General features: G+C 42.4%; 3 protein-coding genes and 1 long non-coding RNA gene across 5 annotated transcripts; 1 reads left to right on the top strand and 3 right to left on the bottom strand.

The window, feature by feature from the left end:
- Positions 1–4,960: 4,960 nt before the first annotated feature.
- On the bottom strand, positions 4,961–7,245 carry LOC307011627 (uncharacterized protein). Its single transcript, XM_079637519.1, has 3 exons — positions 6,510–7,245; positions 5,825–5,903; positions 4,961–5,628 (listed from the first exon to the last, which is right to left on the bottom strand). Exons 1-3 carry the CDS (start codon positions 6,657–6,659, stop codon positions 5,474–5,476), a joined length of 384 nt encoding a protein of 127 aa, XP_079493645.1. The 5' UTR covers positions 6,660–7,245; the 3' UTR covers positions 4,961–5,473.
- A 7,923-nt stretch (positions 7,246–15,168) lies between these two features.
- On the bottom strand, positions 15,169–18,516 carry LOC307011424 (uncharacterized protein). 2 transcript variants are annotated; one of them, XM_079637058.1, is made up of 5 exons: positions 18,135–18,516; positions 17,219–17,334; positions 16,902–16,976; positions 16,603–16,695; positions 15,169–16,453 (listed from the first exon to the last, which is right to left on the bottom strand). In XM_079637058.1, exons 2-5 carry the CDS (start codon positions 17,289–17,291, stop codon positions 16,275–16,277), a joined length of 420 nt encoding a protein of 139 aa, XP_079493184.1. In that variant the 5' UTR covers positions 17,292–17,334; positions 18,135–18,516; the 3' UTR covers positions 15,169–16,274. The 2 variants fall into 2 exon arrangements, with proteins under 2 accessions (XP_079493184.1, XP_079493185.1); XM_079637059.1 differs by having other exon boundaries at positions 15,397–16,453; positions 18,139–18,182.
- Positions 18,517–19,853: 1,337 nt separating this feature from the next.
- LOC307011961 lies at positions 19,854–20,733 on the top strand. Its single transcript, XR_013800530.1, has 3 exons — positions 19,854–19,975; positions 20,051–20,115; positions 20,276–20,733. It is a non-coding gene; the product is annotated as an uncharacterized lncRNA (long non-coding RNA).
- A 16,516-nt stretch (positions 20,734–37,249) lies between these two features.
- LOC307011423 (uncharacterized protein) lies at positions 37,250–52,974 on the bottom strand. The gene is made up of 5 exons (XM_079637057.1): positions 52,932–52,974; positions 39,190–39,305; positions 38,868–38,942; positions 38,590–38,664; positions 37,250–38,440 (listed from the first exon to the last, which is right to left on the bottom strand). Exons 2-5 carry the CDS (start codon positions 39,275–39,277, stop codon positions 38,262–38,264), a joined length of 417 nt encoding a protein of 138 aa, XP_079493183.1. The 5' UTR covers positions 39,278–39,305; positions 52,932–52,974; the 3' UTR covers positions 37,250–38,261.
- Positions 52,975–72,089: the final 19,115 nt, after the last annotated feature.

Genomic DNA, 72,089 nt, shown 5'->3' with positions numbered 1-72,089 from the left:
AACTCGTTCAAGTGTTATTGCAACGAATGGAAGAAGGGATACCAATCTGTAATTTTCCAGATGTGCTGGATTTAGGCTGGGTTTTATTAAGCAGTGGGGTTACCCGAGCCTGCTTAAATGCTGTAGTAAAAGTACCAGTGTGAAGAGAGGTGTTTATGTGCGTGATTGCGGGCACAACTGAAGAAGAAATGGCTTAAAGTAGATTAGTGGGAATAGCGGACAGGTAGTATGGCTATTGGAAAGAAGGAGTTTGGAGATGTCTGCCTCTGAAAGCAGAGAGAAGGAGGGTAGAATGTGTGTGTTAGCTGGTAAGACGTGTGTGTCAGTTTGTGGTTTGGTAAATTGGCCATGGAAGGTACTTGTTTTATTTATAAAGAATGTGGCGAAATCGTCTGCTGTTAGGGTTGATGAATGAGAAGGGTTGAGAAGAGAGGAGAAGGTTTTGAAAAGCATGCATCAGAATAATTGTTAATTTTGTTGTGATAGTAAGTAATTTTACCAGTAGAGATATTAGCAGAAAAGGAAGAGAGGAGGGATTGATAAAGACCAAGGTCAGTAGGATATTTCGATTTGCGCCACTTCCTCTCTACACCCCTGAGTTTAGAATGATGTTCGCGGAGAACATCAGATAACCAGGGGGCAGAGGGTGTGGAGTGGGCTGGCCTGGAGGAAAGGGGGCAGAAGTTGTCCAAGCAGGATGTTAAAGTGGAGAAAAGAGTATCAGTTGCATTGTTAGTATCTAGTGTTGAGAGCTGATCAGGTGGAGGAAGTGTGGATGAGACCAAAGAGGATAGGCGAGAGGGTGAGAGTGAGCATAGGTTTCGCCGAAAGGTGACCTGTGGAAGAGTTTGTGTTGTGTTCTGAGGCAGGTTGAGGTGATCTGAGGTGTGTAGCGGAGTGACCAGTGTATGGTCAGTGGAGCAGTAGCACATGCAAATAAGGTCTAATTGGTTACCTGATTTGTGAGTAGCCACAGTAGATACTCGTTTGATGTTGAATGAGGCAAGCAGAGTGTGGAAATCAGCAGCCTGAGGTATGTGGATGTTGAAGTCTCCAAGAACTACGAGAGAAGTACCATCCTCAGGGAAGGATTAGAGTAGCACATCAAGCTTCTCCAAGAAACTGCCAAGTTGACCTGGTGGATGATAGGCAACTACAAAATGGGCCTAGTGATGGTAATTGAATGGGATTCAAATGAGCTGTTGTCACACAGATGTGGTAAAGGATACAATTTCCAATCATTTGAGATGAGAAGACCAGTACCTCCACCCCTTCCGGTCAGGCAAGGGGTGTGTGAGAAAGTGAAGTTAGTGGAGAGGGCAGCAGGTGTGGCAGTGTCCTCTGGTTTGATTCGTAATTGATTACGATTCAAATGAGCTGTTGTCACAGAGAGGTGGTAAAGGATTACATTTCCAATCGTTTGAGATGAGAAGACCAGTACCTCCACCCCTTCCGGTCAGGCGAGGGGTGTGTGAGAAATTTAAGTTAGTGGAGAGGGCAGCAGGTGTGGCAGTGTCCTCTGGTTTGATCCAGGCCTCAGTCAGGGTCAATAGGCTGAGACCTGAATGACTAGAAATAGATGTAATGAAATCAGCTTTGTTTACAGCGGACTGGCAATTCCAGACCGATGGGAAAAGGGAAAAGAGATAAAAGTACTAGAAGACACCAGAAAGGTACGCAGATTGCTAGGATTGTGCTGCCTCCTACGTGTGACATTTGATTTACGCTTGTTAGTAATAGTAGGGATTTGAAAACACTTAGTGAAAGAGAGGTCACAAATAGAAAGATGAGATGAAAAGTTGTGTAGAAGAGAGAGTAAACAACAAGAAAATAATCCTCAAGTGCCTTGTCACTGTCCTTGCTCAGTGGAGTCATGCAGGTAGAGTCACTGGTCTTTACACTCTTCGGTCTTCACACGATGAGGGCATCACACGAGGGCATTTGCATCCGCTAACGCGTCTGCTGCCGTGGTATACTACTTGCTTTATACTCACCTGATATGTCGTTATTGAATACAGCTGGACACGCATCACTAGCAAAACGGTTTATCTAGTGACTAAACGCGAACAAACGAGACTTCACCAACGAGATTTCAGCTTGTGAGCACAGTAAACAAACACGGTTTCCTAGTAACTACAACTGCACTCGTGACTAAACGCGAACAAACAAGGCTTCACCAACGAGATTTCAGCTTGTGAGCACAGTAAACAAACACTGTTTCCTAGTAACTACAACGGCAAGTTACTGTCACCTCCTGTTGCTTGACTGCTTCTTTCTAAGAAGTGCTAAAAAACACACTGTATAAACAGTGCGAGCTGGCTTAGGCCATGTCTCACTAGTGAAACTGTTTACCTCGTGACTAAACGCGAACAAACGAGACTTCACCAACGAGATTTCAGCTCGTGAGCACAGTAAACAAACTTCCTAGTAACTACAACTGTACTTTAAATCAAATGAGAAAAAGATACAAAACACTTACCGTTACTGTCACCTCCTGTTGCTTGACAGCTTCTTTCAACTTAAAAATAAGACCTTCCCCAACTAACTACGTTGCCAGTGAAAGCCTGTCGACAAATTTTTATGTGAAGAACTTAGGTCGTTTTTGCCAGGAAAATCAAGAGGATGTGACGTTTAAACGCGCTCTTGCTGAGAGCCTCTCTTCCGTTCTGATACATGAAATTAATGCATTCAGCATGCTTATACAATGTTCAGCATAATGCCGAAAGAGTTCATTTGTACTGTAATGTAAATGTATCATGCAAAGAAAAGGGATTAATTCAAACTATAGTCTCGCATAGCCAGATCTATATAGTCTATAGTCTTAAATATACTTTATAATCAAACCTGTAACAAAGCCAATGCAGGAAAGAGGTATTTTAATAAAACAAGAGGTAATCCAAACATGAACAAGAAACACAAGGAAAACAAGGCAAAACATCCTCGCAGAGACAACGACTGACAAAGACTGACTAAAATACTGGCCTATTTATACACAGAAACGCTAAAAAGATAACAAGGTAATATGATACATACCTGGGAATGCAATCAAGGGGACCTATGAAAAAATAGGACAAGTGACTACAACATGGCACTAGAAACAGGAAGTAACACAAAAGTCCCCCCACAATACAGGGGAACACAGACTGGGATCGTGACAGAATGGCTTCCAGACACTCCAAAAAAAAAAAAAAACGTAAGTTCAGGAGGGAGGTAGATTGGAGGCGGATCAGGGGGAGGGACGGTGGGCCAGGTCCGTGAGGAGGAAGTGGGTCTTGATTTAGGCGGAACAGGAGGCCAGGGCAGAGCTGACAGGGCTGAAGACCATTTCTGCGGAGCTGAAGACCACCACAGCAGAGCAGATGGGACTGAAGATCCCCACGGAAGAGCAGAAGACAACCACAGCAGAGCAGAACTGGAGCACAGAGAGGTTATGATTGGCTTCAGGGGCCATGTCAAAACAGGTAGAGAGTTCGGTTAAAGCCTCCGTAGTCATAACAGGGCTGACATGAAGTTCACAGGAGACCTCCATGGTCGTGTCAGGGTTGACAGGAAACTTAGCTACAACATCCAAGGTCGCAACAAGGCAGACAAGAAGTTTACAGGCTGGAACCAACACAGGACTGAACTCTGGGCCAGGAGCTGCCTCTGGAGCGGACTCATGGGCTGGAATGGGTTCTGGAGCAGACTCATAGGCCAAAACACACAAAATGGCTGCCGCCATGACAGAGAGTACTGAGGACAAGGGAACGACCTCTGGGACAGGCAGTGTAAAGAACGGTGGACTTGATAGCACTGAGGCCGGTGGGCTAGATGTGCTTGTCTTGGGATGCCGGCTGCTCAAACCGACATCAGCAGTGTGTGCTCCAAACTAAAAGCCAGTCTCAAACTTATAGGGACTGTCTTATTAGGTTCAGATGCAACGTTCATGGCGGCCGGAAATACTGTAGTGGCGTCCGTGGCGGCTGAAGATTTTGGCGTGGTGTCCATGACGGCTGGAGACTCTGGCATGGCATCCATTACGGCTGGAGACTCTGGTGTGGCGCCCATGTTGACTGAAGACTTCTGCATGGCGGCCATGACGGGATGAGGCTCTGGAATGGTGACCATGATGGGATGAGGCTCTAGAGTGAGGGCTACTGCTGGAGTGCCACGTTCCTCCTCCACGACTCCCACAGTAAATGCAGAGCTGCTCAACTGCAGTGCAAGATTTATGTAATATTCCAGCATCCAATCAGGGTGCCACAATGGCATGCACGAACTGAGTGGCTCTGATAATCGGCGTCTGGATGTTCATAAACAGTATATTTCTGTATTTCCAACTTCTTTTTACTTCTAAGCAAAGAAGAGAAAAACAAAAAAGAACTTCTGAGTGAATATATCGGGACCTTAACCCCCTGGGGTCTGAGGGGTTTTTGGGGCCCTTGAGAGGTTTTGACATGCCCTGACATTTGTGCTTATTTCAGCTACTTACAACATACCTTTGGTCAACTCATAATTATGCTGTATTGCAGCACAAACTCTGCTACAATAATATGTGAGCAAAATGGAAGTTACATGTTTGCATTTTATAGAAAAAAAATATTATGCGTGGTTAGTACGTTTTGGGAAAAAATGTGTCACTGCAATGAGCTCATATAACTCATACTGAATAGTTTGGCACAAGTCTTTTGAGTTACCATTCTTGTAGGCTAGAATGCTTACTACAAAATGATGTGAAAATCATTCTGATCACTCTTTCACAAAACAACAATATAATGATTTAAACTTTGCAAGTCAGTTTTTGTGCCAGCACTGCTATATGCGTAGGGGTGTTGATGGCCATGAATATGAATGAGGGGAGACAATAGACACTCCCCCAATGGCTAATGCCCCGTCACGGTGCTGTGAGGCAGAGAGGAGCATCTGAGAATGAGAGGAGATTCAAAGGTTTTGTTTTTAAATCTGTTTTTATTGTAATTACTCTATGTGGAGGAACTAAATGTTGTGCCTCACAAGACCACAGTGCTACCGTACATATATAAACATATAGTACCAGTCAAACGTTTGGACACATTACCATTTTTAATATTTTTAATATTTTTGGAAGATGGCTGCATTTATTTGATCAAAAATACAGAAACAACAGTAATATTGTGAAATATTATTACAATTTAAAATAATGATTTTCTATTTTAATATACTTTAAAATATAATTTATTTCTTTGATCAAAGCTGAATTTTCAGCATCCTTACTCCAGTCTTCAGTGTCACATGATCCTTCAGAAATCATTCTAATATCATGATTTGATAATCAGGTATTATCAATGTTGGAAAAACAGTTATTATTATTATTATTATTATTAAAAAGAAAAGCATTTATTCAAAATAGAAATCTTTCCTAACAATATAACTTAACACATCCTTTAAAAAAAAGAAAGAAAGGTAGTGTATACTGTTACAAACAGACTCATGGGCGAATGTGAGTAAACAGAGGTCACTTGCGGTCCAGTTTCCCGGGCAGGAATCGCGCAGTCTGTGCAACCATGTCAACATCAGTCTCGGTTTTCCATGACAGGGTGGACTTGGACCTGTTGCTTGTTTGCCTCGGCTCTCTTCGGGACCGGTGCTTGGACATGTTCATTGTCACATCTGTTGATAACACAATCAAAGAAACTGTATTATTATCGCTATCAATCACTATGGCCATGGATTAAGAAAAAGACAAACGATTTTGTAATTTCACACAAGAATAGGTAGGCCCTACTTGTATATTATGACGAGTATATTATGTATATTGTAAACACAATTACATTTCATCAGTAAAATATTACGTCTGTGCACTTACCATCATTCTCGATTGAGAACTGAACGACACCTGCGTCCTCTGCGGTGCTGGAGAAGGAGAGTGTGATGCAAACACATTCCTAAAAAAATAAAAACAACTGTTAGCATACATTATCCAAAGATGGGCGATTAATGGGTATGGACGCACAATGCATGTAGTCTATATATCTGTTGATGGGCCATAGGACGGAGAAATATCTATTTATGGGCCATAGATCGCGCTGTTGATGGCCATTATCTGCGCACGCATTTCAAACATTTACACCTGCATTCACAATCATCTGTGGCAATATTTTAGCGTGTGTCATAGGCTAACCAAAACCGAACATTTATATATAAAAATATAATGTCTAGTATTTAGACAGTAGCCTATCACATTTTACCGGGGGCTGAAATATATTTGCACGAAATCATATTTACACCTAAGCAGATATTCGCAAAAGTCAGTATTTTTAGCATGATAATCAGTGTCATAAGCTAATCAAAATGGATTGAAATATAATACAAATATGTTTAGAGAGTGATATCACATTGAAACACGACCATATACGAATGTTAGGGATATTGTAAGGCAATCTTTCCTGTAATATGTCAAAAGCTAACCAAAACTAAGCAAAATATAGTCTGAAAATTCACATGAGTTCTATATAATCAGAAAAGAATCATATAAACACTAAACAACTTACTCGAACTTGTATCCTCTGTGGGATCAATTCGCTCTTGAAAATGCAGCCGTTCTCCGTCTGAGATGCAACCGTTTCTCTGAGGAAAAGGTGAATTCTTCCTCGCTGTCCATAATCATCTGGAGGACGATCTTTACCGGAGAAGCGTGCCATCCTCAAAACGCGATGAACTATCCGTGAATCTGACGAGAAACTGCGTGTTTTCTGTTTTCATCATGGCATTGATCGGAGGGCGTGTGCGATGCGTATAGATCACCTCAACTATTAGCATGTGAATAGCGCCGGGGGGCGTGGCGGCATCAGCTCATTAAAAATAATGAAGAGAGAACGAAAAACTGCGCCTCTCCTTGGTTTCAAACGGATTACATAAACTAAGAATATGTATTTTTTAATATAAATTACTTCATTTAAAAGAAGAGAATTCTAGCTTCATAAAGACAAATGTCTCGTTCCTGAGTGACAAGTATTCGCTGAGTTACAGTTCATTTTCGGACGCGTTTCAGAATGGACTTCCCTGACAGAGAGAAGGCAGAACTCGCATCATGTTTATTTTTCTTTATTTGGCGAAAGACACAACACTTTGTTTTTATTGTGAGTATACACAAAAAAAATAGAAACTTAACTGGATCGAATGATGTAAAACACTTAAATGTAAGATCAAAACCAACAAAGTATTTTGAATCTCTTTTGCACTGATAAGAAAAAAAGCGAGCAGATCACGCCGGCGTGATTGCCGACCCCAGGGGGTTAAGCATGTTCACACTCTTGTATGTTACGTGTACACGAGTTCGAGCACGATCAATAAGTTGTTGGCTGCAGTTCACTTAACGGCCACCGGTGTCGCTAAGAACAAGGGTTTCTGAAATATACATATTGCCCCTTTAATGCATCTTTGCTGAATAAAAGTTTTGAACGGTGGTGTATTCGCTAAAAATCTTAATAGATCTTAGTAAATTGTATCTTGTTTTAAGTATGTTTAGATTTTTGTTGTTGTTGTGAAAAACACGACAGTATAAGAACGTGTTTAGGAAGTGCAATATGATCATAAATTTGTTCTCTTCATTTGCTAGTTGCATTCCATTGGTTAATAGCAGATGCAAGCTTTATTGACGAGGAGATTGTAATAAACATTGTTGTGGCTGATGCCTCTCCCTCTCTCTCTGTCATAATTATAGGAGCTTTAGTGCCCTTGTCCAGCTGGGGACAATAATCACAATGGCGAAATATTATATTGTTCATCCAGCCTGTGTTACAGTATGTGTTAAGAATGTTATGTCCTTGAGTATTCAGTACAATATTGTGTTGTGAAGAAAAGTTAAATGAGAATCCGAAGGTCAGGTGTTTCTGTAATATGGTAAATGCAGAGATGTTTGTCACTATTATGATGATATAACTAACATAATTCATTCAAACCACTCAATTCAATGTATGAAGCACGGGTGCTGCATTGATATAATTTGTTTTTAGGGAGAGCTGCACATCTAATTTTAGGTGCATTTAAAAATAGCAGACTTTTCACAGCCACAATTTGCATTCCTCACACTTGATGGCTGATTTACTTTCTCTCTGCAGACATAATCCAAAGAAAATAGATCTCATTATTGGAGATGAGTTTATCAGTTTGCAAACAAACACTGTAAACCACCATAACCTTTTTACTTAGTGACACAATCAGAAGGTTGAGGGTTTGATAAATTCTTATAGCTGAACAAAGTCTTATAATAATGAAGAAAAAGAGAGGCAAAGTAAAACAAGACGAGGAGGAGGCTGAATTTGTTGTCTTGGAGACTGTTGCTAAGTAGCAATATCAGGGAAGCATAGTTACAGTGCGAGCTAAAAGGGAGTGACACTTTTTTGAGATTGTGATTTAAAAAATGTGCCACATATTTAAGAATGATAACATGGCAGGAGTGGTTGCACATTTTTAAGGAAATGCGTAGCTCGTGTGCACTCATGAGGGTGGGAGTTAAGTCTAGACTTGAATGACCAAAATTATTTTTAGCCCACCTCAAGCAGTGAGAGACCCCTGGAGAATGGGAGCATTAATTATGGCAGAGTGTGTGAATGTGTGAGGGAGAGAGAGAACATGCGAGCAAGACTGATTTAATCAACAATACACACAATTAGCTCAAAGGACATTTAAAACTGTGAATTCATTTGAAATCAGAGGCTATCTTCGCTTGAATTGATCCAATGGTGGATTAGATTGCTTAAAATATGTAATAGAATACATAATGTTGGGTGTTCAGCTGTGACCATCATCCCACTTCCACACAAAAACCATCCCCAGGGTTGCCATAAATTACTTATAAGCCTGGGGATGGTTTTTGGGTGGAAGTATTTCTTAATAAAAATAGACACTGATGAGTCACTTAGACATACTGTATATGAACTGACATGCAAATCAGACTGAGTGGATTAAAATAAATGTACTTTCTTTTTTTTATTCCTATATACTATTATATGTCTACTATATGCTATGTTTTGTGAAAGGGCTCCCCCTGCTGGTTATAGGATTACACAATACAGGATTCACACACGTTTTATGCTCGCAATATTAATCATGCATCTTTTAGAAACTTTGTACTACAACATTGTTGCAATAACTAACTCATATATATAAATTGCATAATAATGAATTGCATTTTTTGCATGTTCTTCATTTGGCATAAAATCATCATTATTCTGTTTAGTGTTATTTGTAAAGATTGGGCAGTGTAATCTTGTATCTTAAATGGGACTGGCTTGTCAGGCTAGGGAAAACGATCTACAGCAGCAAATAGCAGGAGGTTTTTTTTTTTTTTTTTTTTTGGCCAATTTATTTATTTACCTTTTACAAGACGTTTACAATCTTGACTTTACATTTTTTATTTGTATATAAGTGGAGGCAAATAATTTTTTTTAAGCCATGTTTTAAAGTAGTTTTCACTATTGACTGTTGCAAATTAAAATTCATTGTTCCTCAAATTTCCATGCAATGTTAAGAGAGGAATTTGTGTCATTGAGTTTGTGTTAAAAAATTGCACTGTGATGTAATAAACATTGTAAAATGTGTGACCCTCAAGTGTAAAAAGATTCATTTTTTTCAAGACAGTAATTCAATGACAGTAAAATCACAAATGCTTAATGCATTGAATTGTTTAATAGTCTTAGACTAGAGGGTGGTATGGCTGAGGCTGATTAACAAGAATTTGGGTATGGAAACCAACTGTAATAGTTCTCAATTTTTTCAGGTCCTCTTCCAAATAAGTTCGCACATACATGCAAGCCTATCTCTCTCCTTGCTTTTGCAGGGCCTTTTATCTCAGCTGTTCTCTCAACTGTAATTCCCCAGTTTTTCAGCAACTCTTCCCAGTCAGGCCGCACATTGAGGTATAGAGCCCATCTCTCTCGTTGCTGTTGGAAGAGGGCTTTCTCTCTCAGGGCAAGGTCAGGTTTACGTCCTCGCATATACAGCAGCCACCGATGTGCTGATGGGTTCCTCTGCAGCAGAGAGGAATTCAGGGTCCAGTGTCCACGATGGTGGTCCACAGATTGTCCATTGGGTGGTACATCTCTCTGGCCCACATTTCCATCTTGTCCTTGATAGGTCTTCTTGACTTCCCTTTCTCTCTGAAGTAGAGCAGTTAGCCCCAGTAAACTTAGTAGTACCATTTTAAATTTGTTTACTACTGTAGGCTGTAAGAATTGGGATTAAGTTAAGAATTGCAAAGTGAAAACCACTAAAGCAACAGCAAGTGATGAAGATTGAGCAAAGTGAGCCTTTTTATACATGCATATTACTGTGACATCATATTTGGAATGTGATGTCAGTAATACATGCATATTACTGTGACATCACATTCAAAAATGACATTCCAATGCGGCTTGCAGAGTGCCATTGTTGGGTGGGGCTTCTGTGAACTCGTAGCTTTTGTGTTTTTTACTTTAGGAGGAGCAGATTAAAAATATTTATTTAGGAAATCATCATACCGTGCTGTTTAGTGAAATGTGCTGATTTAAGTATAGTTTGTAAGAATGGTCTAATATTGGCATGTCTTTTGAGCTGTAAATCGTGGTGTACTAGCCTATGTCAGTCTCTGAATAGGCTACATCATTCATTATTAGCCTACTGTTATTATTGATGATATACTTGCTGGATTAGGCTAATTAAAACAGTGCACAAAGACTCACAGGTATTCATTTTCATTTATGCATTTTATTTAGTTTAAAAACTTTGGAATGTGGTTGCATAACTGCACAATTCTCCTGATAACACTGGTCTCTGACAGGAGCGTGAGCCACGAGGCATCTACAGCCGGAAATTACGCGCAGCAATCTCTTTTGTCGTCATATTTTTGTCAGTTTGTTTTAAATTCAAATCATTATTGTCATGATCTATACTGTATTTGTTGTTTTGTTTTCGCAATCTTTGATACATAAAAAAAAAAAGCCTTCATGAAGAAACCTTTTCGCCACTAAGGTCGTTAAAGGGGGGGCAAAATACTTAGTTTCAGTCAATCTCATGTAACTTGAGTACCTATAGAGTAATAGTGCGTCCTTCATATCTCCAAAAAGTATTTAGTTTCATCATATTTATAAAATAAAAATACAGCTTTCCGATTCTATCCGGAAAAAGCCGAGGTCCTTGATTCTGGGCGTGGGCGGAGCTATAGAGTCAAGCGGGAGCGCGTGATACCGTTGTACTTACATGAATGGGGTGTTTTATCACTGGGACCGCGCCAGGTTTTAATTGCAACCGGTTTGCAAATCCAGCGACGACCTTGTTAATAAAACATTCGTCACTGAAATGACCAGAACACAAAACCGCACTTGCCACACTCAATGGCGCCACCAGGGGGTGGCCGACTCATGGCCACCCCACTGGCCACCCCAATGGCCAGTAAAAAATTTAGTAGCATCAGTTATGCATTTCATCCCTAATGCACAGCCAGGCAGGCAAGCTGATCTAGACTTTCGATCGCACACAGTAGCCCGCCCCTCCCCCGCCCCTCCGTACATGCCGCTGTTGCGCGCTCAGACAGCAACACCTCAGCGCGTGCCCGTCGGTCAACAATTTTAAAAGAAGTTAAGAAAGAAGACGAAGACTACCGGTAAGTAAGTAAAAAAATATTCTTTAGTAAAAGAAGACGGGGAATTATGTGTCGTGACGTGCTTTTTAAGTGCCAAATGGTTACAGTATACTGTTACAACAGCTTTTTGACGCGTCTTTGACATGTTTTGACAATAGTAGCTAACGTCGTTAGCTGGTGCATGTATATGTGTAACAGAGTTTAAATAATGCTGTTAAATTCATGCATTAATTGGGAAAACTCGACATTGGCTGTTGCGTCACTCGCATTTGTGTGCGTGATTATTGCGGGCGGAGCTACGTCACCACCAGCGGAGTCTCACATCTCTCGCTGCTGGGAAGTCGCATCAATAAGAGCTGCGTCATAAAAACAGAGTTTAGATTGTTTTCAAGTGCAAGGTTGGACTTTATAAACTACACATAAGTTTACTTCATGTGTCTTTTAGTTCCTAGTTTTGTCAGTCGAGTCATAGGCTATGTGTTATTTGCAATGATGAAATGGAGTGTGTGTATTATTAACCTAAGTATTATTATTGTGAACTCTGTTTATTTCATTTAAGAAATTCATGCAACGTGATGCACTGTCCGATAAATATAACACAATAAACCAAAGTATATCAGTAGGAGTTTCCTTAAGTCTTTCTGATAGTTTTCTTCAGGCCGGTTTACCCATACGGAAATGTAATGTACATAGCCTAGGTATATGAAATATACATATATGAAATATATCCACATATATAAAATATATATACCCATATATATGCCCATATATAAAACCTATTAGAAAATGGAACAATTGACATAAAACCAGCCCATATATTTGATGTATGTATAATAGTGTTTTTTTACATACATGTCACATATATAATTATCAGTTTTCAAATAGAATTTGTGTAGTATTTGTTTTGTTTTTATGAGCTGGTCAAGAAGAAGTAAAATAATAATAAATAATACATTTTATTTATAAAAGATTCGAAAATGAGTAATGAAATGTGGATAATGAGATAGAAATTGAAATGAAATGTGGATATGTAGACTTGATCTGTAGACTTGAAATAAATAGTAAATAGTTTGGCATATATAAATTAAACATATCGGTGACATATATGGTCAAAACATACAGTATTATATAAATAATAATCATATACATCATATTAATATATGTCAATATACTCATTTAATATGGCAAATTTATATATGTTAAAAACCTATATCAACATATATGTAGAGATATGTATATGTGATAGCAATATATTGTCTTATATTTAACATATATGACGGCGTCACTAGCGATATAAGGATATGTCATATATTACATTTCCGTATGGGTTACTACAACAGTAGAATACAATTCTGAAATTATGGTTTATTTTTGGTGTGCCACCCCAAGATTTTAAGTGGCCCCATCTGGCCACCCCTATGAAAAATTTCTGGAGGCGCCACTGGCCACACTCCTTTGCTGTCCCGGAAATACAAACTGCATCCACTGTTCCAGTAACACTGGGTTCTTTGGGAAGCTGAACAAGGTAAACTTTCCCTCACATCCCAAAACACACTTTTTTGGAGACATTCTTAATCTTGACATCAACCATTCCTATTAGCGCTGATGATGATGATTTCCGGTAGTAGCGCGTCGATATGCGCTTGGGTCTTTCCATAGACAGTATAGACCCTTTGAGGGTCTTTCTCTCCTCTGGTCGACGTGTGCGTGAACGCGCTTTTCCGAGAGCAATGCTCATATAAGGAGTTCCACTCTGGTCTACGTCATTAGATCTACGATAGAAAAAAACCAGCCGAAACGTGTTGCAACCCGGAAGTATGATTTTCAGCACAGAAATTCTCTGTTATTCGTTCAAAATAACTTTTCAAACTTTGGCCATTATTAGCATGAGAATCCATCTCTTTAACACTGTAAACAACTCTGAATACATGAAACACCATTGTACCCCCCCTTTAATGAAATTAAAGGGTTAGTTCACCCAAAAATATTTATTCTGTCAGTAATTACTCACCCTCATGTTGTTCCAAGTCCAACCCCGTAAGACTTTCGTTAATCTTCGGAACACAAATTAAAATATTTTTGATGAAATCTGAGAGCTGGCTCACTCCTTCATAGGCTGCTAGGTAATTGCATCTGCCGGCCCAGAAAGTTAGTAAAGACATCGTTAAAATAGTCCAAGTGACTACAGTGGCTCAACCTTAAGTTTATCAAGCGACGAGAATACTTTTTGTGCGCAAAAAAACAAACAAAAATAACAACTTTATTCAACTATTAATTTTCTTCGGTGTGGGCCTCTGATGTGAGTTAACGGCGCATGTGCGAGAACTGAGAAGGTGACGCTCACGAACGACCAGTTGATGGGAAAGTGTGAAAGGTAACTGCATTCATTTTGCGGCATTGGTAAGGCACTTTTACATTTTCTCGTTGGTTTCTCACGATTTGGACATCCAGGAAATAAGACATTGGATTTGTACACGTTTCTAACTTCAATAGCATTTGAAGAGAATGCCTTGCAGTCATAAAACCCTTCAGTTGAGTCAACACTTTTTTGTATTGAGATTCTATATTATTATTATTGGTGTGTTTTGTGTGTATGTTTGGCCAGTGCAGGGGTGATTTGTTCACTTGGTCTGACTAAAACAAAGCCTGGGCTGCCTATATAATGCACATTATTCTTGGACCTCATCCAGGCCTAAGTGAAGTATTTTGGCCACTAATGCCAATGAATGTTGTCTTTTGGTTTAAGCCTACTGGTTGATATTTTAAGTGTAAAGTTTTTTATTTTATTATTATTGATGTTGAGCTCAATATGTTTTAGTAATGTTTTTATAAATAAACTTGTGGTCTTGTGGATTACGTTTCTGCTTGTCCTTTTCATTTAGTTCCCTATAACGGGCATTTGTAGTGTAAGCTGATCAGGTCATGATCACATACGTGGTGCTCCTAGATTATGAAGATTTTTTGTAGGCCTATATATTGAGCAAACTCCAGTAAACACAAAAGAGCTGCTACAACAACATGGTCATGTCCACATTTAATATACATTCATACTATGGGTTAATCTTCACTGTATGAGATGATAAGGTAAAAATCTGTATCTCCACTCGAGCACTCCAACCGATCTCCTACATACCTGTGCCACTAAAGACAAGTAACGTGTACTGCAGATTAACTTTTGTACTTTTAAGATGTACTTTTAGATTTGTCTTGATCATGCTTCTATAGGTTGCAATATTTTTCTTAGTGGAAGTTTTAAACAATTTACAATAATAGAATATGCAATTCAGTTCATTTTATGATCATGACTGTCTGACTGTACGTTGTCATTCTTATGTTGCATAAGAAAGAGGTTTGTTGAGAAACAAGCAGACTATTTCTGGTGTATTCCCTTTAAATCATGCAGTACAATGCATATCTCATTGAAAGGTGCAAATGTCACCAAAGACTATTATTTAAAAAGAAGATTGTTTCTAAAATTCTTGAACTTGAACATTTTTTTCCCTTCTGGCGTTACTCCTGCACTCACCCACTGCTACAAAATCTATACAGCTCATGACATTTTGCTCTGAATCAAGAATCATAGTCCTATATATATATTTACATTTATACCATTACAACTACATGTCACACCAACAAAGATCACTGAGCTCTGGTTCAGATCAGAAGAAGCAAATTCACAGTTAACAGTGTTTATATGTTAAATTGTGTTATATATTAAATAATATAGCCAAGATAATGACTTTTACACAGAAAATTATTTTGTTCAATTTACAAAATGCATTATCTTTTATGAAGTACTGTATAAAACAAAAGCTGTTCAAGAACATTGTTTTTTTAATCTTCAAACTTGGACAAATGCTTGGACAGTTTTATTCAGTGGACAAAGCGTACAGTATTACATCACAAGGAAGTTACAACAGGTCGGCCTACTTTTAAATTCACTCTTCCACACTTGTGCTCATTCCAACACTGCAGGTATAAAGAAGGTCTTTATTTTTATTTACAACATTAGGGTGTTTGTCTGACATCCAGCATGATCTACATTGCACTCTAGCAATGTTTCATTTCAGTTGACTGTATAAGGTGTTAACTATAATATATTATATACTCATTACATGCAAAGTGAGATATGTCAAGCCTTTATTTGTTATAATTTGATGATTATGGCTTACAGCTTATGAAAAACCTAAATTCAAAATTAGAGTATTGTGAAAAGGTTGTTATAGCTGTAAGCCATAATCATCAAAATTACAACAAATAAAGGCTTGAAATATCCCACTTTGCATGTAATGAGTCTATATAATACATTATTTTCACCTTTTAAGTTGAATTACTGAAATAAATGAACTTTTGCACGGTATTCTAATTTTTCGAGTTTCACCTGTATATTCCTATTCACAAATAAGTTAGGCCTAATGGATGAATATCACATAACATAATTCATTTTCATGACATACAGTTTAAATGCTCTACATAGGTGTTGTTCTGACAACCCTTTACAACTTTAATAACATTAATGAACATAATACTGACTGACTAAAAATGTCCTGACTAAATGAAATGTTTTCATTTCAGAAATCTGATCACTGTAAAGTACCTTGATGTTTAGTGACTGAGAAACCATTCTGCATGATTCAGTGTGAGGAATCTGTCGTAAGTATTCCAAATGAAACACAAAACAATCCGTGTCAATCATTTAGATATTAATGCTGGCACCTGGAGTGGCCATCAAATTGTAGGGGTGGATTTTGTCTGTGCTGCTGGTCTTGTTTGAAGTTAACATTTCTTCATCCTTTTCAGAGTAAACTGAACTGCCTGTGCCTTTTCTTGAAAGATATCCTGAGTCACACGAGCTGAGAGAGTCATTTCTAAAAACTGTGAAGGAAAACCACGTTCAGATTAGCATTTTTGTCTTCATTATTAATTATGAGTAATAAATCTGATGCATGGATGTTGTGGCAGCCTATACACTTTATACTCAGTTTACTTAAGTGATGTTTTTTCATTGTCAGTTGAATACTCACACGTATCATCAGATTGATCAGATTGATCAGATGTGATGTCCCCATTCCATCTTGCACTGCATTTCTTCTGTTTTTGGTTTTCATTTTTGTTCTCTGTGAAAATTGTTGATTACAAAAATTTCACTGAATGCAAATTGTGAAAGTATTTATTCCTTGTGTCAATGATGTTTTTAAAATATGCCTTTCAACATATCCATTGAGTAACTCAGGTGAAGGACTACACATTCACTCACCACATGGAACAACACAGAGTATAATTACTGTTCATTACTTAACGCCATTTGCAATGTGATACGCACCAGTTCTTGAACATTCAGGATGGTCATCTGACATACTGGAATCTGTTATTTGCTCTGATGTTTCACCAGGAATGACTATAGAGAAGAAGAAGAGGAGACACGGGAAAGATGCAAGAGAATATTTCACTTTTGTATACACTTCTGCACTGGCTGTATAATGCCCATAATAAAAAGGTTTCTTCAGAAACATGTAAACTATTTATACTGTCTATTGGCTTTTATTCAAGTGTTAAAGATACTGGATTCTCTTATTTGCACTGAAAAAAAGAGAGACACAGTACAGGTGAAAGAGAACTTTCATGTATTGTATGACTCACAGTTAGGAGGATAGTCTTTGCTCTGTCTGGTTTTATTTTGTGGCACATTATAATCAGTGTTCTCCGCCATCATGTCCACATTCTCCAGCTCTGTGATTCAGCTCCTTTTATTATTTCTGTTTTGAAACATTGTGTATTGTGAAATATACAAATAAATGTAAAATTTAAACTTTTGTGATTTTTGAGCTTATCATTGATTTCTCATCCAAGTAGAGCAGCATGAAGGTATATATAAAATAGCAAATCAGATTTAAGAGATTACTATGCACTTTATCTTTTGATATATATATATATATATATATCAAAAGATACAATTCTGTATAGTATGACTGTACATAAAATATTGATCACAATATTAATTGTAACACACATTATAAAGTGTTATAGCTCTTTACAATGCAATAGGCAGAAATTAATAAAGACAATACACAGGCATAATTGAACTCAACAAACTAGGAATAGTATAACCAGGAACAAAAAAACAGTTAAGAATGACTAAGGGAGGGTCTAGGACTCCAACAAAGTTGTTCAGCCTGAATAATGAAAACATTATGTCGTAGAAAAACATATACAGTAACTGCCAAAATGCACCTAATGTGACACATGTGTCATAACTCAAAACTGAGGATTCATTTCAAACAACGAACTCTTTAGCTCTTTGAAGTCAGTATCTTTCATTAATGTACTACAGCAACAGCCTGTTACCAACACAGTGAATTTGTAGTGCAATTATTAAATCCGTTCCAGATGTCCACATTACATTTTCATTTATAACAGTGTTAACACATACATAAAACATATAGCTATTACTATAGATAAACAGGTACTCATAGACCGAATTATACCAATGCTCATATTTTGCAAAATACTTATTTTACATAAGAAATGTTGTATTTGTTAATACAAAATGTCTTACCTGCCTTATGGCACAATACCCATCACTCTTCTGAATAGAAGGAAATGCAAACAGAAAAAAACAAAACTTCCTTCTCATGTGACATACGGTAGTAGGCATACTGGTTTAGCAGGAAGAAGCATGACACACATGAACCTGAAAACAAAAAGATCAAAATAAGAATATACTTAGGCTATTAATTAAATTAACTACAAAGTTATATAAAAAATTATTATTAGGTACAATGTTATTTCGTTTATGTTGTATTGCAAAACACTTTTACTGCTACTGGTGATATATGGTTAGGTTTAAAAGTGGGTTAAGGTGGAAGGGATGACTCAACAGTGTAATAATAGATAGAAATGAATGCATTACATTGTAATTTCATGCAGGTATTTATATCATATAAGTATTGTAAAACATGTAGGCTATATGTACACAATAAGAGCATTGTGTCATTTAAATGTTATTTATGTCAAAAATATGATTTAACGTGACTAACTCAACCTGGCTGCATTAGCTTCCACCAACAAAAGTCAGATCAAGCAATAGTTCATTAAAATAACAACTAGCCACATTTACTTTTAAGTGTACAGTCATGTTTTGAAAGCCTGAAAGTCATAATGCTTTAATATTTAGCAGCTCAAAAACATATTATCAACATTTATGCTCTTTCGTGTATTTCAGACATTTTACTTGATACATCAAACAAGTACATGAACTTCCAGGTACAGTATATTACAGTAGTGTATTGTGTAGTCAGCAGAATTAGAGAATTACTGAATCTCCTTTAGATACTACCAAAAAATATGACAACAACTCACCAGACACAACAAAATCTCAGTTTGATCTGAAAATTCCAATGTTTTGACATTATTCAAAGAAGAAAACAAGGGAAAATCTCTGTTTTGTGTTTTCACTGAACGAGTGGAGGATTTGTTCTCAACACACAACACTACACATTACCAAATACTACTGAAATGGCTGTTAAAGGAATTCTAACATGAAATGGGGGAATGGAAGAACATTACAAGAAAGGCAAAACTATTTTTGTTTGCCTTTTAAAAGATGACAAATTACATCTTGTATTCTGTTTTCACAGTTCAGATATTTTATCCGTGTAAAAGTAATTTGAGTTTAAACTACACTCTAAAAACAAATGGTGCTAAATAGCACTAAAAGTGGTTCATTGGCTTGTAATCATAGGGGAACCACTTTAAGTGCCATATAGCACCTCACCTTTGTCAAATGGTGCTATGTAGAACCATAAGAGCACCTTAACCACCCCAAAGAACCGCTGAAGAACCACTGAAGAACAGCTAAAGAACCAAACTGGGCTTAACAGGTTCTTAAAATGGCAGTGGTGCTATATAGCACCATAAACACTGCAAAGAACCCCTGAAGAACCACTTTTTTTTAGAGTGTATGTAAGTGTAATTCTAATAATTGATTATAAGGTCTGTGTATTTATGATCATAATCCGAGTTTTCTCTGTCCACTATGAGCTGAAGCTTCATTGTCATCCTCAAAGGGCATCGTATTCTCAACATTATCAGAGAAAACTAAGCTGTCCTTGATTTCAATGAACCATATCCTGAACTTGCAGATGAAGAGTTACAGGCGTCTGCGGTTTTCTCCTGCCTCACTGTATGTGTAGTGGGGTAGAAGGTGAAGGACTACAAACTAGATGGACTACAAATCCCATGAGTTAAGATGCTATAAAGGGAAACCAAACGGTTTAGACTTCCTCTTTGAGGTACCATGTGTCAAGCAGGAAAAGTTGTTTGGTGTCTTTCAAGGCTGTGTAATGGCAGATGAAAAACCAAGTTGATTAATGAGCAGCATAGAACTGAATTGGGAAGGTAAGGGTTGTGACTTATGATGACTATAGTGAGTTTGTCTAGTTGTAACATGTTTGTATTTGTTTTCTGTTTTAGTGTTCGTATGGGAATGGTGTTGATTGGTGCCTCAGAGAATTAAGCAGATATATTTGAGAATACAGGTAGCCTACTGATCTTAATTGAATTATTTAATGGGGAGATTTGGTTTTAAGTTTCATTTTATATTTGTAATTTGTTTTAATGGTTTTAAGGTTTTTTAATCTTTGTAAATATTTTATAGGGCAATCATCAATTTGTATTCTTTCTTTGTTTTCTTTACAGCTGATGCATGATTGCCGTTTACTTTATTGAAAGCATTGGTGGCTTAATGTGTGTCTGAAGAGATTACTTTTAATGTTGAATTGGGTCTTGTGTATGGAAGTGGCAAAGTGATTTATTTAATTTGTGAGATTGTTTTGATGTTGTTTGTTTGTTTTGTTTTTGTTTTCGACCTGTGACTGACGGTGGGGTTCCCATTTTTTTGAATATGGTTTACTCTGTTAAGTTTTGGGGAATAGATTATAGTGGTTTGATTTACTTTACAATTGTGGAGGTTGGAGTGAAATTGTGTTTGGTGAACTTGTGAGTGTGCACATAGTTTAAGAGCAAGTTCCATTGGATAGGATTGGGAACCCTGTTGTCTGTAACGGTTATAATTTAGTTTGTTTTCTCTCTTTGCCAGTTCTGATTACCCTATGTGCTCATTCTGAATACTGTGAAATAAACTTTGTTATATTTGCAACAAAACACACTGTGGTTGTGGCCCTCTTGAGTTCTCCACATCTCTTGCGAGATGTTGGGGTTACATATGTATCATTGGAACGATCACCTACTGGAAAGGAGAGACACACAGACACATGAGTGGTTATCAATTAAAATGAATCACTATGCTTTGAGCTTACTGTTATGAATATTAATTGCTGTTACTTAACTTTCGACTCACACAATGGAGAAAATTCCGTGCTGTTTGTATGATCATGTTAGTTGATTCATACTTTCTCAGCATCCCCATGCTTTTATTTTGTCATCATCGAATCTGAAACCTCCTGACACACTCCCGCACACCTGTACACTGCAATGTGATCAATTTATGTCTTTCTTTAAGGACAAAATCAGTACCATCCACCAACAATTGGCCTCTTTGGCTACCCCTTACTGTAGTTCGCATCATAGTGTCTCAATTAATTTCCCCCTCTCCTTCCTTTCTTCTTTCAACTTGCCATCCAAAGAATACATTTCTCAGTTAATTTACAAATCTAATTCTTCCACATATTTACTTGATCCTATACCAACTCATTTGGTAAAGGCCTGTTTCCTTCTCTTTCTTCTCTTATAACTCATATTATTCACACTTTTCTTAGCTCCGGCATTGTTCCATCATCTTTTAAAATAGCTGCCATAACCCCAGTTCTTCAGAAACTTGGTGCAGACCCTAAAAATCTTGATAATTTCCGTCCCATCTCAAATCTTCCATTTATGTTGCCACTTAACAAAATAAATCAATTGACACTGAACCACGTTTTAGATTTGCTTTATTTTTCTCTATTAATTCAACCAAAGGTTTAAATTTTCTTTATTAAGATCTTCAATGCTTTGAACTGAATGGTTCAACAAATAACAGGTGATAATTTAGTATCACTCAACCTCAACCACTCAATCACACTACTCAAATTCTCCACACGGGGTCACTATAATTATTTATAACGTACTCGGTTACTAACGTAACCTCGGTTCTCTCTAGGAGAGGGAACGAGTACTGCGTCGAAAGATGCTACGGGAAAGATATTTCTTTTTCGAGATTGAAGCCTAAAATTAATCCTTAATTTTGTAAAATATGTAAAACGCTTTTCTGTAGCATACAACCTTAGGCGGAGCAAATCGCGCGCCCATTGGCTGCTCCGCCAGAAAAGCACAGCCTATGCGAGGCCAGTGACGCTGACCAATGAGGACACTTCGTGCCCTCTGCGTCACCTCCCGCCGAAACGGGCGTGGTCTAGGCCTATAAATACGAGCATAGCTGTCTCCCACTCTGATTTTCGTCACTGAAGCGACGCAGCGTGGCCACGCACGGCCTGAGACGCAGTACTCGTTCCCTCTCCTAGAGAGAACCGAGGTTACGTTAGTAACCGAGTACGTTCTCTTACGTAGAGTTCTCTCCTACTGCGTCGAAAGACGCTACGGGAACCCCTGTAACACGCCGTGCGTGCTCTTGGACCGACACAGACACCCGAGGGCGCGCGCGTCCTGGCATACAAGCGCCTACACCAATAATGTATAGGGAGAGCGGCTAGAATTAGCATCATCCCTTTATAATAGTGCCCCTAAGGGCATAATAACATATATATGTAAATATTAGATATATATGAGGGGTCATAGCATGCTCATGGGACACATTGTCAGTGAGTGATGCTTAAAACATTGGAGTGACCTGGGCCGAACGAAACAAAGAGCTGCTCCGTCTGTCGAAAAACAGCGGAGCGGGACACATAAGCTCTTAATGCCCTGACCGGGCAAAGGGAGCTATTTCCGTCCTCAGAGGCCGGCAGAGCCGACAGGGAGATGACCTGAGCCCTGAACGGTGTGTTGAAGGACTTGGGTACGTACCCATGCTTCGGTTTCAACACGACTACAGAGTCGTTAGGCCCGAACTCCATACAAGAGGCTCTGACTGAGAGCGCTTGCAAATCCCCCACACGCTTCACTGAAGCGAGAGCCAAAAGAAAACACGGTCTTGAAAGACAGGTGTTTCATGTCAACTGAGTGAATAGGCTCGAAAGGGGCCCCTTTCATAGCGTTCAACACCGTAGAAAGGTCCCAAACGGGGACTGAAGGAGGCCTCGGAGGATTTAACCTCCTGGCTCCTCTAAGGAAACGGACCACCAGGTCGTTTCTGCCCAGTGAACGGCCAAGTGTTGGATTAACGAACGCTGATATGGCTGCCACATAGACTTTGAGCGTGGATGGGGTTCTACCCTTATCCAATAGCTCCTGCAGGAAGGAGAGAATCTCTGTTTCCCCGCACTAAAGGGGTGACAGACCTTGGTCTGAACACCAACCAGAAAACACAGACCATTTGGAAGCGTAGAGCCGTCTAGTAGACGGAGCTCTAGCCTGCTCGATCGTGTCTAACACTCCCCTTGGGAGGTTAGCGGGTACCCGTTTATGGCCCACACATGTAGGGACCAGAGATCCGGGCGAGGATGCAAAATCGAGCCCTTGGCCTGCGAGAGGAGGTCCCTCCTCACTGGAATCGGCCACGGGGCAGTGCTCTTCAGCCGCATCAAAACTGGGAACCAAGGTTGATTCGTCCAGTATGGAGCAACAAGTAGCACTGAGCATCCGCTTTCCCTGATTCGCTCCAGCACCTGAGGCAGGAGTGAGACAGGAGGAAAAGCATAGAGCAGACGGCGGGGCCAGACACTGGCCAGCGCGTTCACGCTCTTTGAAAAGAATTCCGGGCAGTGAGCGTTTTCCTGGTTTGCGAACAGGTCTATATCCGCTCTGCCGAACGTTCTCCACAACAGGCGCACTGTCTGTGTGTGTAGCGACCACTCTCCTGTCGGAACGTTGTTCCGTGAGAGTCTGTCTGGGCCTACGTTCAGGTGACCTGGCACATGCATTGCTCTCAGCGAGCGCAGGTTGTGCTGGGCCCATACCAGGATGCGTTCCGTCAGCCTGAAGAGGTTTCGGGATTTCAAGCCACCCTGGCGGTTTATATAGGCTACTACCGACATGTTGTCCGAACGGACCAGGACGTGGTGCCCTTTTATCCGAGGACGAAAGCGCCTCAGCGCAAAGTCCACCGCCATCATTTCCAGGCAGTTTTTATGTGCGGTAGTCTGACTCGTTCTGCCCACTGGCCAAAGAACGGTCTTCCCTCGAGCAGCGCTCCCCAGCCTGAGGTGGACGCGTCCGTGGACACCACCTATAGGCTCGAGGAAGTCCCCAGGCTTACACCTGACCGGTACCAGTCTGACGCTCTCCATGGTGTCAGGGCTGAAATGCATTCCTGATTGACCTTGAGGCGATAACGACCGTGAACCCATGCTCGGCGCGGTACACGCGCTCCCAGCCAGAACTGCAGTGGGCGCATGCGCAGCAGGCCCAACTGTAGTACCGCCGAGGCTGAGGCCATGAGGCCTAGCATTTTTTGAAATCTCTTGAGCGGCACTATATGACCGCTGCGGAAGGATTTCTCCATTTGCAGGGTGTTTCGCCTGCGCTGTGATGACAGCCGTGCTGTCATAGACAGTGAGTTCAGATCCAGTCCTAAAAAGGAGACCCTTTGACTGGGAAAACAGTGAACTTTTCTCCCAATTGACTCTCAGACCTAAGCACTCGAGGTGATTGAGTATTAGGGATTGTCAGCCAATCGTCCAAATAATTCAGAATTCGAACGCCTCGGAGTCTCAGGGGTGCCAGCGCCGCGTCCATGCACACTGTAAATGTACGAGGTGCTAGGGACAGGCCGAATGGCAGGACTGTGTACTAATATGCCCGGCCCTCGAAGGCGAATCTCAAAAATTGCCTGTGACGTGACGCAATTTGTATGTGAAAATACGCGTCTTTCAGATCTATTGCCATAAACCAGTCTCCTCGGCGAATCTGCGCGAGGATTTTTCTGGTCGTGAGCATTCTGAACTTTCGCTTTGTAAGCGCTTTGTTCAGATGCCTCAGATCTAAAATGGGTCTGAGACACCCGTCTTTCTTCGGTACCAGGAAATATCTGCTGTACAGACCCCCTTCGCTCTGAGCTTGAGATAAAGGCTCTATGGCCCCTTTGCTCAATAGCTTCGCTATTTCGGCTCGAAGTAGATGTGCTACTTCTGCTTTTACCGTGGTTTCGACTCGCGCCGTGTAACGGGGAGGGCGTCGATAAAACTGTAGCGAATAGCCTCTTTTTATAGTCTCTAGCACCCATTCTGAGACCCCGGGAAGTCTTTCCCGTGCATCTGCACGCGTGACTAGGGGTTGAATGTAATCTGGGCACTGGTCGCGAAATGGCGGCGACACGAGAGCAACCGTGTGCTGTAACATGGACGCCGTTGCGTCTGAGGCGGGGGGCACGTTTAACACAGCGGGTATCTCGCGCGCGCTCGACTCTCTGAGTTGAGAGAGAGCGCGCGGGGCGAGCCCCGTAGGGCTCGTTATGTTTGTGAATAAATGTGGGCGCGTGGTAGCGGGCACATTTATAACACCGGGGATACTGTGTTTTTGAACTGACTGACCGTCTGTTGGTTTCGTTTTTACAGAAAAACCGCGGGACGTGCAGTGTGTAGTGGTTGTGGGCACTGGATAGTGGGCACGCTCACTACATGTGATGCACAATCGACATGAATCGATTTCTTTCGTGAAGACCCTGTGTTGTACGGGGCTGTGCTTGCACGGGTTGAAAAACCGGGCTCTGGTCGCGAAATGGCGGCGACACGAGAGCAGCCATGTGCTGTAACATGGGCGCCATTGCAGCGTATGATGCGGGGGCACGCTTAATCGAGCGGGCAGCCCGCGCGCGCTCAGCTCTCTCAGCTGAGAGAGAGAGTGCGCGGTGCGAGCCCCGTACGGCTCGGCATGTTTGAGAATAAATGTGGGTGCGTGAATGCGGGTACATTTATAGCACTGGGAGTACGTACTGTCTATTAGAACTGACTGACCGTGCATCGGTTTTGTTTCATAGAAACCGTGTGACATGTAGCTTGTAGTGATTGTGGGCACTTGAAAGCGGGCACGCTCACTACATATGATGCACAAGTCGATTTTATGTGTGCAAGCCCTGTATTGTGTGGGGCTGTGCTTGTGTGTACTGGATCGTGGGCATACAGTTACACACATTACACCATCGGCCGTGGCCGGGACACCGTGTAGCACTGAGAGTACTGTCTATCAGAACTGACTGACCGTGCATTCGTTTAGTTTTTACAGAAACCACGGGACATGCAGTGTGTAGTGATTGTGGGCACTGAAAAGCGGGCACGTTCACTAACTTACATGTGATGCACAATCGACATGAGTCGATTTTATGTGTGCAAGCCCTGTATTGTGTAGGGCTGTGCTTGTGTGTACGAATGGGCACTGGGTCGTGGGCATTACGGATACACACATTACACCATCGGCCGTGGCACCGGGACACCAGAAAATACATTTTCTGATTTACCTGGGACGTCGTGAAAACGGCGTTTGTGTGCAGGCAAACGGGCATTGATGCCGGTTTGGTGACTGCAAAATACACTGGCACGGTCGCGTATGTTGGGACTGTGCGGGCGAGACATTTTAGTGAAATCCGGCCGCGGCGGGATTTTAACACTGCTTTCCTCGAAGCAGAAGTGCGCATCCTGGCTGAAAACGGGGCTTTCCGGGACTCCGCGATTTCTTCGTGAATTCAGGAAGAAAAAGGCGCGGGTCGTGAGGACGGTAACGTACGTTCCTCTGCAGAAAAACAGCCATCCAGCCGGTAAGCGCATCGATGCTGGTCTTTCTTCGTCGACGCTCACGAGCGGCGGGGGAGGGGAGATCCTCGGAGCTCGCCCATCCCTCGCTACCCGAAGCGAGGAGAGAACAGCAGTCATCATCCCCTCAGATACGGCTTGCTGGTCGTCGTCCATGACGGACAAGGCGGCAGGCTGTGGCCGTTGTCCGTAGGTGAGCGATTCCAACGAAGCGGTGAGAGGAGTTAGCGGCGGCGAGCTCCTCGTGGAGGGAGGTTCCGGGACCCGCTGAGCGCGGCGCTTTTTACGGCGCGGCGCTACAGGGGGTGGTAGAGCAGCTTCCGTGAATGATGCAAGGCGAGTCCGCAGAGTCGCGATGGGCATCTTGTCACAGTGACCATCACCGAGAGCGATAGCTGCATGTTCCTCGCCCAAGCAGGAAACACACAGCACGTGGTGGTCCCCGTCGATGAGCGCGGCTCGGCAGGAGCCGCAGGAATCACAAGGCATCTTTACAAAGACACTCGTTGCTCTTTTGTGAAAAAATGTGTGACGCAGCGGTGAACACACACACTAAACACACACAAAGAATGAAAAGGATATTCCACGCCGGAGAAGCGCAGCAGGGAACGGCGGCTGAAGGCGGCGAAGACCAGCGGCTTCAGGTAAGAGCTCGTCCTGCTGAGGTGCTTGTTCCAAACGGCTGTGGCGGCTCGAATCCAGTCCTACGATGCGTGTAGCTTCGTGAAGAATAGAAAATCAGAGTGGGAGACAGCTATGCTCGTATTTATAGGCCTAGACCACGCCCGTTTCGGCGGGAGGTGACGCAGAGGGCGCGAAGCGTCCTCATTGGTCAGCGTCACTGGCCTCGCATAGGCTGTGCTTTTCTGGCGGAGCAGCCAATGGGCGCGCGATTTGCTCCGCCTAAGGTTGTATGCTACAGAAAAGCGTTTTACATATTTTACAAAATTAAGGATTCATTTTAGGCTTCAATCTCGAAAAAGAAATATCTTTCCCGTAGCGTCTTTCGACACAGTAGGAGAGAACTCTACGTAAGAGAACCAAGTGTATAAACTCAATGAATAGTTCTCAAAAAAATATCTTCACAGAAATTTCAGTAAAGCCTTATAAAGTGTCAATTTCTCAGAATTTCCAATTATTACTAATGTTAGGGCACACTTTCGGGGTGAAACAATACACTTTAAAAGCAAGCACAAACACGGCACTGGCACCCTACACAAACACAAAACCACTGTCAGAATTTCCATCATGTGCATTCAAACACCATTTTACGAAAATCAAATATAACCTACACATGATATTATGCACGCCATTCACATTTGTTTAGCCCATACACATTACATTAATGACTTACCAAACTCTTTTATAAAGACTTCGTAATGCTGGTCACGTGCATTGATCAAACATCTTCGATCATCTCGAACTCTAACCACAAAATACACATTATACATACACAGGATGAAACGAACACAGCCTATGACACCAGATTAAATGATGATCATTACATTTGCTCACATAGAACATCGATTAAATCAAGGATGATAATCAACTTGACACAAGATTGAATTCACTCTCATGCACTGCTTTAGCCGTCTTTCTCTTTTTCGCGCTATTATCACGTCATCATCAGGGCTCGCTCGCTTTTCTTAAAGGGGAAGTACTCTCTTTCTTATAAGTTCAAATCAAGGGGGTAATCCATCCGTCGGAAACTGAAGCCGTCTAAAGAAACTCGACAATGCATAAAATGCTCCATTACCTAACCTTACGTTATGGCCCCGTAGAAGCCATTTTTGTAAAAATAGGCTAACGATTGCGTCATAACCACACGACTCTCTGTCGCACTGTAGAGAAATTACCGTATAGACCGGCAGAGAAGCTCGCAAGCAATCGGCGGGACGTGGAAGCAGCAAGTCAAGGGAGAAGCCCATAGAGAGTGATAAAGTTGCTCCTGCTGCTAGCTCATGGACAGCTAATGCTCACGCTCTCCGTCTCTGCGAGATTCGGAAGGGAATGATTCAGATTTCTCTCGGCACATCTACTAGAAGACTGAAAACTGTCAGACACGTTGCTCACGTCACCAAGCTCAGTTTGAGTCTGCGCAGTACGCCATGGCGATCAGGAAGTGAGTGCTTCAAATGGGCTTCACTTTTCTCCGTTGAAATCTATGGGGTCCATCTTATATGTCTATGGTTCAAATACCACCCGGCTACATTTATATAAATAATTATTGAAAAAGCAGTGACAGCACAGGTTCATGCTCACCTAGTAATAACAACTTGTATGAGTGTTTTCTGTCAGGGTTTCGTTCTAAGCATAGCACGGAAACTGAACTGGTGAGAGTAGCTAGTGATCTGTTAATGGCTGCTGATGGCAGGTTCTTATATATTCTCGTTTTACTTGACTTAAGTGCAGCTTTCAACACAATTTAACACAATATTCTCTTGAACCGTTTATCCGATATTGGTATCACTGGTATTCCTTATGCCTGGTTCACTTCACCTTTCAAACAGTACACAGTTTGTAAAAAAAAAAAAATCTTCTGTTAGCTGTGCCGGTGTCCCCCAAGGTTCTGTCCTAGTCCCATATTGTTCCTAATCCACCTTCTCCCACTCTGCAATATCTTTTCCAAATTTGGTATTAAATTCCACTTTTACGCTGATGATTCAATCCCCCCCCCCTACCTGTCACACCAACTGTCTTTACGAAATAAATGTCTGATTTTCTGCCAACTTCCTCAAACTTAATGGCAGTAAGATTTAAGTACTCCTTATTGGTACTAATTCTATTCTCTCTAGGTCCTGCAGTTTTTCTTTATCCATTGACGGTTCTTCTGTTTATCCTTCCCGCCAGGTTAGGAACTTGTGGGTCATCTTCGACAGCACCCTTCATTTGAAGCCCACATTAATAACATAACCATATACATTGTCATTCTTATGTTACAAGAAAGAGGGTTGTTGAGAAACATGCAGACTATTTCGTGTATTCCCTTTAAATGATTCAGTAAAATACATATCTCATTGAAAGGTGTAAATGTTACAAAAGACTATTAATTAAAAGGAAGATTGTTTCTAAAATTCTTGATCTTGAACATTCTTTTCCCTTCTGGCGTTACTCCTGCACTCACCCACTGCTACAAAATCTATACAGCTCATGACATTTTGCTCTGAATCTAGAATCATATTAGTCCTATATATATATATTTACATTTATACCATTACAACTACATGTCAAACCTACAACAAAGATCACTGAGCTCTGGTTCAAGTCAGAAGAAGCAAATTCACAGTTAACAGTGTTTATATGTTAAATAGTGTTATATATTAAATAATATAGTCAAGATGACGACTTTTACACAGAAAATTATTTTGTTCAATTTACAAAATGCATTATCTTTTATTAAGTTGAAGTACTGTATAAAACAAAAGCTGTTCAAGAAAATTGTTTTTTTAATCTTCAAACTTGGACAGTTTTAATCAGTGGACAAAGCGTACAGTATTACATCACAAGGAAGTTACAACAGGTCGGCCTACTTTTAAATTCACTCTTCCACACTTGTGCTCATTCTAACACTGAAGGTATAAAGAAGGTCTTTATTTTTATTTACAACATAGGGTGTTTGTCTGACATCCAGCATGATCTACAGTGCTCTATAGCAATGATTCATTTCAGTTGACTGTATAAGGTGCTAACTACTGGGACATAACACATATCACAGAGCAAATCATTTTCATAAGCTAAGCCTTGACTTTATTCAATAAAGGTGAAACTCGAAACATTTGAGAATATCGTGCAAAAGTTAAATTATTTCAGTAATTCAACTTAAAAGGTGAAACTAATATATTATATACTCATTACATGCAAAGTGAGATATTTCAAGCCTTTATTTGTTATAATTTGATGATTATGGCTTGCAGCTTATGAAAACCCTCAATTCAAAATTAGAGTATTGTGAAAAGGTTTTCATAGCTGTAAGCCATAATCATCAAAATTACAACAAATAAAGGCTTGAAATATCCCAATTTGCATGTAATGAGTCTATATAATACATTATTTTCACCTTTTAAGTTGAATTACTGAAATAAATGAACTTTTGCACGGTATTCTAATTTTTCGAGTTTCACCTGTATATTCCTATTTACAAATAAGTTAGGCCTAATGGATGAATATCACATAACATAATTCATTTTCATGACATACAGTTTAAATGCTCTACATAGGTGTTGTACTGACAACCCTTTACAACTTTAATAATGTGGGGCTCATTATAACATTCCCTGTAATGTTCATGTTAATGTTTAGAGAGAGAGAACCCCCCTTATGTCTTTATTTTATTTTTATTGTTCACACTTAGTTTTTATGTACTCTAAGTTCATGATGGGGTTAATACAGGAAATGTGTTTAAGTCAATGTTGGTGCAAATGCATAAACCCTGCTTAATTTATAGTGAGTGATGCTCAAGCAGACATGTTGTTATAGCGATTCTACAGAAGAGGGCGCCCACGGAAGATAGGTGCGGGCGTGGAAGAGAAACAGAAGAACAATGTTGTTTGGTAGTGTTGTGAACGCACGCAGAGTTTTTGGTTGTACTGCAAAGAAAACGCCGATGTAATGTAAGCAGTGAACAAAATTAAACGAACCCATCACATTATGCACGTCTTGGAATCCATTCATTTCGACATGCAACAAACTTGGAGGCACTGCTGGGATTAGTGAGAAGTGCGAGCCGAAGGGATCACGAGAGGGAACACCGTGAGCGCGCGAGAGAGCGGAGAGTCTCGGCCGAGTAAGCGGGTGCATACCAGCGCGAAATGGATCTGGAAGCACTAGCCGAACGGGTAACAGAGAGACTGTGGCTGTTGCGGCTCGATCAAGTGAAGGAGGTATGTGATTGTAACAAAATCCCTACCGCAAATGTCTCTACTAAGCACGCACTTATCAAGAAAGTTACAGAGTCGATTGATGCCGCGATTGATAGGGAGGAAGAAGATGTAGCAAAGCACTATTTGTGTTCAATGTTTTCGTTTATGGAGGCGCAGGGAGATAACGAGGATGAGGAAAATGGCGGCAGCAATAAAAGCGAGAGGGACAGCTCGCAGATTGAACAGGATGTTGTGAATAAGGCGGATTCACAGCAAAATCACTCTGAACTGCAGATGGGAAAAATAAAAGTGAAAGAGGTTGAAATAGGAAAAAATCAGGCTCTAGATCAGCAAGCATTTATTGGCATGGCCCCTGTAGTCACTGTGAGGAGGGATTTCAAAGTCTGCGGTCAGATAGGAGACAGTGGGCAAAAGGATAAACTGTCATTCACTAATTTGATGCACCAGGTTGACAAAGGGCTGAGAAGAGGCCACGGGGAAGCAGAAATTATTGAAGCAGTAATCAAAGCTATCAGCCCAGGATTGAGTCTACGCAATATGTTGAAAATGAAAAGAGATCTCACTCTTTCACAGCTGAAAACAATATTGAAGGGACATTTCAAGGAGGACAGTTCTACTGACCTGTACTACAAATTGTTGAACATCACTCAAAGTGCCAATGAATCACCACAAGCCTTCCTTTTCAGAGCCATTGAGCTAAAAGAAAAGCTGTTGCGCACTTGTGAAGAAGGTGGCGAGTATTTCAGCACAGAGCACATTCAGAAGAAGTTTCTACGCTCGGTTGGCACAGGTTTGATCAGTGATCATATTAAATTTCAGATGAGGCCATACCTGGACGATTCAAAAATCTCAGATGAAATGTTGATAAACAAAATGAACGAAGCAGCCGGTGATGAAACAGAGAGACTAAATAAACAAAAGAAGAACACAGGAAGTAAAGTGGCAAAAGTACACCAATTGTGTCCAGAAATGCAGGCTCATCCATGCAGGCAGGATGAAATGACCGCCAAAGTGCTGGTTCAGGAACAGTCAAGTGATATTGTCAGGCGGAAATGCAGAGAGACACCAGCAGCAGAGGGGCGGAGAGAATCAGAGTTATATGAGATGGTTAAACTACTGAGAGAGGAAGTTGCGGAACTCCGAAAAGGACAGAACAACCCTCCTGAGCGTATAGTCAGGGGAAGATCCAGCTACAGAAAGGGATGCAGAGCTTGTCAGGAGAAAGGTGAAGAGGATCGATGCGAGCACTGCTTTAGATGTGGAGTCGTGGGTCATGCCGCCCGGGGCTGTAGAGCACCAAAGAATCCAGCAGAGGGCAGAAGCGATGTAAAGATATCTGTTCATTCCATGAGACCAGACAGCTCAACCTCCATTCTGAGTTACTGCGACCCACAAGAGAAAACTCAAGAGCTCCTTCGACAAAGGATTAAACAGCTGGAGGCGGAGTTAGAACAAAGAGGAAAAACAGAGCATGCTAGAGCTACCACCTACACCAACCACATACCTTTACGACGACACCCAAGATTGGAGAACCTCATTGGTCCTAGATGAATGGTGGACTGTTTCTTAGAATGCGTGCCTGTGCAAGCGCTCTGGGACACAGGGTCGCAGGTGACCATTATCAACGAAGAATGGAAGAATATTTGCTTTCCCCACATTGCGACACGCAGCCTTAGTGAGCTGCTGGACGAAGGTGAAACTCTCATCGGCCGAGCAGCAAACCAAACCGATATACACTTCTCTGGATGGGTGGAGTTGAAATTTCAACTTGGGCCGAAAAGAGGGGCCCAGGCAGAACTCCTGGTGCCTGTACTTATCTCCAGTGAGCAAGGCGTGGGGCAGCCTCCAATCATTGGCTATAATGTTATTCAGCAGCTGGTGACAAAGGGAATGGAGCAGCACCCTGATATCATTCCAGAAGTGGTAAAAGAAGCTTTCTCATGTGACTGCAAAAAAGCTGTTATATTGATTAGAATGATGCAGAACGAGGACCAAGTTGGAAAAGAAGGAATAGTGAAAGTTGGACGGATTACTACAGTAGTTGCTGCTGGACAGACAAAAACGGTGAAATGTAGGGTGAGGGCTGGTCCTCTTGTTTCAAAACAGGAAGTCCTGTTTGAACCAGAAGTTATTCCACAGTGGCCTGAGGGACTTGATGTAACTAAGATGGTAATCAGTCTTCAGAAGGGAAACTTGACCAAAGTTCACATCCCAGTTACCAACATCAGCAATGTGGACATTATGCTTGCTCCCCGCACTATATTAGGACGAGTACAGCAAGTCAGGTCCATTTACCCAGCAGACACCAAACCCGTTACTGTGAGGTCAGACTGGAATGGCATTGGAGACGATGTGGTGGCGGGAGTAGTCGTCACTGAAAGTAAGGATGTGACAAGCCGTGATGTGAAAGATCTGAACGAGATTAACAACACAGGACAGGACGCTAATGGAAAACTCTGGGACCCACCAGTGTCCATTGATCATCTCACCCTGGAGCAACAGAGAAAAGTTAAGCAGCTGCTGAGGGAGGAGTGTGCAGCATTCTCAAAGGATGAGAATGATGTAGGGTGCATCCCGTCTCTCCAAATGAAAATCAGATTGAGTGACACGACACCAGTAAAACGTACGTATGTCTCCGTACCAAAACCACTACACAAAGAGGTGAAAGAATATGTGGAAGACCTTTTAAATAAAGGATGGATACAGAAGTCTCGCTCCTCCTATGCATCTCCGATCGTCTGTGTACGGAAGAAAGATGGTAGTTTACGTCTCTGTATAGACTACCGGGAGCTCAACCGCAAATCCATCCCAGACCGTCACCCTATCCCACGGGTACAGGACATGTTAAACAGTTTATGTGGAAGTGCATGGTTCTCGGTCCTGGATCAGGGGAAGGCGTATCATCAGGGGTTTGTGGAGGAGGGCAGTCGACCATACACAGCTTTCATAACACCGTGGGGCCTTTATGAATGGGTCAGGATCCCCTTTGGGCTGTCCTCTGCCCCGGCCGAGTTCCAGCGCAGTATGGAGGAGTGTTTAGTGGGACTCAGGGATGACACCTGCCTTCCATACTTAGATGATAACCTCATACATAGTAAGACATTTGAGGAGCATCTCCGTGATGTTAGGGAAGTGTTACGTCGATACCAAGGGCATGGAGTGAAGCTTACGGCTAAGAAGTGTGAATTGTTCAGGGCTGAGGTAAAGTTCCTGGGGAAAATAGTCTCTAAAGGTGGCTACACTATGGACCCCAAGGAAATTGCACCTGTGCAAGCACTAAGAGACCGTAAGCCTAAGACAGTCGGAGACCTGAGACAACTGCTGGGGTTCCTGTCATATTATCGCACGTACATTCCCAGTTTTTCCCAAATTGCTGGACCCCTCTATGAACTATTGTCAACAGGTAAGCCTTCAGAAAAGGGGGCAAACAGTAAAGATGAAAATGGTAAGAAGGGTCGGGGTAAAGGGAAAAAACCCGCTCAACTTCATTCCAGTCGGTCCATAGCATGGACAGAACAACATCAGAATGTCCTCAACCAACTACTTGAGTTCTTGCTTCACCCTCCGATCATAGGCTACCCTGATTTTGAACAGCCCTTCATTTTACATTGTGATGCATCACAGGACGGATTGGGGGCCGTACTATATCAGAGGCAGAAAGGGAAACTGGTGGTCATTGGCTTTGGGTCACGGACTCTAACAGCTCCAGAGAAGAATTGCCACTTGCACTCGGGGAAACTGGAATTCTTGGCGATGAAATGGGCCATTTGTGAACGATTCTGTGAATACCTATATCATGCGAACTCCTTTGTGGTCTATACGGACAACAACCCGCTAACATATGTTTTGTCCACGGCCAAGCTCAATGCCACCACCCACCGATGGATAGCAGAGTTGGCTGACTATAATTTTACCATCAAATATAGACCAGGCCGCGTACACCGGGATGCTGATGGGCTGTCAAGGATGCCTTTGGACATGGAGAGTTACATGCAGACCTGTTCGCAGGAGGCCAGCCCAAGAGTCATAGCTGCTGTCACAGATGCACTTCTCCTGAAGCAGAGCAGGACCAAGAAGCAACACAAGAGACCAAAGTGACCCCTGAGGAACTGAGAGGAGCCCAAGAAAAAGATCCAGTGCTTGGAAAGGTGCGGGAGTACGTGCTAGCAGAACGTTGGCCAAGGTTAGTGGGACGAGACTGTCGTGATGAGTTGACTGTTCTGCATAGGCAGAGAAACAGGCTGTATTTTGATGCGGAAGGAGTACTGTGTCGACAATCATCAGGACGCACCCAGACAGTGCTGCCCAGAAAATACCGCCAGTTGGTGTTTAAGGAGCTTCATGAGGAGATGGGTCACCAGGGAGTTGAGCGCACACTCAGCCTCATCCGGGACAGGTTCTATTGGCCTCACATGCAGGCTAATGTGGAACATCATGTCACCAAGGTGTGTAGCTGTCTGAAACGCAAGCGTCCAAATAGAGTGACGAGAGCACCATTGGTCAATATAGTGACAACTTACCCTTTCGAACTGGTATCAGTGGATTTTCTGCATCTGGAGAGCTGCAAGGGTGGCTATGAATACATCCTGGTATTAATGGACCACTTTACACGCTTTTCCCAAGCGTACGCTTGCAAAAATAAGTCTGCAAAAACAGCAGCAGAAAAGATCGTTGGCGACTTTGTTCTCAGATACGGGTTTCCCACTAAACTCCACCACGATCAAGGAAGGGAGTTTGAAAACAAGTTGTTTGAACACATGGAGGAAATCTGTGATATCCAACACTCCCGCACGACTCCATACCACCCTTCTGGAAACGGACAGGTGGAAAGATTTAACAGAACATTGCTGTCAATGCTGAGATCTCTGCCGAATCAAGCCAAGGCTGATTGGAAAAGCTCTCTAAACAAGGTCGTCCACGCGTATAACTGTACGCGAAGTGAAGTGACAGGTTATGCCCCGTACTACCTTCTGTATGGCAGACACCCGAGGCTGCCCATTGATGTAATGTTTGGCCTGAAGCCAAGGGAGAGTGGAGTGTCGCATAGTGATTATGCTGCTAAGTGGAGAAAGCGCATGGAAGAGGCATATGAATTGGCATCAAGGACCGTTCAGAAAGAGCAGAGGAGAGCAAAAAAGGGCTATGACAAGAAGATATATGGAGCAGATCTCCAGCCAGGAAACAGAGTTTTGGTGAGGAATCGTGGAGAAAGAGGTGGTCCGGGGAAACTCCGGTCATACTGGGAGGATCGAGTGCATGTTGTGACGGAAAGGAAGTATGAAGATGGCCCAGTGTATGTGGTTAAGCCAGAACGTGGCCCAGGGGAAGCGAGAGTCCTACACCGAAACTTCCTGCTGCCTTGCGACTTCCTACCTGTTGACAATGTCCAGCAGAACATGAGTAAAATACAATCAAGGGAGAAAGTGACAGGGGCAAAGGGGAAAAAGAACACACATCAAATGGATGCTGAGACGGAAGAGGATTCTGAGGACGAGGATGACTGGAGAGGCTTAACGACATTGCCGTTAAAGCAACGTGCAGAGAGAAAAAGCCGAGCAAGAGCTGAGGAGGATACATTCAGATTAAGGGCAACGGAAGCAGAACTGGACCAAGAGCCAGAATGCGAGCATGTACTGCCCATGGAAAAGTGTGATGAAGAGGACAGAAATTCAGAGAAGTCTGCAGACGAATTGGAGGATGAAAATGAGATGGCAGAAGGGAGACGGGAGACGTCATCGGATGAGGCAGACGACATAAGCCCAGCAGCAACTCACCCTCCACAAAGAAAGTATCCTTTCAGACAAAGACACCCACCAACAACACTGACATACGATACATTAGGCATGCCCTCTATCACACATAGTCATTTGATTTCATAGTTGCTATGTCAGGTAGCAAAAACACAGTTCATAAATTCATGATGAAGAAAAAGTTAATGGGATTATGTTTTATTTAATACACATAAAGTACCAGTAAACAGACATTGGCACATAGATTGCTAAAATATGATGATACCGTCGAGACAGCATATATGTGGGTCTGTGTATAGAGCATAGAGTATGTTTACGGTTGCGACCTTTCAGCACTTGATGCGTGGCCCGTCTCATGACGGAGCAATGTTTCAGACATCATGTGGCCAGTGGTGTCTACTTCAGCAGATGACATGAAATGGGAGATAGATGTCATGCAAAGACAGTTTCAAGACTAATTAGCATCAAGTATAGAGACTGACTCCCTTATGTACTACTTTGCTCTACTGTTGAGAACAGAGACTCTGGGAACTATGGAATGCTGAGACAGCATTCATTTTTGGAGGGGAGAGTGTGGGGCTCATTATAACATTCCCTGTAATGTTCATGTTAATGTTTAGAGAGAGAGAACCCCCCTTATGTCTTTATTTTATTTTTATTGTTCACACTTAGTTTTTATGTATTCTAAGTTCATGATGGGGTTAATACAGGAAATGTGTTTAAGTCAATGTTGGTGCAAATGCATAAACCCTGCTTAATTTATAGTGAGTGATGCTCAAGCAGACATGTTGTTATAGCGATTCTACAGAAGAGGGCGCCCACGGAAGATAGGTGCGGGCGTGGAAGAGAAACAGAAGAACAATGTTGTTTGGTAGTGTTGTGAACGCACGCAGAGTTTTTGGTTGTACTGCAAAGAAAACGCCGATGTAATGTAAGCAGTGAACAAAATTAAACGAAGCCATCACATTATGCACGTCTTGGAATCCATTCATTTCGACATGCAACAATAACATTAATGAACATTATACTGACTGACTAAAAATGTCCTGACTAAATGAAATGTTTTCATTTCAGAAATCTGATCACTGTAAAATACCTTGATGTTTAGTGACTGAGAAACCATTCTGCATGATTCAGTGTGAAGAATCTGTCGTAAGTATTCCAAATGAAACACAAAACAATCCGTGTCAATCATTTAGATATTAATGCTGGCACCTGGAGTGGCCATCAAATTGTAGGGGTGGATTTTGTCTGTGCTGCTGGTCTTGTTTGAAGTTAACATTTCTTCATCCTTTTCAGAGTAAACTGAACTGCCTGTGCCTTTTCCTGAAAGATATCCTGAGTCACACGAGCTGAGAGAGTCATTTCTAAAAACTGTGAAGGAAAACCACGATCAGATTAGCATTTTTCTCTTCATTATTAATTATTATGAGTAATAAATCTGATGCATGGATGTTGTGGCAGCCTATACACTTTATACTCAGTTTACTTAAGTGTTTTTTCATTGTCAGTTGAATACTCACACGTATCATCAGATTTTATGTCCCCATCCCATCTTGCACTGCATTCCTTCTGTTTTTGGTTTTCATTTTTGTTCTCTGTGAAAATAGTTGATTACAAAAATTTCACTGAATGCAAATTGTGAAAGTATTTATTGCTTGTGTCAATGATGCGTTTATATGCCTTTCAACATATCCATTGAGTAACTCAGATGAAGGACTACACATTCACTCACCACATGGAACAACACCGAGTATAATTACTGTTAATTACTTAACGCCGTTTGCAATGTGATACGCACCAGTTCTTGAACATTCAGGATGGTCATCTGACATACTGGAATCTGTTATTTGCTCTGATGTTTCACCAGGAATGACTATAGAGAGGAAGAAGAGGAGACACGGGACAGATGCAAGAGAACATTTCACTTTTGTATAAACTTCTGCACTGGCTGTATAATGTCCACTACATAATAAAAAGGTTTGTTCAGAAACATGTAAACTATTTATACTGTCTATTGGCTTTTATTAAAGTGTTAAATATACTGGATTCTCTTATTTGCACTGAAAAAAAGAGAGACACAGTACAGGTGAAAGAGAACTTTCATGTATTGTATGACTCACAGTCAGGAGGATAGTCCATGCTCTGTCTGGTTTTATTTTGTGGCACATTATCATCAGTGTTCTCCGCCATCATGTCCACATTCTCCATCTCTGTGATTCAGCTCCTTTTATTATTTCTGTTTTGAAACATTGTGTATTGTGAAATATACAAATAAATATAAAATTTAAACTTTTTAGATTTTTGAGCTTATCATCGATTTCTCATCCAAGTAGAGCAGCATGAAGGTATATATATATATATATATATATATATATATATATATATATATATATATATATATATATATATCAAAAGATAAAGTGCATAGTAATCTCTTAAATCTGATTTGCTATTTTCTAGTTGATTACACATATTGAATTTCATTCTGTGTTTCTAAATGATTTATACTATATAAGAATGTGTTAAAGGGATAGTTCACTTTGAAATACATTTTTGATATGTTTTAGCTTACCTCAAGGGCATCCAAGATGTAGGTGTCTTTGTTTCCACAGTATTTTCAATTTTGATATTTTTAGGTCAAACCGTTCTTGTCTGTCAGTCATATAATGCAGGTATATGGGGTCCACCTCAAAGAGCATGCACAGAGAAGTCCAAATTAAACATGATTTAATGACTCGTACATGTAAGTACACATTGATGGCCTAAGACACGAAACGAGCGGATTGTGTGAGAAAACGAACTGTATTTATATTGTTTTTACCTCTTGTAATCATAGTCACGTCCAAGTACTCTGAGGGCGCGGGTGCTTCTGTCTGCGCAAGCGCCGGAAAGCCCTGGAAGTGATCTCTCGCGCGTCTACCTCACTCATTGTTTGCACAGAGATTTCGGAAGTTTTACCTTTCACTGTGAAGATCTAAACATATTTAGATATACAGGAAATCGCAATGGAAGACGATTTCAGTATATCAACAGACAACGTTGAATTTTTTTCCCAACCATATTTATTTGAACCAGAATACACAGATCAAGAACTCAGAGCGATGGAGGATGAAGCATCCGCTGCAGCAGCACGTCTTCAAGCCTCAGAGAGACAGAGATCTCTTCAAAATTGGTGGTGTTCTTGTAGCAAGTGTTGTGAGACTAACTTTTACTAACTTCACATAACATTTCATGTAATGCAGCTTTACAAATACAAAGGACACATACAAAGACATTGTTCACATACCTCCGTTGGATACGAAAACATCATAGGCACAGCTGATGATGTCAGTACTATGCGATCCACTCCTTGGTTTGTAAAATCATCAGGGGAAAAATGATCGCTGCAGACCCTCCTCAACTTCAGTAAATTTATGGGTGTGTTGATATCCAGCCGAAGAGCGATCAACCATAAGTTCAAGAGAGAAGGCTCATAAATTGTGAATTTGTGAAAACTCACCACTCCCGTAAGTGAATTCGCGCGAGCATACGCAATTGATTTCTTTTACAACGGTTTAAACATCCCGGATAAGTGCAAATTCATACCATTTTAATTAGCCATCTTACCTAAAATCTCTGTTCTGTGTAAACAATGAGTGACGTACACGCGCGAGAGATCACTTCCGGGGCTTTCCGGCGCTTGCGCAGACAGAAGCGCCCGCGCCCTCAGAGTACTTGGACGTGACTATGATTACAAGAGGTAAAAACGATATAAATACTGTTCGTTTTCTCACACAATCCGCTCGTTTCGTGTCTTAGGCCATCAATGTGTACTTACATGTACGAGTCATTAAATCATGTTTAATTTGGACTTCTCTGTGCATGCTCTTTGAGGTGGACCCCATATACCTGCATTATATGACTGACAGACAAGAACGGTTTGACCTAAAAATATCAAAATTGAAAATACTGTGGAAACAAAGACACCTACATCTTGGATGCCCTTGAGGTAAGCTAAAACATATCAAAAATGTATTTCAAAGTGAACTATCCCTTTAACATAAATCTACTGTCCCCTCTTCTGTCTTGTGTAAATACATCTTCCACAACACACCAGATTGAACTGGGCTGTGTTTTCCAGGACATGGTAAGCCTAAGCAAATCATTGGCACCAATAGTCATACACTAGCAAAGAATGTAAAACAAGGCACATATTACTAACATTAACTGACAGTAAAAGAGAGCGCATGCACTTCTGTTGCATGCTCTTGATTGCTGATCACAAATTTTTGGTTTTTGGTTTCTCTATCTAATATATTTAAAAATTGGTATTGGTGCATCCGTACTTATTTTTTTGGGGGAAATGCATCCTGGATGATTGACATTGACTTATTTAACCTCTCCAGATTATTAATCTATAATATATAATACACATCACGCAATTGTCAACTGGGATCTGTTATGCTTTGACTATGTAAATATTCTATGAAATATCTAATTTAACAAGAATAATAAATATGACAACTCTTAGTTTAACTGTTTACACACATTTCATGGGGATCTATTTATAATATAAATATATATAATATAATTAAACATTATATTTGACTTTTATTTTTTCATATCAAAAGATACTGAGTAAGACCTTGAGAAAAGTACAGTATGACTGTACATAAAATATTGATCACAACACACATGCAATGCAATAGGCATATAATAAGAACTGCTGAAATGAAAACGTACTCGGTTACCTAACGTAATCTCGGTTCTCTCTAGAAGAGGGAGTACTGCGTACTGAAAGTATGCACCGGGTAAAGTCTCTTTGCTCGAGATATTGAAGCCAAAATTTATCCTTAAATTTAGAATAGAATAGAATAGAATAGAATAGAATAGAATAGAATAGAATATACTTTTATTGTCCCCTGGGGGAAATTTGTTGTGGACTCAAAAGTGCTAAGTGCCATCGCTGCCGTTACAGACAATAAATACACATAGAAATAGAATAATTACACAACTACACATACACAAATAGCTAAAAATTATAAAATACAGCACACAGCGTTATTGCACATACCTCAGGCCTATCTCATACAAATCATCACACAACTTCTAATTTAGATTTTTATTTAAAATTTTGGTGGAAACTGGTACGAAGGAGTATTTATACCGATTCAATCTATTTTTAGGTATTCTGTACCTTCTACCAGAAGGCAGGAGCTCATATTCTGTTCTGAGAATGTGGGACGGGTCCGACAAAATTCTCTGCGCCTGCCTAAGTGTAGACTGCTCATAGATGGACTGAAGGGAGAGCTTTTCAGTCCTCCCCATCACCTTCATAGCCAACGCTATCTCACGACCAATTCGTACGAATTTGTACGAGTGATTATAAGGTGGCTAATTCGTACGAATTTGTACGACCTCACTCGTACGAATTTGTACGATTTGTCTAAACCCACGTGACGGTTGGGTTTAGGGGCGGGGTCAGGGGTAGGTCATTCGTATGAATTCATACGATTTGGCCAAATCGTAAAATATGTACGTTTTAGCAAAAATCGTACTAATTCGTACGAGTGAGGTCGTATGAATTGGTACGAATTAGCCACCTCGTAAAATTCGTCCGAATTGCCGTGAGATCGGGTTGTCATAGCGGTCTGTACCAGGCGCTGCAACTTTGATTTTGACTGTGTAGAGAGGTTACCGAACCACGCGGTCATCCCATACCTGATGACACTTTCTATCACTGCCTGATAAAATAAAAACATAATGTTCTGACTGACACCAAACACACTTAGTCTGCGTAAAAAATACAGTTTCTGCTGTAAACGGGAATATAAATAATCCACATGGTCCCTCCAGCTTAACTGGTTATCCAGGTGGATGCCCAGATACCTGTATGAAGTGACCTGTTTTATATCCTCTCTGTGAATGGTCAAGGGGGTATGATCCCCCACAGACCGAGGGTCAAACTGTCACGGTGTGGAAGGATGAACCCAATTGCAGACAGTATGCAAAACAAGGTTTATTTACAACAGAAAACAAAACCCACGAGGGGGTAAAACAGAGGTAAGGAAGGTTGACTAACAAACAAGACTAAGTAGACTAAGAACTGGGGTATACTACATACAACTCTTCAGACAAAATACTCACAGACTCTGACAAAGGTTTGACAATGATTAACAATGAACCGACACAGGACAGCAAACACAAGGGGATTAAATAGGGAGACTAATGATAACAAAACAGGTGACACAGGTAAAGCAATAATGACTAAATGAGGATAACATACAGGTGACACAGGTAAAGCAATAATGCCAAAACGAGGATAACGAGGGCGGGGCTAGATGACGAGACAACACAAGTACATGGCCCAACAAGGCCATGTGTTTGCACATAAAACATGGGTCTGTCATGATCCTGCCTCAAGACTTAAAGACAGACAAGAACTAGATGGCAGAATCATGACAGAACCCCCACCTTAAGGAGCGGCTTCCAGACGCTCCTCAAGGGGACATCAAACACGGGACATGACAGACTGAGACAAAGACACAAACCAACTAAACACGACAAATAACAATAAAGGCATACACGAAAACACGACAACAGGGTTAGGATGCAACAATAAAAATAACAAACACGGGAGGGGGGGCGGGGGAACAAGAGAGTTCATGGGGGAATGTCCAGGGTGGGTGGGTGGGACTGTGGTCTTGGGTCTTCCGGACGAGGGCTGTGGACAAGGAATCCGGGCAGGCTTGGATGGGGACACACGAGGGACAGTCTTGGGGGAAACAGTTCGGGACTGAGTGCAGACAGGGCTGACCGGGGAAACACAAGGTGACTTGATAGGGACAACGCTACGGGACGAATCCTGATGGGGGAAACAGTAGGAGATGAAGCAGGACTCAAGACAGGGGATGTAGTAGGTGGCTGGGCAGTGGTGAGAGGCAATTGAGCAACAGACTCAGGGACAGCAATCCGAGCAGCCGACTCAGGGACAGTAATCCGAGCAGCCGACTCAGGGACAGCCCTCTCTGCAGCTCTAGGCACGGGGTCTGGGGACAATACAGGCTTGACAGGAACTTCTAGGATCTTGACAAGACGTGACAAATAATCAGACAGGGTCCTGGCAGCAATGACGACAGGCATCTCCTGACTAGCTGAAACCGACTGCAACACTGTTTTAGCAGCAGAATCGGCCGCGGCTCTCTCCTCAGCTCTCACGACTGCAGACTCATGAGCAACCCTCTCTGCTATCGGCACTGGAACAGCATTGACTGAAGCGGACTCTGGAACAGCGTTGACTGAAGCGGACTCTGGAACAGCGTTGACTGAAGCGGACTCTGGAACAGCGTTGACAGAGAGCCATCGCGGACTCAGGAGGAGACAGAGATGGAGGACAGAAAGCTCCCTTCTTCCTACTCTTTCTCCTTGGCCGCGGAGCAGAGACCAAAACCGGGCTTGTGACCAGTAGGGGAAGCTCAGCAGGGACCGTAACTGGTGCTGGGAGGACAGACTCTGGCAGGGTTGACTCCGTCGCTGAAGACTCCGAAGTGGACTCCCACGAGATCCGTCTCCCTCGCTTGCCGCGGAGACTTACAGGTGCGGATGGAGTCTCAGGAGTCGTGGAGGAGCCAACCTGGTTCCCAAACGTTGCAACGCCTATCAGCCGACCCTCAGGAATGACTGGCAGCCAGGCAGAAGGTGAAGACCTTGTGGAGGAGTCCTGCAGCTCCTCCCGACACAAACGGTCCACCACTTCCCGAAACGGACGGCGGATCAGCCCCTCCCGTTCATTCAAAGGAGGAGGACCATTGAGACCCGCGATGAAGTATGAATTGAGGATCTCTGGCTAGAACCTCCTCCTCTCTTCCACGTCATGGGCGTACTCACTCAACGACCTCTCTCCCTGGGGGGAAAACGGTGCCTTGCCACTCCTCATGTCGGAGGTAGTCGACAGCCACCATTGTTCAAGGGGATCAGATTGTCCCTCGGCAGGAGAAGACAAACTGTCTGCTGGGTTCTTCTGTGGTCGGTTCATTCTGTCACGGTGTGGAAGGATGAACCCAATTGCAGACAGTATGCAAAACACACAAGGTTTATTTACAACAGAAAACAGGGAAAACAAAACCCACGAGGGGGTAAAACAGAGGTAAGGAAGGTTGACTAACAAACAAGACTAAGAACTGGGGTATACTACATACAACTCTTCAGACAAAATACTCACAGACTCTGACAAAGGTTTGACAATGATTAACAATGAACCGACAGGACAGCAAACACAAGGGGATTAAATAGGGAGACTAATGATAACAAAACAGGTGACACAGGTAAAGCAATAATGACTAAATGAGGATAACATACAGGTGACACAGGTAAAGCAATAATGACAAAACAAGGATAACGAGGGCGGGGCTAGATGACAAGACAACACAAGTACATGGCCCAACAAGGCCATGTGTTTGCACATAAAACATGGGTCTGTCATGATCCTGCCTCAAGACTTAAAGACAGACAAGGACTAGATGGCAGAATCATGACACAAACAACATCTCCTCTGTTTTTTTTGTGTTAATTGTAAGATAGTTTTTGTCACACCACAAAACAAATGTGTTAACTTCCGTAAAGTACAGCGATGGATCTGAGTATGTATGAAGTAGACTAAGAATGGCAGTGTCATCAGAAAATTTAAAAAACAAGTTGCCCGGGAAACTATTGGTGCAGTCGTTAGTATAAATGGTGAACAGGACGGGTGAACTTACACAACCCTGAGGCGCGCTTGTACTGATGCATTTTGATTTAGAAAGAGAGTTGTTAATCCTAACAGTTTGAGTTCTCTCTGTTAAAAAAGAATAAAACCATTTAATAATAAAAGGATTAACATTCACCTGACTCATTTTCTGTAGAAGCAGATGGGGCTGTAATGTGTTAAAAGCAGAGCTAAAATCAATGAATAAAAGGCGTACATAAGCTTTAGGATCCTCCAGGTGTTTTAGAGTTAGGTGGGTGATGCTATTAATTGCATCGTCTGTACTCCTCCCCTGCCTTTACGCAAACTGGAGTGGATCTAGTTCTGTGTTAACTTCAGCTTTCAGTAAAGATACCATATATTTTTCAAAACATTTCATGACAACGGACGTTAAAGCCACCGGTCTATAATCGTTGTTTTCCATAGGACAAGGTTTCTTAGGAATGGGAACGATGATGGATTTTTTCCAGAGGGCAGGGACCAAATTGGAATCTACAGACCTCTGAAATACAGGGCACCATGCAGGGGTTAACTCTGCAGCAAATTTTTTAAGGAGGAAAGCAGAAATGCCATCCGGTCCTGCAGATTTCTTTTTGCATACCTGGCTAAAAATTTACTGAATTATGAGGGGATCAATTATTAAATTAGAACGCAAATCACTTGTTAATGACTGTAATACATTATTGCATTCCAATGAAAAATCCTGTGTATCAAACCTCAAAAAGAAATAATTCAGTTCATCTGCTTTACTCTGCTCATCATATGTTATGAGCCCCTTTTTATGTGTTGTCATATTAGTTGCGGATTTCATGGAACCCAAAGTTTTTTAGAGTCCATAGAAGCAATGTTCTGTTCTATGACATTTTTATGTTTCCGTCTTGCATCCCTTAATAACGTATTGAGCTCCCTTTGAACTGATTTCACCCCCAACCTGTCATGATTCCTAAAAGCCATTTTTTTCCGATTGATACAGATTTTTAACTCTCTAGTTATTTATGGCTTATTGTTAGGATATATTGTAATAACCTTCTTGTTGGCCACACAATCCTCACAAAATGTAATATACTCCGTAATAGTGTCAGCGGCCTCATCAATGCCCAGATCATGAAAAATGTCCCAGTCAGTACAAAGAAATGAGCCCTTCAATGTCTCAATGCTGTCATTCGACCATACAGTCACTGTTTTAGTTACTGGTTTGCTGCTCTTCAAAACAGTCTTATATGTAGGTATAAGATGGAGTGCATTATGGTCAGAGTTTGACAAAGGGGGCTTTGGACTGGCCCTGTATGCATGTTTTATATTAACACTCTGTTGTCTCTGGTGCCGCACATGACGTATTGTTCGAATCCAGGAAGGGAAAGTTCAAATTTGCAGTGATTGAAATCTCCAAGAATGAAGACAGGGGCACCCGGCGTGCGTTGCAGTTGGTGGTGAACACAGTCCGCAACACGAGCCGCAGCTCGGGCCGCATTCCCGGTGGGTGGCACATATGCTGAGCAAATTAAAATATTTCCAAACTCCCTCGGAAGGTAAAAAGGTCATAAAGACCTTTTCTCTCACAGAAAAGTTCCTGCAGCAGCTGTCACTCACAAACACACAGATACCTCCTCCTCGGCTTTTCCCCGAAGTTTTTTCCCTGTCTGCACGAACCACCCCTGGTCAACGCCGTGTGCGCTAAGCAGTCACTACATGAATCCCAGGGGGGGGGACGCCCCAGGGGACATAGATAAGTGAGAAATAGGCGGCCAACAGAGTGGGCTCGCACATGTAACATAAGCACTTTATAAGGGGATACACATACAGAACGGCACCGCCGGTCTTATATTGAACACATCTACCCTTGTAGCGCAGTTCACCAAGAAAGTCGTTTAGGACTTTTTTAGACTGAAAGAAGTCTAGCCTGCAGGGCGGGGACTTCTAGGTTGTAAAACCTAACAAATGTAGACGGGGAGGCCCAGCCTGCCGCCGTACAAATGTCATGAATAGAAATCCCGCTGGACCAAGCCCACAAAGAGGCCATGCCTCTGGTGGAGTGAGCTCTAATGCCCAAGGGGCATTGCAGGTCTTTTGACGCGTAAGCCGCAGCAATAGTGTCTACTATCCATCTGGATAGGCTGTGTTTCGAGGCGGCGAGACCCTTGGTGCGCCCACCGAACGAAACAAAAAGCTGCTCCGAGCGCCTGAAGGCGGTGGAGCGCGTAACGTAAATTCTCAGTGCTCTGACAGGGCACAGGAGGTTCGCATCGACCTCGCTGCCTGATGCCGGCAAAGCTGAGAGTGAAATGATCTGCGCTCTGAACGGGGTGCCGATCGCTTTGGGGACATAGCCATGTCTCGGTTTAAGGACGACTTTAGAGTCATTAGGTCCAAACTCGAGGCACGCAGCGCTCACAGAGAGCGCGTGTAAGTCACCCACACGTTTAACTGATGCCAGAGCAATCAGAAACGCGGTTTTGAACGCGAGGTACTTCAGATCCACAGAGTGTAACGGTTCAAAGGGATGTGCTTTCAGGGCCTCTAAGACCAAGGAAAGATCCCAGATAGGAACCGAGGGGGGCCGTGGGGGATTCATCCTCCTGGCTCCTCTAAGGAAGCGGATGATGAGCTCATTCCTTCCTATCGCCCGGCCGATACCACGTATGATACCACAGACATATTGTCCATTCGAACCAGTACGTGGTGGCCCCGCAGAAAAGGGAGGAAGTGTTTCACAGTGTACTCGACCGCTATCATCTCCAGACAGTTTATATGGAGGACCGTGTATGACCAGAGGCCAAAGACCGGTCTGCCCTCGAATATCCCGCCCCAACCTAGGTTGGAGGCGTCCGTCGAGATAACTTTTTGGTACGAGACAGTTCCCATCGTAACTCCCCGCTGATACCAGTCGGTCACTAACCAGGGCTGCAGAGCTGAAACACAGCTCTGAGTCACTCTGATTCGGAAACCGCCGGAAGCCCAGGCTCGGTGATGTACACAAGCGTTGAGCCATTGTTGCAGGGGGCGAATACGCAATAGACCTAGCCGGAGCACTGCTGCGGCTGAAGCCATAAAGCCCAGCATTCTCTGAAACGTTTTCAGGGGAAACACTTTGTCTTTCTGGAAAGACGCGGCCAAACGCTGAACACGGCGCGCGCGCTGTGTTGACAAGTGAGCCGTCATTGCCACCGAGTCGAGCTGTATTCCCAGAAAGGAAGCTGACTGACGGGGCAGCAGTGAGCTCTTGGTCCAATTGACCGTGAGACCCAGGATTTCCAGATGACTGAGTAGCACAGCTCTGTGAGACACGAGTTCCGCCTCTGATTGTGCTAAAATCAGCCAGTCGTCCAGATAGTTTAAAATCCGCATCCCCTGACGCCTCAGGGGAGCGAGCGCCGCGTCCATGCACTTCGTAAATGTACGGGGTGCTAAAGACAGGCCGAACGGCAGGACGGTGTACTGATATACCTGACCGTCGAAGGCGAATCTCAAGAATGGCCTGTGACGGGGTATGATCTGAATCTGAAAGTATGCGTCTTTCAGATCGAGAGAAATAAACCAGTCCCTCGGGCGAATCTGCGCGAGGATTTGTCTGGTCGTGATCATTTTGAACGGTCTTTTCATAAGAGCTTTGTTCAAATGTCTCAGATCTAATATAGGTCTGAGCGCTCCGTCCTTCTTGGGCACGAGAAAATAACGGCTGTAAAAGCCTGACTCGCTCATAGAAGGATGTATCGGCTCTATTGCCCCCTTGCATAACAGTTTTGCTATTTCTGCACGAAGTAGGTGTGCTACTTCTGGGTTCACGCTCGTCACTGTACGGGCTCGGAAACGCGGGGGACGGCGAGCGAACTGCAGTGTATAGCCCTGTCTTACAACATTCAGTACCCATTCTGACATGCCCGGGATCGCTTCCCATGCTTTCGCATGCATAGCTAGGGGCAGAATGGTCTCCGTGTTCTGAGCGCCGCACTGCGCGGGCTCAAGAAACTGAAACGGAGGTATCAGCGCGGCGCGCGCGCCCTCGTTTGCTGAGTAATGCTGCTCGCTGGTTACAGCAGCCTGCTGTTTCACATTCAGTAACTCGGTCGCTAGGGACGGAGAACAATTTGTGGCGCGAACAGCGGTGCTTGTGAGAGATATAGGTGAAACAGTGTTCGTCAGTAAGCGCGCGTGCTCGCGAGCACTTGCAGCGCTTACGTCTGAAACACGGCCGATGAGCTTTATTAGTTTCGCCCCCCGTGATAACTGTATAGCAGAGCGGGCATTTTGTAGGTGTGGGCACTGGGACGTGGGCACAAATCCTACATTTAACACTCGAGCGGTACGTGCCCGCTTTATGTGAGTGGGCTCTGTGACAAATATGGGGGACGTGCTTTTGTGTAGGGGTGAACACATTGGAGTGGGCACATTTTCTACACATAGAACACTGTCTTATCTGGGTCGCCGTGAAAACGGCGTTTGTGTGCAGGCGAGCGTGTGCTGTGACTGGCTCGTTGGCTGCTGAATACACAACTGCAGTAGCCTTGTTTAATAAGGGGACTGACAGAGCGGTTAACTTTGATGGCGGTCCGGCGGCGGGACTCGCGCATCTTTTCGTTTTTGCGATTGCTAGGAGGATTTCGCGGCCTCAGGCTTCAGCACGATCTTCTGCCGGGGTCCCCGGGGGGGAGGCGGTCTGTGACGGCTGTTTGAGCGCGATCGAGGGCGGCCGCCCTGTCGCTGCTGCGAAGCTGGTGGAGGCTGCGATGGGCGCTGTTGCGATGAGCTTCGTGCAGGAGGCTGATTCTGGGAGCGGCCTGCAGCGGAGATAACGCGTCGTGGAAGGAACAGCTTCATGGCTTGAGACGTTTTCTGAACCTCCAAAAACCTGTCCACAATCCCGGTCACCGCAGGGCCAAAGAGCCCGGTGGGGGAGAGCGGGGCGTTGAGGAACACGGCGCGTTCAGACTCACTCATCTCGGCGAGCGTCAACCAAAGGTGCCTCTCCGTTACCGTGAGTGAAGCCATGCATCGTCCCATCGCCTGTGCTGCGGATTTCGTGGCGCGGAGGGAAAGGTCCGTCGCGCTGCACAGATCCGTCACGCTGTCCTGAACCGGGCGTTTCTCGTCCAAACGGCGGAGGAGTTCAGCCTGGAGGATCTGGAGGACAGCCATAGAATGCAGGGCGGAAGCGGCTTGTCCGGCGGCGGCGAAAGCGCGGCCGACAAGGGCTGAAGTGGTCCTGCAGGCTTTCGACGGGAGGGCAGACTTGGAGCGCCATTTTGGTGATGGCGGGCAAAGGTGCACTGCGACCGCCTCTTCCACTGGGGGGATCCGGCTGTAGCCTTTTTCGGCGGCTCCGTCCACTTGGGAGAGAGTCGAAGAAGCAGGGGAGCGGAGTCTCGCGGAGAATGGAGCGTTCCACGATTTAGAGAGCTCGGTGTGGAGCTCTGGCAGGAAGGGTGCTGACCTAGAGGCAGGCGCTAGGCGGCAGCTAGGAAGAAAGCACCCGTCGAGCCTGTTGGGCGCGGGCGCCTCCGGTGGAGGCCAGGCCCAGTTGATCGAAGGCCATGGTGAGGAGGCGGATAAGTTCAGCGTCCATGTTAGACCGGGCCTTGCCAGGTTCCTGAGTCGAAGAGGAGGTGGAGTGTGTGGATCCAGACCACTCTTCACTGTCCGACGCCAGGAGAGAACAACTGTCGATGGCGTCGTCCCCCGCCTCGTCCCCTGTGTCGACGGCAGTGAGGGCCGAAGCCGTCATCTGCGCGTCGGGAAGGGGGGGCGGTGAAGGGGAATGCGAAGCTCGAGGGGAAGGTTCCGGTGAGCGTTCGCGAGCGACGGGCTCCGGGAGTCTCTGGGCACGGCGCTTCTTCTTCCGCGGGCCACTGGAGAGAGGCGGAGCGACAGCCTCGACGTTGAAGAGGGCGAGTCGAGCCCGCAGGGTCGAAATCGCCATCTCGTCACACTCAATGCAGCCACCCGTCGAGAGAGCGATGGCTGCGTGGTCTCGGCCCAGGCAGAGAGCGCAAATCACGTGGCGGTCTCCGTCGCTGAGCGCGGTTCGGCATGAACCGCAGGAAAGACGAGGCATTTTTGTACAAACGCCTGGCTCTTTTAGCATGTGAGTCGCGGCGGCGAGCTCACGGAGAGGTTGCTAGTAAAAAGGATACTTGTCGCCGGATAGCGTAGCTGGCACGGACGGCTGAAGGTGGCGAAGACGGCCGGCTTCCTCAGGCGCTGTCCTAAGCTGGCTGGTCGCTGGAATCGACGGCGGCGGCTTCTCTCAGAGGTCAGCGTGGCCTAGAGCGTCGCTGAAGAGATTAAAATCAAGTGTTTAGCAGCCTGACTGCCCCTTATATACGCTAAGCCACTCCCATTTTGGCGGGCTTTGCCGCGAAGACGTCATGCCAGGGGCTCAGTGGTAGGCTGCAGCAGTTGCCGCGGAGCAGCCAATGAGCGCGCTAAATAGCCCGCTCTAGGTCTGACTGCTGCTGCACTGTGTTTACAATATATACAAATTTAAGGATAAATTTTGGCTTCAATATCTCGAGCAAAGAAACTTTACCCGGTGCGTACTTTCAGTACGCAGTACGAGAGAACCTCTCGTAAGAGAACTTTAAATGTTGCTATGCAGGATTAAATCACTACTCATGAACCGGCTTAAGACCAGAAATGAATAAAGACAATACACAGGCATAATTGAACTCAACAAACTAGGAATAGTATAACCAGGAACAACCATAAACGGTTAAGAATGACTAAGGGAAGGTCTAGGACTCCAACAAAGTTGTTCAGCCTGAATAATGAAAACATTATTTCATAGAAAAACATATACAGTAACTGCCAAAATACATACGGTGTCATAACTCAAAACTGAGGATTCATTTCATACAACAAACTATTTAGCTCTTTGAAGTCTGTTTCTTTCATTAATGAACTACAGTAACAGCGTTACCAACACAGTGAATTTGTAGTGCAATTACATTAAATCCCTTCCAGATGTCCTCATTACATTTTCATTTATAACATCAGTGTTAACGCACGCATACCGGTACATAAAAACGTATAGCTATTACTATAGATAAACAGGTACTCATAGACAGAATGATACCAATGCTCATATTTAGCAAAATACGTATTTTATATATGACATTTTGTATTTGTTAATATAAAACGTCTTACCTGCCGTATGGCACAATTCTCATCACTCTTCTGAAGGAAATGCAAACAGAAAAAAAAAAAACTTCCTTCTCATGTGACAGCAGTAGGCCTACTGGTTTAGCAGGAAGAAGCATGACACACATGACCATGAAAACAAAAAGATCAAAATAAGAATATACTTATAGGTAAATTAACTACTGTACAAAGTTATTAAAAATATATATTATTAGGTACAAAGTTATTTCGTTTATGTTGTATTGCAAAACACTTTTACTGCTATTGATGATATGGTTAGGTTTAAAAGTGGGTTAAGGTGGAAGGGATGACTCAACAGTGTAATTATAGATAGAAATGAATGCATTACACTGTAATTTCATACAGGTATTTATATCATATATAAGTATTGTAAAACATGTATATGTACACAATAAGAGCATTGTATCATATGCATTTAAATGTTATTACATAGTAGTAAAGACACTTAATAGAAAGTAAAACCAAGTACACTGTCTAAATGTAAAATCAAACCAAAAACATGCTTCATATAATTTAGAAGTCAAAAATATGATTTAACATGACCAACTCAACCTGGCTGCATTAGCTTCCACCAACAAAGGTCAGATCAAGCAATAGTTCATTAAAATAACAACTACCCACATTTACTTTTAAGTGTACAGTCATGTTTTGAAAGTCATGATGCTTTAGAATAAATATTTAGCAGCTCGAAAACTTATGATCAACATTCATGCTCTTTCGTGTATTTCAGACATTTTACTTGATACATCAAACAAGTACATGAACTTCCAGGTGCAGTATATTACACTAGTGTCTTGTGTAGTCAGCAGAAGAGTCAGTAGAGAATTACTGAATCTCCTTTAGATACTACCAAAAAATATGACGACAACTCACCAGACACTGCAAAATCTCAGTTTGATCTGAAAATTCCAATGTTTTGATATGTATTCAAAGAAGAAAACAAGGGAAAATCTCTGTTCTGTGTTTTCACTGAACCTGTGGAGGATTAGTTTGTTCTCAACACACAACACTACACATTACCAAATACTACTGAAATGGCTGTTAAAGGAATTCTGACTTGAAATGAGGGAATGGAAGAACATTACAAGAAAGGCAAAAATATATTTTTTTGCCTTTTAAAAGATGACAAATTACATCTTGTACTCTGTTTTCACAGTTCAGATCTTTTATCCGTGTAAAAGTAATTTGTGTTTAAACTATGTTATTGTAATTCTAATAATAGAGGTGTCTTGCCCAGAATTGTCTTGTATATGAAGAAAAAACAATGATGGAGCCGCCGGGTATGAAGGGAGGGCCAGCCCACCAGTTTATACAGGTCACAGTGATGAGTGTGAAAGGGTGCATTAGTGGCAAAACGGATGGCTGTATGATAGAGTGTATCCAGTTTTTTTAGGGCTGTGTTTGGTGCCATTCTGTAGATAATATCACCATAGTCCAAAATTGGCAGTATACTGTTATCTTAACGAGGGTGCCTTTGGTAGCATGAGTAAAGGAAGCTTTATTGCGGAAAAGAAAGGCTAGTCTTGCTTTGACTTTAGTTTGAAGGTTTTTGATGTGTGTAATGAATGACAGGGATGAATCCAACCAAATGCCTAGGTATTTATATGTTTCGACATACTCCAGAGCCATACCGTTCATGCAGGTGATTGTAGGTGGAGTCTTGGTAACAGGTTTTCGGCTAAAAAGGATACATTTTGTCTTACTGGTGTTAATACGGAGGTGACGATTGTCAAAGAACTGCTCTATGGAGGTGAAGCTAAGTTGAAGACTGGCAGCCGCAGAAATGAGAGAGGAACCAACTGAGTACAAAATGGTATCATCTGCATGAATCTGCATGGTATCATTCACCTCTCGGTGAATCCGAGAGGTGCTCTGGCTATATCATTGATGTAGATAGAAAAAAGGATTGGGCCCAGGACAGAGCCTTGAGGCACACCTTTAGAGATGATAAGTGGGTCTGATATGATGTTTTCAACCTTCAATTGCTGGACACGGTTGGTGAGATAACTGTCAAACCAATCACAGCTAGAGGTGGACAGACCAATACTGGAAAGTCTATGTAAAAGTATCCTATGATCGACGGAGTCAAAGGCCTTGGCGAGGTCTATAAAGGTGGCAATACTGACCTGCTTACTGTCTAATGCTGTAATTACATCATCAAGGACCTTTGTGGTGGCTGTTATGCACCCATGTCCCGTCCGAAAACCAGATTGCATGTCAAATAATGTATGATTTTTATCCAGCAAATCATTTAACTGTTTTTGGATGAGCTTCTCCAGAACTTTGGCAAGGCATGGTAGGATGGAAATTGGGCGATAACAATTTGGGTCAGATTCAGAACCCCCTTTGAAGAGGGGAAAAATTATGGCAGATTTCCAATCAGTGGGGAACTCAGAGAGCTGTAGGGACATGTTAAATAGTCTTGTGATTGCAGCAGCGATAATGCAGGCTGCTGCTTTTAAAAATATGGGATCAAGACCATCAAGGCCAGCAGATTTGTTTGTATTTAGCTTGGTGAGTTCATCCTGGACTTCAGAGGTAGAAAGAGGTGTAAAGGAGAAGCCACTGTTGCTTGATGGAGAAAATTGTGGATCTGCTGAAGTGTGTGAAGAGTTTGTAGCTGAAGTGTCCATTGAGACTGGATTAGGGTTTGACATTGAAACTGTATGTGTTGCATTAATAAAGTGATTGTTTAGAAGTGAGGCCATCTGAGATTTTTCAGTAATGATAAAGTCATTAAATAACATAGCACTTGGTAAATGGGGGGAAACAACTTTATTTTCCATTACCTTGACTGTTTTCCAGAATGCCCTAGCATCAGTGCCACATATGGTTAGTTTCTCTTTAAAATTAGAGATTTTGGCATTTCTGATAGCCTGTGTTGCTTTATTTCTGCATTGACGGAAGGCCAGCCAGTCGACTGGAGATTGGGAGGAGCGGGCCTTTCTCCAGAGGGCATTTTTATGAATAATCTCAGCCAGGTCATTGGAAAACAAGGGACTATATCGATTTTTGATTCTAATTTTTTTCAGGGGGCATGCTTAAACATAATCAGACTGAAAGTGTTTTTGAAAAAAGAGCATGCGTCTTCCAAGGAGGGGAAGAAATTAATTCTGTCCCAGGACACAGCCGCAACATCTAGGAGAAAAGCTTGCATGTCAAGGTTTTTCAGGGAGTGTTTAGTTATGAGATGCCAGAGCGTATACATGCAACAGCGCAGTGATCACTTACAGTATTTGACTAAAAACTCCACCTTGATAATTAGAAGGGGTGTTAGTCAAAATGAGGTCAATCAGAGTGGATGATGAGGGAGATTTAAGATTAGGTCTGGTGGGCTCAGATATAATTTGAGTAAGGTTTAGAGCATCAAACTGTTGCAAGACTGTATCTGGAGGATTGATTATATCCCAGTTTAGATCACCTATAAGGATAAACTACACCACCACCCCTCTGGTAGCTCTGTCCTGACGAAACACATTATGGCCTGGTATGAAGATGTCAAGATCAGTGTTCCCTTTTTTAAGCCAGGATTCAGAGATAGCAAGAACATCAGGATTAGCAGTGAGCACCAATGTTTTTAAAGTATCAAAATGCTTAGAGTTTAACAGACTGCAGACATTTACATTTACAAAATCTAAGACTGGCAATATTGGGTTAGTTATTGAGGATAAAATGATTTCTAACAAACAGCAGGTTGCTTGCGTTTTTAATACTTTTTTTACAACAGTTGCTGCCAGTTTGGTCGATAAGGTGTCAGGTAGATATGGCCCATCATTTGTAAACTCCTTTTATAAAAATAAACATGTCACTCCTGATGTTTTTGAAATTGATCCTGTCTCAGAGGAAAGGGTGAGATTGATTCGATCCACTTTGTAAATTAACAAAGCTACTGGACAGGACCTTATTCCATCCAGATTTTTGCGCGATAGTGCCAATGTAATTTCTAGGGTGCTCACCCATATGATAAATTTGTCTTTAAGTCAGGGTATCTTTCCATGTGATATGAAAAAGGCCCGGGTAGTCCCCCTTTTTAAGAAAAATAGTAGATCAGATGTTAGTAATTATAGGCCTGTATCAATTCTGACAGCCATATCAAAGGTGTTTGAGCGTCTTGTGTATGAGCAGGTGGAAGATTACCTTGTCAAACATAATCTGCTGTATGAACTGCAGTCTGGATTTAGAGCAGCATATTCGACTGAAACCTGTCTTATTCATTTATGTGATTATATTCGACAAAACTTTGATGAGGGAAAGTATGTGGGTATGATTCTTCTTGATTTACAAAAAGCCTTTGATACTGTAAATCATACAATTTTTTTTTTATCAAAGCTGCAAAGTATAGGCTTCAGAAATACTGCTGTGAAATGGTTCACCTCTTACCTTACTGGAAGAACTCAATTTTGTGATGTTGAGGGGACCATATCAGATTCTCGAGATATTACTTGTGGGGTTCCTCAAGGTTCAATCCTTGGCCCTCTTTTATTTTTGGTTTATATTAATGACATGCCAGCTGCTGTGAAATGTTTGATGCTTTTATATGCTGATGATTCTGCATTGTTGGTCACTGGGGATGACATCAGCAAGATTGAGAAGACACTGGGTAACGAATTAAATAGTGTCAGCAAGTGGCTTATAGACAACAGGCTTTCAATACATCTGGGAAAAACTGAGTCCATTTTATTTGGAACAAAAAAGAAGTTGTCTAAAGTAAAATTGCTTAAGATCGAATGTAATGGCACTAAAATAGTGTCTCAGAAAAGTGTTACATACTTGGGGTTAACATTAGACCAGTCATTAACCTGTTCATCTATTGCTGACAAAATACTATCCAAGTGTGCAGGTAAATTGAAAATTTTATATCGCAGAACAAGGCTTTTATATTTTTCTATCAAGAAATTACTGGTTGTATCGTTAATTCAATGTCATTTCGATTATGCATGCTCAGCTTGGTACTGTGGATTATCAGTTAAACTTAAAAACAGACTGCAAGTGATGCAAAATAATGTTATCCGCTATCTGTTAAATGCACCCCCTAGGACTCATATTGGCAGAGATGCTTTTAAAAGAGTAGGACTATTGCCAGTACAGGTTAGAGTGGAGCAGTTAAAGCTGAATCATATGTATAATGTCATAAATGGTTCTGCTCCCAAATATTTACACTCCAATATAAAAATGGTTCATACACAGCATTACCATAATACTAGGGCCAGTGTCCGTTCTTGTAGAGTACCCAGAGTCAACAATGCAGCTGGAAGTTCTTCTTTTTTTTATACTGGTATCATGCTGTGGAATAATTTGCCAATTTCCCTCAAAATGGTAAATACCAGAGGGACTTTTAGATATCAGGTTAAGGCCCTTTTATGGAGTAGAGTAGCTGATCTTTTTAACTAGCATAGATTAATTAATTTATGTGGTTTATGATTTTTTGATTTTAGGATGTTGTTGAAATTCGGATGATTTGTGTAAATGTTTTTGTCTTTGTGTTTTATCACCAAGGACCATGTTGGAAATAAGTGTTTACACTTTAACATGTTATCCTTTGGATTATGTATGTTTGTTAATCCATAAATAAATCAAATCAAATAAAAAAATACATGTAAAAAACCCAATGATTTACGGTCACAAAATTCACCAAATGACAGCTGGGCAGTAACTGAGTTAGCTGGCCCAGGATTTGGATGAACATTACCAGAGATAAAAAACATGAGAATAATTAAAATACGTCTAAGAGCAACACCAAAACAAAGCCATTGTTTGTCTTTTACAAAGGGCAAGGCCAGTAACAAGTTAGAGTCAAACAGCTCCTGTAACAACATAATTGAAAAATATGGAAGGGTTTGAAATACCTGGGTGGCAGAAATTCCAACAGATTTAGTAATCCAGTAGGATGTGACATCTCTCGATTGTAGAAAGAAGTCCAAAGTTCCCCTTAAGTGAAATGCTGTGGCAGACCCCAGAGTGCATTTGCCAGCAGGCCCGCGGTCCTGATACTGTACATGCAGCAAAAAGGCGAGTGAGAAAATCCAGAGAACCGGTAGTTTTTTGTAAAGAAAAGCATGATTCAGAAGTTTTAGTAGGGTAGCACAGGCTTCAATGTTTGCTGGAAACAAGCCACAGTGCAGCTAGAGATGGATATCTGTGCTGTTATCCTGATATACATCCTGATTCGAAAACTCCTGCCACAGATCTAGGCTGAAGACAAGCCACACTGCCTCAGACCAGGTGGAGTAGGCCGAGAACCTCTCAGAATAGCTGTAGCCAGGTAGCGTAGGCTTTAGTGTGCGCTGGGACAAAAAAATCTGCCCGGGCATTTTGGCCCAGACTGGCCCACCACATATGATCATATAAACACCACCCATCTTTGCACGCCCTTGCATATGTTTTTGTTCAACTCCTATTCATTAAAACCACTAAAGCCATTTAATGAGTGATTAGGAACGAGAGAGAGTTAACAGATGAAATAAGTACAAAATTGTCATTTATTAATACAATTGAATTATACTCCACAGTGATGCATACACTACTACATAATAATAGTTATAATATTATTCTCATGACAGTAGCCTAATAGCCATATATTGTAAAACAAATGCACTGAAAAATAAAGGAAACTTTCATAATTAGTTTTGTACTAATTTCTATACTTGAAAAAGATGAGCACATTATCTTTTATTTTGGCGGAAACTGCATCAAGCTTTTATTTTGGCGGAAAACATGGATACAATTATACGCATCATTTAAATACGCATTATTTCCACATCTGCATAGTTAACAATTACAGCAATTTACTAGAAGTTTAATAAGACGCGTGTAAAAAAAAAAGTAAGCATAAAAAAAGTATAAAAAATAGTAAATTGCTGTAATCGTTAACTATGCAGATGTGGAAATAATGCGTAACTGGGTAATGGGTTCCTACACTCATAGCCTAAGAGTTTTGAAAGTAGTTCTGCTTACCACGGACTCTACACTTTCTCATCTCTCTTCTGAACCTCCTCACTATCATCTTCATCACTGGAGCTGATGAAGGTCCTGCTGCTGCAGAAAACATATTTTGACACATTTTACAGCATCTGCTTGAAGGGCCTGGATCTATTTTTCATGCTATTTCTCTGCACATTACGTGCGTTTCTTCTCCATCTCTCAGACTATTTTGACAGATACACACTGACACTGCACGCTCGCTCAAAGGGGGAGTTGTTTAAAGATGTGATTGGGCCAGCCCAGTGTCAATAAAGAAAACAACCAATGGGCCGCTGATCTACACGTTTCATTGGTCGGTCTGTCAGTAAAAAAAAATGAACGCTTACTTTTTTTGACCAATGCATTACACCGGCACTAACCCAGCGCCGTCAATTAAACAAAACAAAACGAATGGGGCGCCGATGTATGAGTTTTATGGGCCGTAAAAAAAAAAAAAAGAAATAAGTATGAGACGTATCGGCCCAAAAAGCACGTCGGCCCACCAGATTACCCGATTACCAGTCCAGCCCAGCCCTGGAAGCAAACCACAATGCAGCTGGAGATAGATGTTGTTATCTTGCTGCAAGTCCAGTTTCAAGAAACCCTGTCACAGATCTATGCTGAGGACGAGCTGCAGCAGATCCTTGGGCTGCAGCATGAAGATAGGCCTCAAACCAAATAATATGCCAAGAGCTCACAAAAATAACAGGGGATATCCATTGGCACAAAAACTTAGATAAGATTAAATGAAGGCACTGTCTGTAATATTTTAGTGAAAGGTGTCCTAAAAATCCTTAACTTAAAGAAGTTAATGGTTAAAAATGGACAGACAAAGAGCAGACAGAAAAAAACATGCAGCCATCATGCAGCCATCTTGGTGCACCAGTTCCTACTAGAAGAAAAGTTCCCTAAGCTTCATTCTCATCCTCAAAGGGCTGCTCAACATTATGAGAGAAGTGGAAAACTAAGCTGTCCTTGATTTCAATGAACCATATCCTGAACTTGCAGATGGAGAGTTACAGGCGTCTGAGGTTTCCTCCTGCCTCAACGTGAAGGGAGACGCGTTCAAAGGTACTCAGATAAGTTGAGGAATGAAATGAAATGTGAACTTGTACATGTTTTGACTTACACTCCAGTAGTTATTTTGTGTTCAGTTCAATTGTTTGATTTGTTTTTTTAGTCAGTTGAGTCCTTATACATATCTGTAATGCTGAAGCTGTGGCGGCTGGATCCATTTGCAGAATTTTATTGGCACATGCAATGAAACACGTAAGCAGACATATAATGTGACAGGCAAGAATCAAAGGGGAAATCCAGTACTCGTAGTGAAACACAGGCTGAAGTCGGGGCAGGCAGAAAAGGGTCACAGAGTCCAGGCAGGGGTCAAAGGTTCGGAGAAACACTGAGAATAATACAGGGAAAACGCTTGGTAATGTCCGCAATGCAAAACAAGACTTCGCAAGGGAACAATGGAAGGGACAGTCCAGATAAAGGGGAGATAATGGGGAACAGGTGGCGGTGATGAGGATGATAGGTAAACCAGGCAGGGATGGAGAGTGATAATGGCAAGAGGGAGTGATGGGAAGTACAGTTCTAATATTCCGGAGAGAGGGAGCAGATGAGACCAGAGGGAGGCCTGGCTGAGCGTTCCGGGACAATATCACTATGTTCCCTCATCCCATCTGTATTTCTGTTTTCTGTCAAAAATTAGATTGTGAGGTGATGCTGGCTTTCGATACTATCATTGTAACGATCTCATCACCTACTGTAAAGGAGAGACACACTGACACACGAGTGGTTATCAATTAAAATCACTATGCTTTGAGCTTACTGTTATGAATATTAATTGCTGTTACTTAACTTTTGACTCATAAAATGGAGAAAATTCCATGCTGTTTGTATGATCATGTTAGTTGATTCATACTTTCTCAGCATCCCCATGCTTTTATTTTGTCATCATCGAATCTGAAACCTCCTGACACACTCCCACACTCCTGTACACTGCAATGTGATCAATTTATGTCTTTCTTTAAGGACAAAATCAGTACCATTCACCAACAATTGGCCTCATTGGCTACCCCTTACTGTAGTTCACATTAGTGTCTCAATTAATTTCCCCCTCTCCTTCCTTTCTTCTTTCAACTTGCCATCCGAAGAATACATTTCTCAGTTAATTTACAAATCTAATTCTTCCACATTTACTTGATCCTATACCAACTCATTTGGTACAGGCCTGTTTCCTTCTCTTTCTTCTCTTATAACTCATATTATTCACACTTCTCTTAGCTCTGGTATTGTTCCATCATCTTTTAAAATAGCTGCCATAACCCCAGTTCTTAAGAAACTTGGTGCAGACCCTAACAATCTTGATAATTTCCATCCCATCTCAAATCGTCCATTTATGTTGCAAGTTAACAAAATAAATTAATTGATTTCAGGATCAAGGATCAGGATTTACGGGAAGTGTTCCCGGTCCCGGCTGTTCTAAACTATGCAGCCTAACATTGAATTATAGAAGTCTATAATGTGTTATGTGTATGCTAGGCCGAAGAGATGTGTTTTTAGTCTAGATTTGAACTGACAGAGTGTGTCTGCTTCCCGGACAATGTTAGGAAGACAGTTCCAAAGTTTTGGTGCTAAATAGGAAAAGGATCTACCGCCAGCAGTCGATTTTGATATTCTAGGTATTATTAACTGGCCGGAATTTTGAGATCGCAGTAGACGTGAAGGACTATAATGCGTTAAGAGCTCGCTCAAGTACTGCGGAGTTAAACCATTTAGTGCTTTGTAAGAGATCAGCAATATTTTAAAATTTATACGATGTTTAATAGGCAGCCAATGCACTGTTGACAGAATGGGGCTAATATGGTCATACTTCCTGGTTCTGGTAAGAACTCGAGCTGCTGTAGTTTGTTTAAGCGTGCAGGGCAACCACCCAGTAGAGCATTACAATAATCTAGCCTTGAGGTCATAAACGCATGAACTACTTGTTCTGCATTATTCATTGAGAGCATATGACGTAATTTAGATATATTTTTAAGATGGAGGAAAGCGGTTTTACAGATACTAGACACATGACTTTCAAATGAAAGATTGGTATCAAAGAGCACACCCAGGTTCCTAACCGACGACGAAGACTTAACAGAGCAGCCATCAAGTGTTAGACAGTACTCTAGGTTATTACGTGTGGAAGTTTTTTGTCCAATAATCAGAATCTCTGTTTTTTCTGAATTTAGTAGTAGGAAATTACAAGTCATCCAATTTTTTATATCAGCTATGCATTCCGTTAATTTTGTGAATTGGTAGGTTTCGTTAGGTTTTGAAGAAATATACAGCTGAGTATCGTCGGCATAACAGTGAAAGCTAATTCCATGTTTCCTAATGATATCTCCTAAAGGTAGCATGTACAGAGTGAACAGCAGCGGTCCTAGTACTGAGCCTTGTGGTACGCCATACTGAACTTGTGATTGATAAGACATCTCTTCATTTACTGCTGCAAACTGATAACGGTCAGATAAGTATGATTTAAACCATGCTAGTGCAATTCCACTAATGCCAACATAATGTTAGAGTCTATTTAAAAGGATGTTGTGGTCAATGGTGTCAAATGCAGCACTAAGATCAAGTAATACTAATAGAGAGATACAACCACGATCGGATGATAAGAGCAAATCATTTGTGACTCTAACGAGAGCTGTCTCGGTACTATGGTACGGTCTAAATCCGGACTGAAAATCCTCGCAGATATCATTTCTTTCAAGAAAAGAACACAGTTGTGAGGATACTGCTTTTTCTAATATCTTTGACAGAAAAGGCAGATTATAGATCGGCCTGTAATTGACTAGTTTTGTAGGATCAAGTTACGTTTTTTTAACAAGCGGTTTAATCATAGCTAGCTTAAAGGTTTTTGGTACGTATCCTGGAGACAAAGATGAATTAACGATTCAAATTATTAATTCGGGGTGAAACAATAAACTTTAAAAGCAAACACAAACACGGCACTGGCACACTACACAAACACAAAACCACTGTCAGAATTTCCATCATGTGCATTCAAACACCATTATCAAATATCAAATATAACATACACATGATATTATGCACGCCATTCACATTTGTTTAGCACATACACATTGCATTAATGACTTACCAAACTCTTTTAAAAAAGACTTTGTAATGCTGGTCACGTGCATCGATCAAACATCTTCGATCATCTCGAACTCTAGCCACAAAATACACATTATACATACACAGGATGAAACGAACACAGCCTATGACACCAGATTAAATGATGATCATTACATTTGCTCACATAGAACATCGATTAAATCAAGGATGATAATCAACTTGACACATGATTGAATTCATCTCTCATGCACTGCTTTAGCCGGCTTTCTCTTTTTCGCGCTATTATCACATCATCATCAGGGCTCGCTTTTCTTAAAGGGGAAGTACTCTCTTTCTTATAAGTTCAAATCAAAGGGGTAATCCATCCGCCGGAAACTGAAGCCTCCCCGGGAGCCGCCATTGTAGCAGAACTTCACCTGCTGTTAGCATTCCATTGAATCCCATTCATTTTGGCGTCACTTTAACAGCAAATAACTTTACATCTGAGTTTACATCTAACTTTACATCCAAAGACTCCATTTGTCCATTATTTATTTCTAAAGTAACTCGACAATGCATAAAAGGCTCCATTACCTTGTACCTTACGTTATGGCCCCGTAGAAGCCGTTTTTGTAAAAATAGGCTAACGATTGCGTCATAACCACGCGACTCTCTGTCGCACTGTAGAGAAATTACCGTATAGACAGGCGGAGAAGCTCGCAAGCAGTCGGGGGGACTTGGAAGCACAAAGTCCGATAAAGTCAAGGGAGAAGCCCATAAAGAGTGCTAAAGTTGATCCTGCTGCTAGCTCATGGACAGCTAAAGCTCGGACTCTCCGTCTCTGCGAGATTCTGAAGGGAATGATTCAGATTTCTCTCGGCACATCTACTAGAAGACTGAAAACTATCAGACACGTTGCTCACGTCACCAAGCTCAGTTTGAGCCTGCACAGTACGCCTGGCGATCAGGAAGTGAGTGCTTCAAATAGTCTTTACTTTTCTCTGTTGAAATCTATGGGGTCGCTGTGTCCATCTTATACTGTCTATGTGTAACGGGACTGTAAGTCTCGCTTCGTAGGGGAAAATTAAAACATTACCCTGGAAGACTTAAAAGCGAAAGGATCTTAGTCCCCACTCCAGTGCTTTGAGCCTCAATATGCACGTTATGTGTATATATGTTTTACCTTACACTATTTTTAAATATACTACAGGAATAGGGAGTGTAGGCTTCAGGTGAGTATGTACGGTAGCTTCCTGAAGTGCATGTGGTGAAAAAATAGATTTAAATTCACATCCTCACCCACCTAATCCTAATAGTGTAAGTGAGGCGCCCCTACCCCAAGGTAAACTCAAAAATAACTGTCAAATATCTTAGATTAACAATTAGTAATTTATTTTCCTTCCCTTAGAAAATTATATTTCTCCTGGAAGGATTTATTTCAATAAAGTAAAATAAAATAAAATAAATAAAAACAGTTTTGAGATTTCTGGTTTTCTTGGAAGATTTCAAATGGTTAACACTTTCAAGACAAACCTCTTTCAACACCTCAGAAAAGTTTAACCAAAACAATGTCAGTTATAACTCATTTCAAATAACTCATTTCACATAACTCATTTCACATAACCCATTTCACATAACTCATTTCACATAGATAACCTTGAATTCACTTAAACGATTCTTTTGAATCAATTTATGATTCAGTTCCCATTCGACTCAGTTATCACAAACACAGTTCAAATCGACAGTTCATGCGAACACTCGTTCGGTTCAGTGAAACGTTCGTGTTTGTGTGTGTGTGCGTATGGAACTGTTGTACCAGTCTGGAAAGACCACTTTGAAGCGATGACTTGTTGTGATGACTTGCGATGACTTGCAATGACAAAATGAACAGCAATAAACAGAGACAGGGCAGGGAGATGTCGTAAGGATGGCAGGGTAACAAAAAAACACAAGCAAAGTTTCAGCGCGGCCCAGAAAAACTCAGGAACAAAATGGCAGCTCAGCTCGCACGCGGCACGCAGACTGAAATATCTGAATCTCAAAAAATGTTTTTCAAAAAACAAATCTTGATAATAGACGGCCGTCAGTCTCTTCAAAAAAAACTACAAAAAAAAGGAATCACTCTTTCAAAACCGATCGTCCAGTTCACAGACGCATTCTCGCGCACTAACAAGTGCACTTAAATGATGCGCAGCAAAAAAAACATCAACGTCTCTCGTTTCGACACAGTTCATGGATGACTTAAAAACAGCAGGACTCTCAAAAATGCGTTCAGTCAGAAAAAACAAGTGTTATGGATGAAACTCACGGCTCTAGCAACTCTCTCTCGTGCTCTCGGCCAGTCTCGAACACCGTTCTCCATCCGAGGACGCAATCAACCGAACTTCTGCTTTAACTACCGAGTCTCCAGTTTCACACAAGTGTACACTAAACTCACGAAACGTAATCTGACCGTGCACCGCTGTCCTAAATTACAGCTTCAGCGTAAACAATGTCGACTTCTCATACAGCGATCATGGCGTGTCTGCCTCGTAACACTGCTCACTCTTCTTCTTCCCCAGACGTCTTTTTCAGCTGCCGCGCACACGCCGGAGAAAGGAAAACCCGTCAAAATAAAAGTCCCCATAGAAAAATACCTGTTACATTCCCCCCTGCTAAACCCTGCCATACCATCGACATCTCCAGACAGCCTGCTCCTGAAACATAAACAAAACACAATTTAAAAGTTTAACATTTTACTTAATACAGTATTACCTTATCTCATCAGATAATCATCTCTATATCTCACAGGTAATTTACCACGGTTTTGTCTTTGAGAGCGTCTGAGCTCTGGAACATTTTCACATTCAACATCTGAAATGTCAGCATCATCAGAAACTTCTTGCTCTCCCCACTCTATTTCAGGGATCACATCTTGTACTACATCCTCCTGTTCTAGTATTAGGCTCGCTCTTTGTTCTACATCATCAGTTTCCATGTGTACCACCCTTTTATCTCTACTCTGTCTATGTGCAGTGGCTGGAGAAAACACAAGATCTGGGAACTCTGTTTCAGAGTCTGACTGGTTTACGGGTCTACATGTGGTTATTCGTGGCGTACTAGATGATGACAAAGGAAATGTGCAGTGACGGAGCTGATCTCTGTGTACTACCCTGGACGGACCCCCCTGTTCAGGTTTGATAGTAAATACAGGTATATCTGAATGATTCTGCTTTACTACAATGTAGGGTGTGTGTTCCCACTTGTCTTGAATCTTATTTCTGCCCCTATGTTTGTGATTACGTAGCAACACACGGTCACCAGGCCTTACAAGCGCTCCAGAGGACTTGCGGTCATACACTCTTTTCCGTCTCTTAGAAGCTTCCTGTGCGACCGTATTTGCGACTTCTACGGCAGTCTTTAGTCGGCAATGATGACTCTTCACCCAATCATCCAAGTTTTCTGCATCACTTTCCTCCAAATCCTTTCCACCCAAGACATCTAATGGAAGGCGTGCATCCCTTCCAAACATCAAGTAAAAGGGAGAATAGCCAGTAGATGAGTGGACGTGATTGTTGTATGCCATCACTAGCTCAGGTAAGTGAGTTTTCCAGTCTTTCTTCTTCTCAGGTGTCAACGTTCTCAGCATATCATGCATTGTGCGGTTGAACCGCTCGCACTGAGCGTTTCCTTGAGGATGGTAGGGACTTGTACGGCTTTTTTCAATACCATACACTTTACAGAGTTCCTTGATCACTTGCGCCTCAAAACATCTCCCCTGATCAGAATGCAGACGAGCCGGGCACCCGTAGTAGACAAACCAATGTTTGATGAGGGCCTTTGCAGTTGTACTCGCTGTTTGGTTCTTGGTTGGGACGGCAACTGTAAACCGGGTAAACATGTCAGTAAGAACCAATACATTCTCATACCCTCCTGAAGACATTTCCAGCTGGGTGTAGTCCATTGCCAGAACTTCTAAAGGAGCAGTGACATTGCTGCAAGTCATCGGAGCCCGGATTCTTGGAAAGACATCCTTTGCAAGGGTACATCTTTTACACTGTGCTATCCATCCTTGAACATCCTTAGACATGTTAGGCCAATAGTAGCTCCGTCTCATCAGTGTCAAAGTACTCTTTTCTCCAAAATGACCTCCATGCTCATGTTGACTGTCATAAACTGAACGCTGTAAGGGGACCGGAACAACCAGCTGTTTAATTTTCTCTCCGTCTCTTGGATCGAGAATACATCTAAACATCACTCCGTTATGCAGCTGAAGACGTTCAAACTCTCTGCAGAGCTTTTTTGACACTGGTGGCATACTCAGTTGTCCTGTTCTGCTTGGTTTTGTGTCTTTGGACACTGCATTGTATATGGGACCCATTAAGTCATCACTTCTTTGCAGCTCCCTTATTTCATTCCAGCTGTAACCATTCAGCACCTTCTTGATGGACGCTTGTACAGCCACTTGAACATCAGTCCCGCCCTGCTTGGACTCTTGCGCAGGCCAAAGGCATGCACGCACTTCCTCAGAGTTCAGACTGATGAAATCCTTCTCTGTGTCTTCCTGTTCAGGAACTTCACTGGAGGGAATCCTCGACAGAGCATCCGCATTAGTGTTCAGTCGTCCAGGCTTATACAGAACCTGGAAATTAAACTCCGCTAACTGGGCCACCCAGCGTTGCTCAACTGCACCGAGATTTGCGGTCTCCAGATAACGCAGTGGATTATGGTCAGTGATTACAGTGAACTTGGAGAACATCAAGTACTCTTTGAATTTTTCTGTTGCAGCCCACTTGAGCGCCAACAGCTCCAGTTTGAATGCACTGTAGTACTTGTCGTTCCGCTCTGACCCTCTCAGTCCTCTGCTAGCAAATGCAATGACGCGCTCTGCTCCCCCTTGCTTTTGGCTCAATACAGCACCGATGCCCTGTTGACTCGCATCCGTAGTGAGGATAAATGGAAGGCCAAAGTCGGGGTAAGCAAGGACAGGTGGTGACATCAGGCATTGTCTCAATTTGTCAAATGCAGTCTGGCATTCGCTACTCCAAATGAACAGTTCAGAGGCTCTTCTTTTATCTTTGCTGCCCATCAACGCATGCAATGGTTTCGCCAGTTGAGCAAACTTTGGTACGAATCGCCGGTAATAACTCATGAATCCAATCAATTGTCTCACTTCTTTCACACTTTTAGGCACAGGCCAAGCATCCAAGGCACTAACCTTTTCACTGTCGACTTTGATTCCTTCAGATGAAATCACGTGGCCCAAGAATTTTACCTCAGATCTGAAGAGAAAGCATTTGCTTGGTTTCAACTTTAGGCCATGGCGATTCAGTCGATCAAAGACCAGCTCTAGTCTCTCACAGTGGCTCTTAAAGTCTTTGGAAAACACAATAATATCATCCAGATATATCAAGAGGACATCAAATGTCAAATCCCCGAGCACTACCCCCATAAGGCGCTGGAAGGTGGCTGGTGCATTGCACAGCCCGAATGGCATCCGCGTCCATTCAAACAGTCCAAACGGGGTAGTGACTGCTGTCTTTTCACGATCACGCTCACTTACAGCTACCTGGAAATAGCCGGCCGTAAGATCTAGGGTGGAGAACAGCTGTGCATTCCCCAGTGCATCCAGAGATTCTTCCACTCTGGGAAGCGGATAGGCGTCTTTGCATGTGACTTCATTTAGCTTTCTGTAATCACAACAGAAGCGCACAGTGCCGTCTTTCTTCACAACTATCACTGCTGGTGATGCCCAGGGACTCGCACTCTCCCTAAGTACGCCTTGCGAAACTAGATCCTGCACGTGTTTCTTGAATTCTTGGAAAACATGGGGTGGTACTCTACGGTGCCTTTGTTTCACTGGCGGAGCATCACCAGTATGAATGTCATGCGTCACTGACTGCGTGTACCCGTAGTCACTGTCACTTTTGGAGAATATGTCTCTGTACTTTGCCAACAACTGGTTAAGTTCCTCTCTTTGTGCAGGGGTGAGCTTTTCGTAATTAACCTGAACTGGTACTGGCAGGTTGTCAGAGATTTTGACTGCTTGAACATGCGCCACTCGTCTAACATGAAGTGTCCCTTCCTCCTCCTCAAACTCCAGCGTTTTCTCAGTTAACACCTCCCGTGGTTTAGACACAACCGCCACTCTGCACCTTGGGTTAAGTCTGATGGTCCGCTCGCTCGAATTCATCACCCGTACAGAAACTTTACCACCCTCAGTTTTTGTTAGCACATTGGCCACTAAGAGCCCCTTGGGTAGACTCACACCAGTGGTGGCCTCAATTAGTACCTGGCACTTCACTTTAGGTGGCACTCTGCAACGACCTTCAAACACCTTTTCACTTAGCGGAGGGATGGTGATGGCCTGTTTTCCACCAACTTTGACGAACCCAATCTTGCCATCAGGACTCAGGGTTTCTGTTTTCTCAACACTGGCTAACACCCTTCGTATCTTTGCTTCTGCAGGTTGTCCAAACTTATTGGCTGACTTTACATTCTCTCCTGTGACGAACAATGACTTAAACTCACTGATGATATTCATGCCAATGATTCCTGAAAGTCCCTTTATCTCCTCTGCTCGTGGGCTTGTGTCTGTCAGCACAAAGATGCACTTCCCCGGGAGAACCTTCCCCATGCACTCCACATCAGCTTGCAAACATCCTAGAACAGGAATGTCAAGTCCATTAGCTGCGGTGAGTCTAACCCAGTGAGCAGATGACAGTCTCAGCTCTTGTTCTCCGAAGTGCTTCCTAAAGTGTGACTCTGTAATAGTGGACACTTCTGAGCCTGTATCCAGTAAGCAGTTTGTCTTGACACCAGCTATTCTAATTTCAACAGTTAGACAATCTCCAAATGCACCACTTTTCAACGTCTCTGTCACTTCGTCAGTCCATTCAGCTGTATGACTTCTTATCATAGATGGCCCAGGGCTGGTTTGAGTTGTACTTGATGGAACGTTTCCTTTGTTAGGTCCAGCCATCCCTGTAGATCGTCGGGACTGATCAGTCACTTTAACTGCTTCAGCACCTAGTGGACAGTACCTGCTAGTGTGCCCAGGTTCACCGCATGAATAGCAGATGTATCGACCATCACTGTCCTTCAAGGGTTGTCTTTTAGGACGGCTCTGTTGAAGTTGGACTCTGCTATTACTGTGTACTGCTTGGTAAAGTTCATCTTGACGGGCGGCGATCTTCTGTATAGCTTCATGCAGTTTTTCCAGTGTTAATGTGGAGGAAGCTTGTTCTGCCTCAGCACTTACTACTCTGACGCGGGGGCTGGGTTTTGGAAAGTCCGGTGTTTGAGTCTCTTCTTCTTCAGCCCAAATGATTGCAGCTTGCATTACCTGAACAAAAGTCAACATTGCATCCTCTTTAACTCGCCTTTTCATTTCACGCCTCAGAAAATCATCTCGAAGGCCCAGGACAAGTTGTTCCTTTAACACACTTTCGGCCTCTGGAACTCTGTTTGGCTCTCTGCGCTGAACTCGGCGGAGTCTCTCTTGTAGGTCATATGCGTATGAGCGTATCGTCTCTCCTTGCATTTGCTTGCGTTCGTAGAAATCTTTCAGTCTGGTTCCAATCGGCACTTTGTCTCCATAGGTGTCTAGTAGAACTTGAAAGATATCGTCGGTAGATTTTTCACCATCACCTAACATGAACCTCACAGTTGCTTTGGCTTCATCTTTGAGATGCTGTTTCGCCAACTCTACACGATCTTCTGCAGGTACTCTCATCACTTGGAAGGCAGATTTCATTGAGGCAACCCATTCTTCAACGCTTAACTCTCCAGTATTGGTCGAACGGCCACTGAACTCTGGAAGTTTCCTGTCCCTGGGAATATAAATGGCAGCTGGGGGTGCTTGAGCGGTGGCTTGATGCTCGATGACAGCTCTTGCTAATGACAGGGCTTCTCTTTGTTCGGTTCTTGCTTGGTCGAGTGCTCCCGCCTGCTCGGCAAACCGCCTCTGCATCTCCGCCATCTCCCTCTTCAGTTCCTCAAACTCTGCCATTCTTCAGCTTGTAGGCCTGGGACTTGTGACACACAAAAAAAAAGTAAATACAGTATAATTCTATCCTGTTCGTGACGCCAAATGTA

The sequence above is a fragment of the Phoxinus phoxinus genome (genome assembly GCF_949152265.1).
Source record: "Phoxinus phoxinus genome assembly, chromosome: 15".
In the NCBI taxonomy this organism is placed as follows: Eukaryota; Metazoa; Chordata; class Actinopteri; order Cypriniformes; family Leuciscidae; genus Phoxinus; species Phoxinus phoxinus.
The sequence above is the reverse complement of the archived record's forward strand: the minus strand, read 5'-3'. Positions and strand labels throughout refer to the sequence as shown.

Bases quoted from the DNA above. Each gene is read 5' to 3' on its own strand.
- LOC307011627 (XM_079637519.1), bottom strand. From the start codon at position 6,659: ATGGCACGCTTCTCCGGTAAAGATCGTCCTCCAGATGATTATGGACAG. The intron at 5,904-6,509 runs GTAAGTTGTTTA...TTATTTTTTTAG, and splicing joins CACAGAGGATACAAGTTCGA to GAATGTGTTTGCATCACACT. The intron at 5,629-5,824 runs GTAAGTGCACAG...TGTTATCAACAG, and splicing joins GTTCTCAATCGAGAATGATG to ATGTGACAATGAACATGTCC.
- LOC307011424 (XM_079637058.1), bottom strand. From the start codon at position 17,291: ATGATGGCGGAGAACACTGATTATAATGTGCCACAAAATAAAACCAGA. The intron at 16,696-16,901 runs GTGCGTATCACA...CAATTTTCACAG, and splicing joins TCCTGAATGTTCAAGAACTG to AGAACAAAAATGAAAACCAA. The intron at 16,454-16,602 runs GTGAGTATTCAA...TTTCCTTCACAG, and splicing joins TGATCAATCTGATGATACGT to TTTTTAGAAATGACTCTCTC.
- LOC307011423 (XM_079637057.1), bottom strand. From the start codon at position 39,277: ATGGAGAATGTGGACATGATGGCGGAGAACACTGATGATAATGTGCCA. The intron at 38,665-38,867 runs GTGCGTATCACA...CTATTTTCACAG, and splicing joins TCCTGAATGTTCAAGAACTG to AGAACAAAAATGAAAACCAA. The intron at 38,441-38,589 runs GTGAGTATTCAA...TTTCCTTCACAG, and splicing joins CATAAAATCTGATGATACGT to TTTTTAGAAATGACTCTCTC.